The sequence below is a fragment of the Helianthus annuus genome, chromosome 11 (assembly GCF_002127325.2).
Source record: "Helianthus annuus cultivar XRQ/B chromosome 11, HanXRQr2.0-SUNRISE, whole genome shotgun sequence".
NCBI lineage: Eukaryota > Viridiplantae > Streptophyta > Magnoliopsida > Asterales > Asteraceae > Helianthus > Helianthus annuus.
Genome location: NC_035443.2, coordinates 14,026,779 through 14,081,984, shown reverse-complemented (window position 1 = coordinate 14,081,984; position 55,206 = coordinate 14,026,779). Strand labels below are relative to the sequence as shown.

At 35.7% G+C, this 55,206-nt stretch overlaps 3 protein-coding genes across 4 annotated transcripts; 1 reads left to right on the top strand and 2 right to left on the bottom strand.

The window, feature by feature from the left end:
- The first annotated feature begins 19,588 nt into the window (after positions 1-19,588).
- On the top strand, positions 19,589-24,780 carry LOC110889718 (zinc finger protein CONSTANS-LIKE 9). Its single transcript, XM_022137279.2, has 5 exons — positions 19,589-19,776; positions 21,020-21,569; positions 22,336-22,539; positions 23,224-23,537; positions 24,284-24,780. The coding sequence occupies exons 2-5, from the start codon at positions 21,054-21,056 to the stop codon at positions 24,411-24,413; spliced, it is 1,164 nt and encodes a 387-aa protein (XP_021992971.1). The 5' UTR covers positions 19,589-19,776; positions 21,020-21,053; the 3' UTR covers positions 24,414-24,780.
- Positions 24,781-27,178: 2,398 nt separating this feature from the next.
- LOC110889717 (U-box domain-containing protein 15) lies at positions 27,179-30,407 on the bottom strand. Of its 2 annotated transcripts, XM_022137278.2 has the most exons (3): positions 30,065-30,407; positions 27,877-28,345; positions 27,248-27,786 (listed from the first exon to the last, which is right to left on the bottom strand). In XM_022137278.2, the coding sequence occupies exons 1-3, from the start codon at positions 30,349-30,351 to the stop codon at positions 27,625-27,627; spliced, it is 918 nt and encodes a 305-aa protein (XP_021992970.1). In that variant the 5' UTR covers positions 30,352-30,407; the 3' UTR covers positions 27,248-27,624. The 2 variants fall into 2 exon arrangements, with proteins under 2 accessions (XP_021992969.1, XP_021992970.1); XM_022137277.2 differs by having other exon boundaries at positions 27,179-28,345.
- Positions 30,408-41,642: 11,235 nt separating this feature from the next.
- LOC110889716 lies at positions 41,643-51,681 on the bottom strand. The gene is made up of 11 exons (XM_022137274.2): positions 51,198-51,681; positions 50,398-50,441; positions 48,535-48,637; positions 48,291-48,414; positions 47,839-48,167; positions 47,637-47,762; positions 46,559-46,940; positions 45,662-45,953; positions 45,134-45,295; positions 43,620-44,114; positions 41,643-42,289 (listed from the first exon to the last, which is right to left on the bottom strand). Exons 1-11 carry the CDS (start codon positions 51,352-51,354, stop codon positions 42,002-42,004), a joined length of 2,502 nt encoding a protein of 833 aa, XP_021992966.1. The 5' UTR covers positions 51,355-51,681; the 3' UTR covers positions 41,643-42,001.
- Positions 51,682-55,206: the final 3,525 nt, after the last annotated feature.

The following is a 55,206-nucleotide window of genomic DNA, read 5'->3' as shown; positions in this document are numbered from 1 at the left end:
CAAGTTAGTTGCACAACCCGCCTTTCTCAGATATCTATTTATCTCAACCTAACGACTAAAATTTCCTATAAAAAATGTTTTTATCGATCTATTTATGAGTGAGTTACGAGGCACACGTTAGTTGCACAACCCGCCTTTCTCAGATATCTATTTATCTCAACCTAACGACTAAAATTTCCTATAAAAAATGTTTTTATCAATCTATTTATGAGTGAGTTACGAAACCCGCCTTTCTCAATTATCTATTTATCTCAACCTAATGTCTAAAATTTCCTATGAAAAACCTTTTTGGTAAATCTTGTTAATTGTTGTATGTTCAATCCTATTTAGAGGTAAATCTTGTTAATTGTTATATGTTCAATCCTATTTAGAGGCTTAGACTTAAAGCCCATAAAGCTAGGCCCAAAACATAAAGGTGATAAGTAGGGCTGCAACTCTATTGAGTTGTTGTAAACCCAAATACCATATTCATCAAACCCGCCATGTCAACCCAACCCAGATTTGTAACTTTTGGGTAATTAGGGGCGGACCCATGTGTATGGGTGGGAGAGCAGACACACCCCTTGAAAAAAAAAATTAGTGTATTTTATAGGCAAAAAAACCCGATCGCACCACTTCAAAAATATGCCCCAACCCCTCATTCGCACCTGCATGCTAATAATTCTTGGGTCCGTCACTATCTGGGTTTGTAAACTTTTGGCTTGGGCCCAAAAACCTAAGTTGAATTCTCCATGTTCTATTCACTACATGATTTTATAGTTTTGTTCTCATGTTTATATACTTATATATTAGTAGCTAATAGACCATTAGTACTAAGTAGGGCTGCAAGCCTTGCAAATCCAAAACCGTCAACATAATCAATAAACCCGACCCGTTTGAACTCAACCCAGATTTGAAACATTTAAATCTGGGTTTGTTAACTTGTGGATTTAGTTTCCTTTGTTCTAGTCAATTCAGTGGGGTTGAATGGGGTACTAGTGGGTTTGTGAAGTTATCTACTAGGAATAAATGAGAGTTTCTGGCCAATAAAATGAGTGTTTAATTAGTTGGTAGTCATATTTGCTTTCTACACTCTATTAATTCTTTATTCAACTTGTTGGTAATTTTTGTTTCATTGTAATTGCATCGTCATCTAAAGATATGAGGATTGGATTCACATGATCCAATATTTATTCATAACTTTAAAACACCATTACCTCAAATTAAAAAGTTATAGATCTGTGATACTATGTGAAATTCAAATTCATCATATGAAAAAGGGGTTTGATTTAATATTAACTAGGGTTTATGCCCGCCGCGTTGCGACGATACGTTACTGTTGGCATTCGATTGATATCGGGGTTCGATTCGTTACAATACTGGTACAATACATGCACTTTATATAGAAATCAACACATGTTTTACATCGATCGAAATTGGTAAAACAAACATAGGTACCGACACAAACGTTGTTCCAAAGGTGTCGATCGATTGAGATCGTCATCGTATTCATTTTCAATAAAATTTATATCACAATGTTGAAAGAAAATAAAAATAGAATGCAAGTTGCTAAAAATCAAATAGATTGTTGGTTTCAGTTGAGTTTTGTATGATAGTCAGATAGTCGAACGATATCTATTTTCAGTAAAATTTATTATACTACAATGTTGAAAATAATAAGTTACTTTTTTAAAAAAAGTTAATAAGCGGAAGTCATAATCAAGTTCAAAAAATAAGTACTTAGAAAGTTTAATCACTATTCATCATTTAGAGCTTGATAAAACTAGTATAATTAAAAAAAATATAATTATTTGGAAGATCACTACAGGCGACAATATTCGAGATCACGCCACGTTAAAAAACGATAACTTTTTAATAAAATTACATATAAAATTTATGTTATTTTTCATGTCATTTGTAAAATCATATATATAAGTTAATGGGGTCTTTTCGCGCTATCACGACGGAATTTCAGTCGTTATCGGTTCAATTTGCTACACTACAGATACGATGTGATACGATGCATGCACTCGGTATAACAATCAACACGTGTTTTACATTGATTGAAACCATAAAAATGAACATCGGTACCGATGTTTTTCAGATGATATTGGTTCGGTTCATCATGATATCGGTAAAGATATCGATAGGGATGGCAATCAAACCCGAAACCCGACACATTTGGGACGGGTTTAGGGTCAGTTAATCAGGTTTGGAACGGGTTTGGGAATAGTTTTTATTTTTTTCGCGGGTTTGGGACGGGTTTGGGATTTAGTGATATACCCGTTTACCCGACCCAGTTACCCGATAAAGTGTACCTGAAGAAACACTAGATAAATGGTCGGAACCGAAATATCTAGGGGGTTTGAATCCGCATAAAAGGGTTAGCTCTCTCTCGGTTGATTCAGTTGCTACCGAACTTCTTCTCCGGTGATTCTGCAAAAAAGAGCACCGTTAGCCTCGCCAATGGGAGAAGAGGGTTCTCTCCTTGACCCGACTCCGGTGTGAGAATAAGTATTGGTAATGGAGAAGAGATAGTATTTGAGAAGTGAGTGTGATCTGAGTTTATACCTGAACAGTTCTCGTATTTATAACCGGGAATTTGGGAGGGAAAACCTGTTATTGAAAAGATGACGGAAGATGCTAACGCCGTAGCGGTTATATTTTCTTCCGTTAAGTTCTTTAATCCCACGTTAAGTTGCCTCGATCCGATGTGAATGCACACGGATCGTGGTTTGATCTATGGTTGGGGGATTGCCACGTGGAAAGTGATTAAGTGGAGATCATTCTCCAATTGCATGTTTTTGTTGTGATTTCAGGGATGCTTGTGGTAATGACACGTGTCCAGACGGTTATAACCGTCTGGGTGGTGCACGATTATATTCTTTCTAGAAGATTACTGCTGTAATCTAGTGTGACACCTTACTGTGTGTACACAGATGAATAAATCCCAAGTCTGGGTAAAATGATATCCGAGTTTGGATATTTGGGCGGAAGTATTGATCTCAGGATTTCAATGGAAGAAGGCGCAAGGATTTTATGCTTTCCTTTGAGCGCGCGACTATAATTTGTTGATTACTTTCTCCCTTTTGTAAGATCAATGCGCGGCCGCGCAAGGTTAAAAGGTTGAAAGGCCAGTTTGTGGTATGGTCTCAAATCCTTTTTATGAGGTTTTTGGGACCTTACCCCTTCAAGTCCCCCCAGTCTAGTGTTGTACTTATGCAAATAAGTGGAGCACTGGACTTATGAGAGGGAAATGCTTTTCTGGGCGCGAGACGTAAGAAATCTTCTCTTGGAAGCTTTATTTTGTTGGGAAAGGAAAAAATGTGACTTTGTAATCATGCTCTGAGATGTAATGACGTCAATTGGCAGTAAGAGTGGGTATTTTTCTCTTTGGTCTTGAGATTTGTAGTGGCGCTTGTCAGACTTCATTAATGAGGAAATGACCCTGGTTCCTGTAGCGCCGTTTGGATGTGATGTAATTCTGACAGTTAATGATAGGTTTCTCTTTTCTCGAGGTTGAGTTCTCTTTATATATATGTATTTTCGAGATACCTTGTCTCCTAGTTGATTCTTATCAAAAAGTTTGAAATGTTCTTACCATACTCGTCTCTTGCTGGATGTTTTTAGGGTGTATGAAGCTGCTGAAGGTCTCGTACTTCTTTCTCGTTCACCGCCACTTACTACTATTCCGGTAAAGAATCTGGTCAAACCTGTTTCTCCGGCGGTTGTTGATTCTGACTGCAAGGCTCTTCAGCATACGGATGTTATTGCTGGTGCTAGTATTGTGTTGGATGTCGATGGGTTGAGGGCTCGGTTCCCGATGCTTCAAAAGGGAGAATGTCGGTTAGTGTATCGACGTCGGAAAATTCGTCGGAGTGAGCAGGTGTCTGTTGTTGATGATGATTCCGGTACTGGTTAGGTGTTTAACCTTAGGACCAGTTTCCGTCTTTTGTTAAATGGTTTTTGTAAGTTTTTGGTACTGGACAATTTTTTGAAGATCATTGCTATGATATTGTTAAGTGTTTATGTTACACTTTGTTGATGATGTATATTGTGATATACTTCTACTCCCGTAGGGTTTAATTCTTGTATGTGTAGATTACAATATGTTGCATGTGTATAATTACTTTTGGATAGGTAAGGCGAATGAGAGATGGTATTGTGCTCATGTGTGAACGTTTGTCTAAAAGGCACAACAGCTTGCCTGTTTTTAGACTGTTCATGAGGTGTACAATGTTTGACCATATCGTTTTCGCGCGAACCAAAGAAATTACATGCAATTTGTAATAAACAGTGATATAAGTGAAAATGATGTTTGTATTGATAAGAGCGCAAGGCTTGTGGTACAAGACATAATAAAGAAATACATTGCCTGTATGTTCTTTCCGCTTTTGTAGACTTGGTTCATATGTAACACCTGCGCAACTGTTGTGCGTTCCAGGTGCGGGGGACTAGGGTCCCATCGATCCTTTTTAGGGTATATGCCCCCTTGCCTAGGACCTCGTTAATGACGTATGGTCCTTCCCACCTTGGCGCTAATTTGCCGGGCTTTTCAGCGTTTGAAGCCTCATTGTCGCGCAAGACAAAATCGCCGGGGACAAAGGTGCAAACACGCACGCGCGCATTGTAATATTTGTCGAGCTTGGATTTGTACCTTGCTTCTGTTATGGCGGCGTTCTCGCGCCTCTCTTCCAGAAGATCCAAATCCATTCTTCGCTCTTGTTCATTGTTCTGTTTTTCCATGGCTAACATGCGCGGTGATGGTAAACCTATCTCAGCTGGAATGACGGCCTCAGACCCATAGACTAGACTGAACGGAGTTTCTCCGGTGCTAGTCTTTGGCATTGTTCGATGTGCCCAGAGGATGCTGGGAAGTTCGTCAACCCACCCTCTGCGCGCTGTCCCAAGTCGCGCTTTTATGCCGTCAACGATTTGTTTGTTTACGCTCTCTACCTGACCGTTCGCTTGAGGATGTGCAACGGAGGCAAAGTTGTGCTCGATCTTCATTTCTTTGAACCATTTTTGAAGATCTTCTACGGCGAAGTTTGTACCATTGTCGGAAATGATGCGCAATGGTAATCCAAATATGCAAATGACATGTTCCCAAATAAATTTGCGGATTACCATTGCTGTTGTTGAGGCCAAAGCTTTAGCTTCCACCCATTTTGTGAAGTAATCCACCGCGACGATGATGAATTTTACTGCACCTGGCGCGTCAGGAAATGGGCCAATAAGATCGATGCCCCACTATTGGAATGGCCAGGCGGAAGTAACGGGAATTAGCGGATTTTTGGGTCGGAGTGTCTTTGGTGCGTGGCGTTGACATGCCTCGCATCTTCTTAATAGATCGACTGCGTCCATGTGCATTCCTGGCCAGTAGTATCCGGCGCTCATTATTTTTGCCACGACCATGCGCGGTCCCGCATGTATCCCCTATAATCCCTCGTGGATTTCTCTGACTAGGTATTGAGCGTCTGTTTTATCAACACAGCGTAGTAATGGGCCCATGAATGATTTTCGATAAAGGACGCCATCCGCCATCTCGTAATTTATTGCTTTGTGTTGTAGTTTTCGAGCTTCTGCCTTTCCTTCCGGAAGTTTTCCATGTTGAAGGTACAAGATGATTGGAGACATCCAGGATGGATCTCCCATTTCTATGACGCTTACTTGCTTGAGATGAATGGAAGGGTTGGATAATACCTCTATGCGTACCTCCTTTGCTAAGTGTTTAAAGCTGGTAGCAGCTAACTTGCTTAGCACGTCAGCGTGCTTGTTCTCGCTTCTGTTTATGTCATTAACTTTGAATGTTTGAAATTGGCTGATTAACATCCGCGCTTGTTCAAGGTACAACGCCATAGCTTCCCCTTTCGCATCATAACGACCGTTAACTTGTTCGGCTACTAGCTTTGAGTCAACGTTGGCTTCAAGGTTTCTTGCCCCCATTTTGAGTGCTAGACGGAGGCCTGCTAAAAATGCTTCGTATTCTGCTTCATTGTTGGTACTTTGGAAATCTAAGCGTATGGCATATGTAAGTTCGTGATTATCCGGACTGACTAATCGGAGGCCTGCTCCTGCTCCATCATCATTGGAAGCACCATCTGTGTGTAAGGTCCAGACTCTGTCATCAAAAACAGGTGTCGGGTTCTGGATTGCCTCACATTCTTGTATTTTATCGATGGGAACTTCAGTGGCGAAGTCTGCTAGAACTTGCCCTTTGATTGCTGGTCTTGGTCTGTAAAAAATGTTGTAGCCTCCCAGCTCAATGGCCCATTTAGCTAATCTTCCCGCCACATCAGGTTTTGACAAGATTTGGCCTAAATGATAATTTGTGAGAACTGTGATGACATGGCCTGAGAAATACCTGCGCAAGCGTCTGGATGCGTGTATTAGCGCTAGAACCAATTTTTCTATCATTGAGTAACGAGTTTCGGGGCCAGTGAGCATTTTGCGGATATAGTAGATTGGAGTCTGGATATTTTCCCGTTCTACCATTAATACTGCGCCTACTGCTACTTCCGCGGCTGACAGATATAAGATTAACGGTTCTTTTTCTTTTGGCGCGGTCAGTGTTGGCAGCTGAATTAAACATTCTTTCATTTGCTTGAATGCTACTTTTGCTTCAGGCGTCCATTGAAAAGGAGTTTTCTTTCCGCAGTTTCGCAGCGTACTGATAAATGGATAAGATTTTGCCGCATGATTGGCCAAGAATCTGTTCAGAGCTGCTAATCGTCCGGTGAGCCTTTGCATTTCTTTGACTGTTGCAGGTGATAGCATTAGCTGGATGGCCTGCACTTTTTCTAGATTAACCTTAAAGCCGTCTCTTGTAACTATGAAACCCAAAAATTTTCCTTCTTCCATGCCGAAGGAGCATTTTGTCGGGTTAAGTTTTAAGTTCACGCTACGTAAGGAATCGAACGTGCGCTGGATATTGCTGAGCATCGTCTCCTCTTTATGGCTCATGATGACGAGGTCATCCATGTATACTTCGACAGTTTTGCCAATATCCTCGCTAAAGATTGTGTCCATTAAGCGTTGATAAGTTGCGCCTGCGTTGCGCAAGCCAAACGGCATTTTCGTGTAGCAGTAGATGCCTTTATCTGTGCGAAACGCGGTTTTGTCTTCGTCTTCTTTTTTCATCTGGACCTGGTGATAACCCTTATAACAGTCGAGAAAGCATTTCCATCTGAATGATGCTAGAGAGTCGACTTTTTTGTCTATCTCTGGGAGCGCGTAGCAATCTTTGGGGCATGCTTTGTTTAGGTCCTTGAAGTCGACACACATTCTCCACCCGCCGCTATGTTTTTGTACCATTACTGGGTTGGCGACCCATGTATGGTATTTTACTTCGCGCAAGATTCCCGCATTGAGTAACTCTGTCACTTGCTCATCCATCGCTTTTGCTTTTTCTTCACTGAAGCTGCGCCGCCCCTGAGCAACAGGTTCTACTGATGGTTTGATGTTTAGACAATGCTGCGCGATGTCGCGTGGAACTCCAGTCATGTCTGCTGGGCACCAGGCAAATATATCTTTGTTGTTAGACAACAACTCTTTCAGTTGTATGCGTGTTGCTGGTGAAATGGCTTGTCCTAGCAGAATGGTCTGCTCTGGGTATTCGTTGTTCAGAACCCATTTCTCCGGTTCGTTTGGTGCCGAAGATTTGACTACCTTTGCTGGTGGTTCATCGTCCACAGACATGACTTCTTTGCTTGAATAGTGAATTGCAACTCCGGTTTCTGTCGGAAATCCACAAGCAGCATGTGGAATGGAAGTGATCATGCTGAATTCTCTTTGTGACCTTCTTCCGAGCAAAACATCATGACGTGATGTTGCTGGCATGACCATGAAATTGACTGTAACTGTTCGTGAATGTTTGCCATCTGATAAAGTCACCGGGAAAGCGATTTGCCCTAATGGGAATACAGCTTCATTACAGAATCCGGTGAGGGGAAAATCGACCGGTTCTAAACGCGCTTTATCTTCTGAATCGAGCTGTTTAAAGCATTGTTCGTATATGATATCCATCGAGCTTCCTGGATCTATGAACATATAGTCCGTTCGGTAATGACCGAAAATACCAGTGATAATCACTGGTCGTTCTTCCTGAGGGTCCCCCAGGAACAACAGGGAACACGACTTGCTGTTCTCTCCAATGTTGATCATAGTTTCGTTTATTTGGTCTTCGTGATGGACCTCCTTGAACCATGTGTATTTGTTTCTGATAACTGCTATCTCTGGATTGGCTGGATTGGATATCCCCCCAACGTGGTGTTGATGGGTCCAATTCTGTAGTACTGATTTCTTTTCCAGATCTGATGTTTGGGAAATCAGATCTGGCGATTTGCATAACGATTGTGTTTAAAGCAGCTTGGCATCTGTTAACCCAACGTTCTGGGGATCCTTCTATTTGGAAATTGTTTCCCACTTTTGGTCGAGGACCAGATTGCCGGTGAGATGACGAATTTTCTGCCATGTGCAAAAACAGAAAAATGGAATGAACTGAATCGAAACGAGGTAGAAACTAGAAAAACTGAGAAAACGGTGGGCGCCAATGAAGAAACACTAGATAAATGGTCGGAACCGAAATATCTAGGGGGTTTGAATCCGCATAAAAGGGTTAGCTCTCTCTCGGTTGATTCAGTTGCTACCGAACTTCTTCTCCGGTGATTCTGCAAAAAAGAGCACCGTTAGCCTCGCCAAGGGGAGAAGAGGGTTCTCTCCTTGACCCGACTCCGGTGTGAGAATAAGTATTGGTAATGGAGAAGAGATAGTATTTGAGAAGTGAGTGTGATCTGAGTTTATACCTGAACAGTTCTCGTATTTATAACCGGGAATTTGGGAGGGAAAACCTGTTATTGAAAAGATGACGGAAGATGCTAACGCCGTAGCGGTTATATTTTCTTCCATTAAGTTCTTTAATCCCACGTTAAGTTGCCTCGATCCGATGTGAATGCACACGGATCGTGGTTTGATCTATGGCTGGGGGATTGCCACGTGGAAAGTGATTAAGTGGAGATCATTCTCCAATTGCATGTTTTTGTTGTGATTTCAGGGATGCTTGTGGTAATGACATGTGTCCAGACGGTTATAACCGTCTGGGTGGTGCACGATCATATTCTTTCTAGAAGATTACTGCTGTAATCTAGTGTGACACCTTACTGTGTGTACACAAATGAATAAATCCCAAGTCTGGGTAAAATGATATCCGAGTTTGGATATTTGGGCGGAAGTATTGATCTCAGGATTTCAATGGAAGAAGGCGCAAGGATTTTATGCTTTCCTTTGAGCGCGCGACTATAATTTGTTGATTACTTTCTCCCTTTTGTAAGATCAATGCGCGGCCGCGCAAGGTTAAAAGGTTGAAAGGCCAGTTTGTGGTATGGTCTCAAATCCTTTTTATGAGGTTTTTGGGACCTTACCCCTTCAGTACCCGTTTACCCGATTGTATACCCGATATAATTTCTTTTATATTATTAATATGTATATATATATATATATATATATATATATATATATGATACATCCATTGTTTACACATATAGGTATTCTGTTCCGTATACATTGTAGTTATTTGATATATATTTTTATAATAATAATACAAAATGTAACCGGTTAGTAGTTACCAGATAGATACCCAATGAGTTTTGAGATGAATATACCCAACGAGTAATCTTTTTAAATTAACGAGTTTACCCGAAACCCGTGGGTATACCCGATACCCGATGGGTATTTACCCGCTAGAAACCCGACGGGTTTTGGGATGGGTTTGGGACAAGCTTATCTAATCGGGTTTGGGTTTGGGATTACCTAAACCCGTCCCAAACCCGACCCATTGCCATCCCTAGATATCGATTTAGTTATTGTAGACAAAGTTGTATTATAATTATCAAAACCCATACCATAAGAAAATATGAGTTTGTTTTTAATGTGTATAGAACAACTAAATATTTACAAACCATATTACAATAATAATTTTAGAAATATCATATCCATGGAATCGTGATGAATTTATAATGGTTTATTATTAAATTTAATTTGAATTACTATTCATGAAGACTTCAAATTAATATGTATAATACTATTCATGAAGATTTCAAATTAAGAGTAGGAGTTGGGTAGAAAGTGGGTTTTTCCTAGAAAGTCTAGGAAGCAATAAGAATGTGACACGTGGCATGGAGGGATTTTAACTAAAAGGGCACTTGTGTAATTTGACATTTTATTTTATTTTTGGAATTTTATCTCTCATTAACTAACAATGCCTATAATTATGGAAACTATTTCTCCAAGATTTTTTGTATTTCGCAACCTTCTCCTTCTTCGTCTTCGTCATCATCAAACACTTCTCCATCGCCACCATCTCCGAGTTCATCATCACCATTCAAATACTGTTCGTATCATCTCCGTTTTCTTGACGATGTGTTTTAACAGCAAGTAAATTAATACAGTTGTGTTTTAGCAGCAAGCAGATTCATACAGTTGTGTTTTAGCATTCAGATTCATACGGTTGTGTTTTAACAACAAGCAGATTCATACAATTGTGTTTTAGCATTCAGATTCATACAGTTGTGTTTTAACAGCAAGCAGATTCATACAGTTGTGTTTTAACAGCAAGCAGATTCATACAGTTGTGTTTTAACAGCAAGCAAATTCATACAGTTGTGTTTTAGCATTCAGATTCATACAGTTGTGTTTTAACAGCAAGCAGATTCGTACAGTTGTGTTTTAGCATTCAGATTCATACACTTGTGTTTTGTATATAATCAGGTTGTGTTTTAACAGTTCTTTTGCAATTTAACACTCTGAATGTGTTTTATGTTATTGTCTTTGTCACATTACATCACATTGTGTTTTTTGATGATCACATTACATCATAATGTGTTTTACATCAGCAGTTTTCGCCACAGCTTTCGATCGGCTTCCGGTAACTGTTCCGCTGCTATCTATCCTTTCCAAAGTTTCCTGCTTTTTGAATCTCTTCCCTGCAACCAACAAAATACCGTCAATGACAAACAAGAATCACCCGTAATCGCTTTGTAAAACACGTAGTACAATGAAAGCTTGATCTTACGTATATAGAACAAGGAAAATCTCTTATCTTCATCCATGATTTTAGGTATATTTGGTATGATTTTGGGGGTTTCCGAATGTGGGTTTAGAGAGAGAGGGAAATTCGCGTGAAAATAGGAGTTGTGATTGCCTGACAGTTTTTTTGATTGATTAAAAACATGGCCATTGACAAAATTGCCCCTACTCATTTAAAACAATCAATTAATTAAACTCAAATATTACAAGATTACCATTGATTTAATCTCAACCCTTAAACACACCCATTGGATGGACCAGATCGCTTCCTAGACTTTCAAGGAAAAACACGCTTTCCGCAGGATCCCCATTCTCAAATTAATATGTATAATAATTTAACTTGAATTACTATTCATAAAGAATTCAAATTAATATGTATATGTATATATATATATATATATATATGTATGTATAATCAATCAGAAAACAATATTGCTTCTTCTATTATAAAAAGCGTTTCTATTTTGAGTTTGTACTTACGTTCGAAACACTTCTTTTGTGGTTGCTTGTAAGATTGTAGTGATGCTCATGATATATGGAATAATTTTTAATTATAGTTGTAGTGTGAAATTAAAGAGACATTGATTAGTGAGTATGATGATGATGATTGATTGATTAGTGTTATCATGATACAATTTACGTGTTTGAATACAATTGACGTATGTAATATAAAATCTTTACCATCTCCTTTACACACGTTGTTTTGTGGATACACTAGTATCTGTCTGATTGGGAATATATATATATATATCGCACAATATATAACAAAGGTTTATTTACCAATTTAATTATATACATATGGTGCCCCATGCAATCAAAAGATAAATTATAAAAAATAAAGTCGGTTGATATGGCTAAAGGAATATTAACACGTGTGTTACATCAATCGAAAACCATAGCAGTACTTAAAGTAGCTTACGATTAAAGTAGTACGATCTGTCTGATAACGATACCGATGTTGTTCGGTCGATATCGGTTGGGTTCGTTACCGTAGCAGTACTTAAAGTAGTTTACGATTAAAAGTACATTATTTTTAATACAATTTTGTTTTCAACAAAACTTATATACGTTGAAAATAAAGATTAAATATAATGCATATTTTGCTATTTTTTATATTTTTTATATTTAAAGAGCACCAGTTATTAGATAAATTAAATGGGTTAAATGTGTATATTATTATAGTATAAAGGCTGAAACCAAAAACTTGATTTTTTTAAAGGACACATGATATATGTTACCAATTTGGTTCATTAACCGACACTCGGTGTAGTTTACAGTACTAAAAAGAAAACTTTATTTCAAATACAACTCAATTTTTTAATTAAATATATGTCGGGTAATGGAGAAAAACTTATTAAACATAAGTTGGTATTCATTGTTTTAAATAGCTTTTCAAATGCAAGTTAGTAGAGAAAAACAAAATGATTTAAAACTAGATTGGTTCAAGTGTATATCATTAATAGTATAAGAGATGAAATTAAAATAGAAAATCAAGAAAATAAACAAGTTCACCAGTAAAATCACAAAAATAGGCGTCAAGTTTAACGCCATCTAAACCAACAGTTTGGGAGTTAAGTCAACAAATTTGGAGGCTAAGCCGACAAGAAACGTCGGCTAAGTTGTAGTTGACAATCAACGTCTATTTTGATGATTCGCTTGCTCAACTTGTTTATTTTCATGATTATCCCAAATGAAAAAAAAACTTAGACAAATGACACGTGGTATGTTTTCTAATGGCTAGGTTACTATTCATCATAATTAATTTGTTTTGAATACAACTCTGTTTTCAATAAACTTTATATCGGAACATTGGATTTTTCTTTACACAACTACATATTTAGTTTTTTTTTTAAATTATTGACGAACGCAAGTTATTAGAGAAAACATAATGATTAACCAAAAATGGTTAAAGATGTATATTATTTATAGTATAAGAGGTGAGACTAAAACCTAAAATATATCTTTATGGTATCGGTACGATGTGCAACATTTTTTGTTTCAAAATAAGAAAAACAAATGGAAAGTTATATACATCACTCTCTAAACCTTTTTAATTTCATATATACTCACCTAAGCTTTAAAACATCATTTGTCTATACGAATGTGTATTAACAACAACTCCACTCCATTACCTTCAGATGAAATTGAAGATATTTGATAAGCGAAGTTCTAGAGATGATTGATGAATGTCTAAAAGTTCGCGATCGAACCAGCTTCAAGTAACAAGTTGCTCATTCTTTTATATTGAAATAGAAGGTAAACGCTACCCCTTTTTGAATAGCAAAACAAAGTCTTTTAAAAACTACGTCCATAGATCTCGGGGTAAGAACATTACCATGCATGACCTTTTGGATTCGACTAAGTAGGTTCACAGCCTCTAGCGCAAGAAAACCAAAAATATCCAAAGCAAATAGGATAAACACGTGCTGGTTTTTAAGGCACGTTTTCTCGTGTTTGGTCCCTTTACCCGAAACAACTTTTAAAGGAGTTAGACCCACTGTAAAAGCACTACCCCCAAGCCCACAAGAGGAGAAACACTTGTTAGATCCACACACACGGTTTTTTCTCCTATACATCCATAGACCAAAATGTCGGCTGGTATGAGGGTAGATCTTCTTTCCAATGGGACTGTTAAGAAATTCGTTGGTGCCTCTTTATAAGCATAAATCTAAGCACGTTTGAATATGCCAAAAAGGATATCCCTAACCAAATCACGTCGATACTTAAACCCTGAGAGTGCCTACAATGGGCTACATGCTCCTCAAAATATTTAGGTCACATCATCAATTTCTCCCTTTTTTGATGGCAAAAGGTGTAACTAAAGTTTGATTTGAAGAATGGATTTGAAAAGAAGGATTTGTATTGGGAGGGTTTTAGTAGGGTTTTTTATGAGGGGTGGGGGGCAGTTGTTTTAGGGATGCAACACAAAAAATATAATGGCATTGATGTGGAAGAGAGGGAAGGTTGGGGATGTTAGAGAAGACACTCACCCCTAACACTATGTGATATACAAATTGACAATTTTCATGGTTTAATGAAGTGGAACAAAAAGAAATAATAATGTGGCACTAACGTAAAAGGGAGGGAAGGTTGGGAATGTTAGAGACGATGCCCACCCCTATGAGTTGTGGGGGAAGGGGGTTAAGCCCTGTCACATAAGCTTTTTGGGTGCACAACATCGCTACAGACCGAGCGCGAAGGCAATGTATACAAAGGCAATCACGGGCGGCGGGGGGGGGGGGGGGGGGGTTCGAGAACCGCTGGGTTGTGTGGGTGCGTGTACCAACTAGCCAATGACTTGAAGAAATTAAAAACAAAAACAAAAAAATTTAAATATTGTTCTACAAATTCCTATCAAAAATTGTTTTCTTCTCATCTCTCACGTTGATGCTCAATCATATTCACTCTAAGCAATCTTCAATTTTTTTTTAAAAAAAATATTGATCTATTATTATTGTCGAATTCGTCCGAGGAAAATGAGCTATTTATAGAGGCAATTCAAACGACGATATGAGTTTTTAACTCACTATGCTGAAAGTTCACATCCGCTTATAAGACGACCTCTACTTAGCTAGGATTGTGAGGCTGCTAATGATCTTTTGGTGCGTCACTTTTTTTAATGACCCATGTATGGTGATACTATTTTTAGGCGTCGTTTCGCATTCGAAGTTTTGAAGAAGCGTTGGGCTATCTTGGCCAATCCGACACGGGGGGGGGGGGGGTATAAAGAATGTAATGTACGCTTGACGCCTTGCATAATTTTACATAATATGATCTTGGAGGATAAAGTGAAAGCGAATTACCAAAACTAGGAAGGTGACGTCCCTACGGGTTACCATCATCTAGCGCTGATGAGAAACAATCAAATCTTTAGACGCTAACAATAGAGAAATGCATAACAACGTTCACATGGATTTGATGGAGTTTAATTGAAGACAGACTATGATCAATTTTAGTATTTTATGTCTACTATTTTAGTATTTTGTAGTAGTTAAAATGATAAAATGAATTTTGTGTTTTTTTTTGTTACCTTCTTAATTTTTTTTACTATTTAATCACAAATTAAAATTAGAATATTATGTAAATTAAATATTTATATTACTGGAGTTGGTTGTTTTGTTAAAAGGCAAAAACCTTTTAATACACTTAAAGATGAGGTCTTAGTTTCAAGTCTCATAAGAAGTATGAAATTTTCCGTTAAAAATATTAAATAAATATAATAATAATAATAATAATTAAGGCAACACTGAAAACTAGCTCACATTTCAATATTTCATATCTTACCCTAACACATACTCTAACAAATTATATGTTAAATATGCCAAAGAGTAAATTGTCAAAATCGTCAATGAGGTTTGGGCATTATTGTCATTTTCATCTAAAATAATTTTTTTGTATAATATAGTCATTCACTTTTAGGATTGTTTGTCATTTTCATCCAAACATCTAATTTGCTTTATTTTTTCTATTAATCATTTGAATGAAAATGACAAAAAATTCTCAAATCTCAGGGATGATTTTGGCAAAAAAAAAAGTCAGACGTTTGGATGAAAATGACAAAAAAAAATCCAAAAAAATGAAGGACTATATGTTACAAAAAAGTTGTTTTAAATAAAAATGACAAACATGTCCAAAACTCAGGGACGATTTTGGCAATTTACTCTATGCCAAAATATATAGTAATATTCTTTTTGACGGCAATATAGTAATATTATTACATTTATAAATTCAAAAACTCTGTTTTGATGTTTATTTATTGGCTTGGATGACAAGTAAAAGAAAACGATGTGATCATAAAATCAAAGTGTGATTAAATATTGTATTTGTTTATACATATAAAAAATCATTTAAAAATTTATTTATAGTACTTGTATATATTACGGCGTATATTATACCTTAAATTCTTAAAACCTACTCTTTGGAATTTTCTCCAGAATAAATATATGTTTTCATCATATAAATTATTTAAAACTAAGTGGACCCCTTTTAACTATAAATTATTTAAAACTAAGTGGACCCCATTTAACTAATTGAATAATCTTAAAGGTAAGAACTTTACAAGATGGTGGGTCCAGAAAGCACCAAAAAGAAAAGTTTTTTATTTCATTTAAACAAATATAAAAAGCGAAATATATGAAGGATAAGATTCTTAATTATATATTTTAGCAGATAGATTTGCAGCACTCAGACAAAAATGATTTAATTTTATCAGTGGTCCTTAAACATAAGCAAAGTTACATCTTGGTCCTCCAACTTAAAGAATGTTTGCATATCTGCTTATTTTCTTAAGTGTGAGCACCCTCTTTATCATATGCGAAAACTAAAAAAATTTATTGTCATTTTTATTAGAGCTTTAGAAGGAAAAATGCAACCACATTTGTGATAATGGGACACATGATGTCTAGGTATGGTGTATTAGAAACACATGATACTTATTCTCTTTTTCCTTTTTTAAGTCATTGTTATAATATGTGTTTAGAAGTTCTAAAAAAATGACATCGTTTGATTGTTTTGCTGGTAATTTCAAATGTAAAACATAGAAATGAAACTACGGTGGTAAGCATATATGTGGCGAATCAACAAAAAAACAAAAAAATGTAACGTGAAATGACAATAAGTTTTGACTTGTCATATTTACCCCTTAAACAAGTCATATTTTTTAAAATTATTCTTTTTTGTTACAAAACAAATTTAAAAGAGTAAAAATATATTATAGACATTTTTTTTTAATTGTTTATTTTTTATGTTTATTTAAAAAACGTTATTTTTTTAAAGTTTTCAGATATTTTTTACACTTTCTCAAATAGTATTTTGATAATGTTTTCTTTTATTGCACATCTTTACAAATTACTAATAACCTTTTTCATATAAAAACAATAATAAAAAAGATTTGAATTTTATTTTTGATAAAAGTCTACATTATATTTTTTTTCTTGTCTAGTTTGTATTTTAAATGTCTTATATTTATTATTTTTAATATTTTAAAATGGTTTTTTTATTTTGAAACGACTTGAAGTGAGTATCTGATGCGTGGTCAAAAATCGATGATTATTCGTAATTAAATTTATGCTTTTACGTGACTTTTGGTTTCAAATGCCCTACTTTTGATTACAAAAAAATCCACATGTATTTTCGAATTCAACTAGTTTAATATATTTTTTAAATGAAGAACGGAAAAATATTTGTGAATCAAACCTATCCATTTGTTTTGCTTTGCTTTAGAAAAGTGTTCACTTCGATCCAAGTCTTAAACTGGTTTTAACTTGTTTATAACATACTTTTTACACTAATTAAATTTGATTTTTTATAGATTGTTAATTTATAGTTTGATAAAATAATTTTAGTATCTATTGTTTATTTGTTCACTTACATAGATGGTTTGAATGATTAATATGTGCTAGGGCTGTAAACGCTATTTTAAAAGATTTTTTTTTTTTTACTTTTTTGATACATAATAATTGTTAATTATATTATAAACACGTCTAAAGTATTAAAAAGATAAAAGTAAGACCTTTAAAATACAAACTAGACGAGGAAAAAACATAATATAGATTTTTTTTTTTAAAAAAGAAAGTTCAAAACCCTTTTTTATTATTTTTATAAGAAAAAATGTTATTATTTATTTGTAAAGATGTTCAATAAGAAAACATAATCAAAATACTATTTGAGAAAGTGTCTTTAGAAACAATATATGAAAACTTTTTTAAAAATATGATATAAATAAAAATTAAGAATCAAATATTTAAAAAAACGTCTGTAATCTTTTTTTACACTTTTGAATTTGTTTTGTAACAAAAAGAATATTTTTTAAAATGATGATTTGTATAGGGGGTAAATATTACATGTTTTAATATGATTTTATGGAAAGGGGGGTATAAAAAGTAACAAGAGGGGGTACATTTAGCCTACCCCTTGTAATAATAATGATAATTGAAATGGTAGGTATATAGTTTTTTTTAACTTGTCTTGAGAATAGAATAAAATAGAAATCATTTAAATGTAAAGGAATAGTTATTGAATTCACTTTTAAAATCACACCCACTAAAGCTCCATTTAATTTAGGTCATTTTAAAAGTGTTTAAACATAATAAGAAGCTCAATAAAATCAAGATTTCACATTTTTTTTTTAATATTCACTCCAACATATGACAACCTAAGTGTTCTTGTTTAACGGTCTAGTTAGAATATAACAATATTCGTGTTTAATCAATTCCTAACTTTCAACAAACATTGTTTCACACCTTTCATTTTCTTTAGCAAGTGTAAAACATTCTAGACATATATCATTGAAAGATTTACTTAGTTATAAATGGATAGAAAAAAATTGTTATTGGAACAACTTAAAGGAAGTAACCAAGTAGGGGTGTACAATGGTCCACATCAAACCAAAAAGTGGATCCAAGAAGTTGAGCACATAATATCATATCAATGTAGGTTTGGAGTCAACTTAAAACGGATTTGGTTCTAAATTAGGTCTCTAGACTGAAACCTCTAGGATAGTGATACAAGTATAATCATTACTACAACAACATTGTTCATTAAAGAATAAAAAACAATATTTTAAACTAGGTGTGTGTATATTAAACTGGATAGAGCGGAAAACCAGCCTTTCCACACTATAGACTAAGAATCATAATATACAAAAGGGTCCACAGAGTGAACACAAGATGATCCCTCTAAGGAAAAAAGACGCAGCAACCGCACGATAGAGGTTATGTTCATGCACCACTTGCAACCGTCTTCTCCATGCTCTCTTACACACTTTTCTCCCCTGCTCTGTCTTTATCTCCTGCAACATCCCGATCTTGAGTCCAGTTCCAACTATTTAGTGTGAGGTGGACGGCTTCATTGATGATGATGCTTCCAGGGCAGACTCTGTCCACCCTAACCGGTCCCGATCCGATTAAATCCAGTTTTAACCCACTAACCAAGATTTTATGATTGATAGACACATCATCATCATCATATTCAGTATATCCCACCAATAGCAAAGCTAAGGTAAGGTCTGAGGAGGGTGAGATGTAGACAGTCTTACCTCTACCACGTAGGAATAGAGAGACTGCTTCCAATGAGACCTCCGGCTCGATTCTAGTTTGGCATCAAGCCTTGGACATAAGGCACATAACACTCAGCATTTGAGACAAACACCGATTAGTGCATGTACCCCCTTGTCTGTCGGCTATCAACGCCACCACATGATGCATGATTAATCATCCCCCTCTTTTATCGTCATTTTCACGAAATTAGTAAAATAACGTTAAAATTAGTGCACTTTCACTTCTGCCCCCCAAGCGCCCAAACATATATACACTATACGAGCATACCGCAAGCAAGGCGTTTATGATTGATTGACTAAAAACCTAAAATCATTGTACTATCATATAATAAAGGGACTAAAGTTGCAATTGACCCAAAGAATTCGGTAAGAGGGCCTAATTTTCCAATGTCATGAAAATGACAAGGCCCCACCTTTCCCAACCCACCCATAGTCTCTCTCTCTCTCTCTCTCTCTCTCTCTCTCTCTCTCTGCACTTTTTGCCAATTGGGAAATTTTGTGTTGTCAGATATCTAACACACCAACAGTAAACAAATCCAGAACCAACACCCACCTCACAACTCACAACACATCCAAACATAACAACTCCAGAAAGTTCTGATCTTTATCATATCCTGCAACTAAATCCACCTGCAGCCCATCTGGGGTTCAACAAACCAGTAAGCTTTCTGGGTTTTGACTGTTTTTCTTTCATAAAAATGGGTTCTTTTTTGTTTTTCTTCATCTTTAAGTTGTGGGTTTGATTTCTTGATTTGAATTTGCTCCCTTTTTTGCATAAAAACTGATTCTTTTTGTCAAAATTTAAGCTCTTCTTGTTGTGTTGACCTGATTGTTGTGTGTTGATCTGTGTTTTAGTTTAGGGTTTATATTCTCAGTTTGAGTTTGATTCTTACAAGTTTGATCTATCATGCATCCTTTTTGTTTGACTTTTTTGCACTTGTGAAGCTTTTGTTGTCATTGATTTTAAGTTTTCCAGCAGAATTCAATATAATTCATGTATGTATATGTTAATATATATATATATATATATATAGGGGAGGGGTATATAGAAAACCCTATATATATATATAGAAAACCCTAGAAAACCCAACCTCCCGACATTTTTTTTTTTTGAAAAAAATAACACATGTAATATATATGTTTTTAAGAGTTTTGGGCCAAAAAAATCAAAAAAGCGCCGAAGGAATGATTTAAAAAAAAAAAATCAGCAAGTTTCTGTCTTTTGTGCCTAACACATGTTAGGCAACCGGACATTGCTGAAATTTGTTTATTTTTTTTAAAAACATCCCTTCGGCGCTTTTTTGTTTTTTTTTTGTTCCAAAACACTTTAAAACATGTATATTACCTGTGTTATTTTTTTCAAAAAAAAAAATGTCGGGAGGTTGGGTAAAAATGGGGGGAGATTTGAGTTTCCAGAGTTTTCTAAAAATTTAAGGGTTTTCTGTCTAGCCTTCCCTTATATATATATATATATATCTGTGTGTGTGTGTGTGTGTGTGTGTGCACAATTTCGAGATGTATTTGCTGTATGCAGTTTGCAGAGTAATTAATCTGTATGCAGGCAATCTGGTTTAGGGTTTAAACCTGCTAAAGAAAGCCTTTATAACTTTGCTATAACATTCTATAGATGAAGATTCCAATCATGTTAAAAGATATTCTCTTTAATCATTGCTGGCAAATATACTATATTCGACTTATCAGATATGTTTTTCGAATCCTATAATAAATTGTTCGTAAATCGACCCTTTTTCGAATCCTAGAATAAATTGTTCTTAAATCGACCCTTTTTTCGGTACTTTAGAACATATTCTGAATCAATAAAGTGTGTCCTTTTTTTGGTAAAAAAGTAGCAAAATTCCATTTTCTCGATCAAATTTCTTATTTTTCGTATGCTTGTTGCAGGTTTCGTTGAACAAGTCGAACATTGAGCGAGAAAATGGGATACAATTGTGATCATTGTGGGGAAGCAAGATCAATGGTGTATTGTAGATCAGATGCAGCGTACTTATGTTTATCGTGTGATCGCATTGTTCATTCGGCAAACGCGTTATCGCAACGCCATTCGAGGACACTTGTATGTGATAGATGCAATTCACAACCCGCATTGGTTAGATGTATCGAAGAAAAAGTCTCGCTTTGTCAAAACTGTGATTGGGTCGGTCATAACGGGTCAACAAAGCACAGTAAACAGACGTTGAATTGCTATTCGGGCTGCCCGTCCGCTGTAGAACTTTCTTCCATGTGGTCATTTATTTCGGACGGGTCGACTTGTGAGCAAGAAATGGGCTCATTGAGCATTGCTGATAATAATAATAATAATAATAACAATCAAGATTTTCCTGCAAGCGGAAATAATTCAAATGTTTGGACGGGTCCCGTGGGTATTCATGTCGATAGTAAGCCACAAGTTATAGTTCAACAAGTTGGACACGTATGTTCTTCCGCATCGAAGGTGAATTCTAATCCGTTTATGTTAATTTAGTCGTTAACAAATCCAAGATTAGGGATGGCAATGGGGCGGGGTTTGGGACGGGTTTAGGTAATCCCAACCCCTAACCTGATTAGATAAATTTGTCCCAAATCCGTCGGGTTTCTATTGGGTAATTACCCGTCGGGTATCGGGTAAACCCATTGATTTTTAAAAATTACCCGTTGGGTATACTCAGCCCAAAACCCGCTGGGTATCTATCGGGTAACTACTAACCATTACATTTAGCATTATCATTATAAAAAATACATCAATAACTACAATGTATATAAATAAAATACCAAGATGTATACGTATATAAATAAATACTCAAATGTATAGATGCCAAAAATAGTGTATGCTAATAACAGATATATCATATACATATACATATTTAAGAAAATAATAGAAACTATACCCGTATACAGTTGAGTAAATGGGTACACTTTATCGGGTAATCGGGTCGGGTAAACGGGTACACTTTATCGGGTAATCGGGTTGGGTAAACGGGTACATCACCAAATCCCAAACCCGCGAAAAAAACAAAAACTAATCTCACACCCGATTACCCGACCTCAGACCCGTCCCAAATGTGTCGGGTTTCGGGTTTTCCCAACGGGTTCGATTGCCATCCCTATCCAAGATAGCATCTTTACTAACATTATTTGATTCTGGTTATTAAAGTCTACATAATTGCTTTCAAAACGCACATCCAAACGCCCCCTATGATTCTGATTACGTTTGTATGTAGATATCGCATTCGGGGACAAAAGACCCCGAGCCGGTTCTTGACGATGACGGATTCTATGCTGACTTTAGTATGGATGAAGTTGACTTGAGCATCGAGAATTATGAAGAGCTCTTTGGTGTAGGCCATAATGATCCTGAACATCTTTTTGCAAAAGACGGGATTGATAGTTTGTTTGGTGGCGCTGAATCGTCGTATGCTGGAAAGGTAGTACGTCATTCACCATCCGTTAAAATTTATCGTCGATATGATTAAATTTAGAGTAAATTACAAAAATCGTCCTTTATGTATGTCAGTTATTACAAACTATGTCATTTTTCTTCGATAATTACAAAAAACGTACTCGATGTTTGCAAACCCTTGCAAGTTATGTCCTTTAGCCCTAACTCAGTTAATTTTTGTGGTTAAATATGATCAAATGGACCCCACATGAGGGTATTTTTGTGGTTAAATCTGACCAAATGGACCCCACATGAGAGTAAAATGACCAAAATACCCTCATGTGGGGTCTATTTGGTCAGATTTAACCACAAAAAATTACCTGAGTTAGGGCTAAAGGACATAACTTGCAAGGGTTTGCAAACATTGAGTACACGTTCTGTAATTATTGAAGACAAAGGACACAGTTTGCAATAAGTGACATACATAAAGGATGATTTTTGTAATTTACTCTTAAATTTATCATCAAGTAGCACAAAACAAGATGCGGTTGCTTGATGTGTTACATGTTTCCGTTAAGCCATTGTATTCAAACTAGTGCGCTTAATACTTTCGAACAAGCTCAAGCTCGGCTCGTTCTATGTATCGAGGATGTTCATAAAAGCTTGAGTCATTTGCCCCTACTTCAAAAAGGTGGTGATTTTGGTTATTTACTTTTGTTTTTGTGGTTAGGAATCTTCGACAGGACACGCAAATCAAGCGCAACCCGCATGCAGTAATGCGGCATCAGCCGACTCGTTAATGAGCTGTAAAACAGAACCGCCGCCTTGTTATGCAAGGCAACACTCGAATATCTCGTTCTCAAGTCTCACTGGGGAAAGCAGTGCTAATGAATATCAAGAGGCTTCTTCTATGCTTTTCTTGGGCGAGCCACCATGGTACAACTCGGGCCCCGGCCCTGGCCTGGCCCGTGATCAAGCCACCACCCCTTCGGGTAGCAGAAGTGATGCAGTCCTACGTTACAAGGAAAAAAAGAAAATGCGAAAGTAAGTCTTTTTACTACTCAAGTTGGAAGTGGTAATTTTCACCCAAATACTTATTAATGGGTTGGGTCGGGTTATTATTATTTCTTACGGGTCATATGGGTAAAATTAAAAAAAAATGACCCAATATGTTATTTGTGAATAAAACCGTTTTTTTTTTTTATCATTTTGTGTAGAAAATTAGGGGTGTGAAATTCTGACACGACCCGAAAACATGACACGGACCTAACATGGAATTTGCGGGTTTGTGTTTAGTCTAAACGGGTCCGGGTCAGTTTCAAGTTGAACCCGCAACCCGTTTAGCTAAACGGGTCCGGGTTCGTGTCAACCCGGTCGGGTTGGCGGGTTGACCCGTTTACCCATTTCATTATATTTTTTTACAATATATTTTATGTCATAAATTATATTGGATGTGTATTTTATGCTAAAATAAAATTATAACTTGAACAGAGAAATTGACATAAAGATTTCATAATTAAAATGTAATTGCATTATACACATTTGTGTTGAACGGGTCGTGTTCGGGTCAACCTGCGAATATTCGGGTCGTGTTCGGGTCCGGTTCATTTGTATGACATAATTTTCGGGTTCGGGTCAAGTTGAACCTGTCAACCCGCAGACACGACCCGTTTATCACCCATAATAAAATGAATTATTATTGTAACCAATATACATTTTTAGCTGACAAAGTAATTATTTATAACAGAAACTGTTTTTTTTTTTTTTTTTTTTTTTAACATGATTTACAGATTTGACAAGAGAGTAAGATATGCTACACGAAAGGAACGGGCGGATGTAAGAAAGCGTGTGAAAGGACGGTTTGTGAAGGCGGGCGATGCTTATGATTATGACCCGTTGAGTCAAACCCGAAGCGTTTAGGTTCTAAAAGTGTTAGCACCCCAAAATGTAGCAGCTGGATCATAAATTTGGAGAGAGGTTATAATGTTGAATAAGACAAACTAATTGTTGCAAAAAGTTGTATAAATGAGGAAATGGATGATCAGACAGACCCAATATGCAGTTTTGGTTTGCAACTTGTAGCGATAAGGGAAGCCGCGTTCGACTTTGAAATTTGTTACGGCACGTCTTCACTTCGATCGTCGACGGACAAATGGTATAGATAGATGATTAGGTTCTGTAAATTTGTTGGTATGTATGTCCATTTAACACTTAATTGAATTCCGAATTCCAGCATTTTTCATAACTGAACCGGTCATTAAATTAAACCAGCCACCTTAGCGGTCCACTTGGTCGAAGCGATTTTGAGATTTCGATTACATCATTAAATGATTAAAATAATTTATATAAAATTATATATATATATATATATGAATGATTTAAAACAAAATATGGGATTGCTTTAAACTTTAGTGTAAGTTTATGATTTTAACAAAATATGGAGCATGAATAAACAAATATGGAATTTAAAATAACAAATGCACCGGTGAATGAAATTTTGAAAGCAGTTTAGACCAGGTGTAATGAGTTGGCACCCAGACTCACACTTGTTATAACATTCACGCTCTAACCCTTAACGCTCTCATAATGCCCATAGGGCTGTGTTTAACGCCCAAGCATGCTGACGTAGGTTGAGGCGTTAAACCACTTCACACAGGCTTAAAAAGAATTGAACTGGTCCATGTTTGACCACCCATCCACTTCGTTTATAAGAACATTTCGAATTCAGATAATATCCGGTGAATTTGATTTTAAGGTTTTTTCGGATTTTAACATGCATGTATCCGAATTAGACATTCTAATTTCATAAGACCAACCAATCACATGCCTAGTATAGGATAGAATATTCACCAAACGTAGGTTTTCATGTGTTTTGGAATTTAATTAGGATAATGACATATAACGGTCTGGTCACTTTCAAAGTCATCTCCAATGTACGTTATGATACAAAGCCACTTACTATAATAATTCAAATTAGCGGTTAGTGGGAGTAAGGGTTATGCAATTATGTGTGACGTTGGTGATTTTACTCATTTTAGTATTTAGTTAAAATAAAATAAAAAATTGATTATAAACCCCCTTACAAATTAAGATGTCTAACAATTCTAACCTAATATTGGGCATCACCCCTTTGGCGGGACTGGCCAAAGGGGTAGTGCTTCTGGTGCGTTTAAGAGACGTCTCCATTGGGGTGATCCGAAATGAAAAATAATGGTTAGTTGGAAGTTGAAACTAATCATTAGTGGTAACTAAGATCAGCTATCACTTATCATTAATGATAATTAGGCATGACTTATTAGAGTTGCACCTTTCTGAGGACATGGCCCAAGATAGGACTTCGTGGAGGCGTAGAATTAGGGTTAAAGACTCCTAGAAGATATTGCAGTAGAGTCTTAGGTGTATTTAGGGACGTAGATTTTTCTTATCTTTTAAGTGACTTTACAGGTGATTGTCTTCTTGTGTTTATACCCATATGATGTTGTATCCTATCATACATGTTTTACACTACATTGTGTCAATATCTGATCACTTTCTTGGTATGTTGGTATGTTGTGTGTTGGTATACTCTCTGACTTCTTATTTATATTATATATATATATATATATATATATATATATATAGAATAAGTATAATGTACTTCACGGCTTAACGTACGTTAACGTACGCGACAAATTTACGCACGTTAATATGAAAATCACGCACGTACAAAACTGATAAAACCTAATCACGCTTTCAGCAACTTGGATATAATCACGCATACATGTGTGTAATCACGCATGGGATTTTGATCAAATATATAATCACGCACGTTATAAACTTAATCACGCATGTTGTTTTTCGTTGCGTACGTTAACGTACGTTAAGCAGTTTTGTACGTTAACCTTTCTCTCTCTCTCTCTCTCTCTCTCTATATATATATATATATATATATATATATATATTGACTTGGTGCGTTGGTATGTTGATGGTTTTAGAGCCGGGGGTCTCTCTGGAAGCAGCCTCTCTATCCTTAGGGATGGAGGCAAGGTCTGTCTACATCCCACCCTCCCCAGACCCTATAAGTAGCTTTTGCTATTTGTGGGATATACTGGGTATGGTTGTTGTTGTTGTTGATTGCATCACTGCAACTTAATTAATAGTGCCAACTAGAAGCAATGGGTTTTCCCATTTATAAGTATCCAACTCTTGACGGTTATAGTCGTCAATCAGTTATACTCTTTCATGAATAGTTGTAATGTGGTAACAAAAACACATTAATATGCTATGTGCTCACAATTAAATGCGTCTCACCCGTCCCCCATGGTAAGGTGACCAATACAACTTTTTTCTTTTTGTTTTTATCGTGAAGAACCAAGATATTATACGAACATCGGTACTAGTATTTATTTTTATAAGTTTCTCGATGTTCCTACCGGTATCATGACTAACCGAACCAGTTCCGACTAAATAACATTGGTACCGGTATCGTAGAACCATTGCCGGTTGCTACTATTCATAACCTGTGTAAACAAAGTGATATTCACACATGTATTCGTTTTAATCTCTTTCTGTTCTTATACCGAGTGCACGTATCGTATCGTATCATTACCGTAATGAAATGTACCAACGCTGCTAAGGGCAGGAAAACCCACTAGTTATAAATAATTTACCTCAACTCCAATAGTTCATTGTTAAATTGATTGAAATGATTGAAATTGTCACTTTTATAATTATCATTCTAACCTTATTACAATCCATAGTTTTGATTATTTAGAAAAAAAAAAACTTACTCACCATCATCAGCCAATAAAAAATTAAGAATTTACAATTCAGTCCTCCAAATTTAAAATATTTACAAATGAACCCCTCCATTTTGCTTTTGTTGCACTTAAAATCCGTGCAGTGCTCATTTTCCTCATGTATAAAGGTCAAATCATCATTGAACTCATGCTAAACATTTGTAGTTATGAAATTTCCCATCTGCCATACTTCAATCTAGAAGTGGCAAAACACAAAGTCGAGTTGGACAACGGGTTAGACTGAGCTTAGATGAAAACGCGCAATTTCTAACTATGAGTCAAAACAACTAATCAAGCATTCAAGTCGGGTTCTGAATTTTACTCGCGCTTCTTTGAACCAAATCTTGCACTAATCATTTTCCAGTATTTTCTAGGCCATCAACTCTAGCCGCAATATCATGAACCATCTTTTCAACAACCATTGAACTCGGTCTCTTTTCTGGATGCGAGTCCCTAAGCAAGTCCAACAGGGCCCTAGCCATATCCTGGCCTTGATCGGTTCCATACGCAGTTAACTGTAACAGCCCAGGAATCGCACCTTGGTTCAGTATAAGTTCCCTATATTTACTTCTGCAGCTTAAACACAATGTAAGTAAAGCACTAACCGCATGTTCAGTGCTAATTAACGACCCGTCTTCAATCGTTTCCACCAACGTTAGTATCCCATCTACAGTGTTTGTGATTGTTAATCTACCTTCTTCGGACTTTAAAACAATTTTAATTAGAAACGTTGTTTTTTCAGCGAACTTTGAGGATTTTTTGCATTCTTTAAGGAGGTTGATGAGAGGAGGGATTGCTTTAGCGTCAGGGGTTACGGTTGGTTGTTGTTTTGAGGTTGTTAGGTTATAAAGGGCGGTGACAGCATCGACTCTTGCTTGAACGGTCCCACAACTGAGGATTTGAACTAGTAGTGGTATGACACCGGAGTTTATGATGGTTTGTTTGTTAGGTTGGGCCGTTGACAAAGTCAATATTGCGGCAGTGGCTAGTTCTCGCAAGGTGGTGTTGGTATGTGAGTTGAGAAGGTCCACGAGCGGAGGGATCGCGCCACTTGTCACTATTTGCTCCTTGTTTCTGGAATTCAATGCGGATGTTGAACTCGTTAGACAGATAATTAATTTAACAGACTATCGTCAAAGCGAAATTAGGCAAAACTACATTTCAAAATAGTGATAGTTGTTTTTCACCAAAATTTTGCGACAATAGCTTGATGAAAGTTGTAATCCTTCATGACCATAGCCACAGGGCTTCATTCAATTTAGTTTCATTGAAACCCTAACATGAGAGCACTACAGGTACAGAGCTAGACACTAAATTATCACAATACTTCAAATTTCACAACACAACACACCTTCGCAACTTACGCACTCAATGATAATTTATGAGCCACGACAGTAAATGATAATATCAGAGATTCAAACAACTAAGCATACGGATGAACACAACAACAACAACAATCGTATCCAGTAAATCCCACAAATAGCAGAACAATTAGTAGGGTCAGGGGAGGGTGGGATGTAGGCAAACCTTGCCTCTATCCATAGGAATAGAGAGGCTGCTTCCAACGAGACCCCCGGCTCCAACACAACAAAGAAACAAAACTAAAGATAATGAAATAACAAATTTGCGAATGACAAAACAAAAACGAAAGAAGTGGTGAAAGGGTAACATATCAAAAGAAATAGCTGGTATAACATCATAAAACAACATATGTACACAAATACAATCACAAGAAGCGTCCACCTAAAGAGTAGGAATATCTAAGCTCCTAACACAACGCTAAGCCATAACGTTTCCCATCCCTAAAAATCTCAACCTTAATCCTACGTCTCCACGAAGTCCTATCCTGGACCATGTCCTCAGAGAGGTGCAACTCTAACAAATCAAGTCTAATCCGCTCATCCCAAGTCAGTTTGGGCCTGCCTATACACCTCTTCCCCTCCAAGGTGAGGGTTTCCACTGCTTTAACGGGTGCCGTCTTTTGCCTCCTTTTCACATGCCTAAACCATCTCAACCTCCCCTCCTTTTCACCGATGAACACAACTATTATCATGAAATATTCAAATCAACTACAACTTACACACTCAAGATAATATCCTCTACATCAGAAATTCTAACTCTTCTAAAACCCTAACAAATACAATAATTTACAGTCATAAAGTGATGAAAACCGAAAATAACTAACCGTTCGTTTCTAGAGGCAATGTTCATATCAACTACAACCTATGCATTCAATGATAATATCCTCTCTATTGCAGATTTAAACTCTTCTAAAACCTAACAAACTAATTGTACAGATAAACACAACAATTGCAGCTACAAAGTGATTAAAATTGAAAATCGAAAATTACTAACCGTTCATTGCTAAATGTGAATGTTCATATTACGTACTCAGTGATAATATCCTCACTATCCGAGATTTAAACTCTTCTAAAACCCTAACAATCTAACCATACAGCTAAACATAAAAATCTACAATCATATTAGCTACAACTTACACACTCAATGCTAATAACCTCTGCATCATAGATTCAAACTCTTCTAAAACCCTAACAAACTAACCGTACAGATAAACACAACAATTTGCAGTCATAAAGTGATACTAACCGTTCGTTTCTAGAGGCGAATGTTCATATGAACTACAACTTACACACTCATTGATAATATCCTCTATTTGAGAGCTTCAAACTCTTCTAAAATCCTAACAAACTAACCGTACGGATAAACACAACAACAATTGTCACTCACAAACTGATGAAAACCGAAAAAACTGTACAAATTACAATTACTAACCGTTCGTTTCTAGAAGCGAGATTGAGAACCGCAAGCAACGAAGCATGACGAGCGTCATGATTTCTGGAATACAGCATGAGAACGAGCGGCTGAATAACTCCGGCGGATGCGAATTTGGCGCGGATTTGATGGGAGGAATTGTGGTGGCGAATGAGGCTCCGAATCTCTCTGGCGGCGTGAATTTTGACGGTGAGATCTCCGGCGATGAGGTTACCGGAGATTTGATCGATGAGTGTTTGTTTGTAACTGCTGCGAGTGAATGGAGCTGCATCCTCTTCTTCTCCCATTATTGTCTGTCTCTATCAATGAATATGAATGAATGAATGATGATTCAGCTACATGCCCATGCGAATTGTACACACATACTTATTACACTAAAATTAAAAAAAAAAAAAAAGAAGCTATATTTATTTATTAATTAATTCGATCATTTAATATTTAATATTAAATGGAATGTTGTACACACATACTTATTACACTAAAATAAAAAAGTATATTTATTAATTAATTCGATCATTTAATATTAAATGGAATGGAATCTTGATTAATGATACTCATTGTAGAGGGTTTAATTTACGTTTTCACTATTCTTGCACTCGTACATTTTATTCTCATATCTTTTTTCACTCTATCTCTCTTTATATATATCATGAATATTAACTCACATTTATTTAGCTTTGGATATTGGTTTATTTGGTTCGTTTGTCTAAACGAGGCACTGGTGGGCAATGATATGAGACCAGAGAAACCTGTGTTGGATCCTTGAGCCAAACGGGTTTTACTGGTAGTTTCACCGTCGTGCCTACGGGTGGGTGGGTTACTGGGGTTTCCCCGGAATTGGTGGTGGACTCGGGTTACTCTCGGAGTACTCCGTTTGTCCAGTGGGTGCCCCGAGAGTGCTCGGGATTGATTTTGTTGGCCGTTAAAAAAAAAAAGAAAAAAAAATCGGTTTGGTTTTTTGGTTATGGATAAAGTTTGATTTTTGGGTTTTTTTTCCGGTTACTGATGGTTTTGCACACCCCTAGTTTAATTTACTTGAATAAGGCTGTAAACAAACTGAACGTTCAACGAACAGTTTGTGAACCGTTCGACAGGAAGTTTGTTTATCTTCGTTCGATTAGCTTAACGAACGAACACGGACAAAAAATTTCGTTCGGTTAGCTTAGCGAACGAACACGAACACAGGCCTCGTTCGTTCGACTGCGTTCGTGAACGTTCAATAATATGTTCGGTTACGTTCGTTCATGTTTGTTTGTTTACGTTTGTTCTTGTTCTTTTGGATACGGTTAGGAGGAGAACTGGATAACTGGAAAAAAATTGATTTGGTTTTTTGGTTATGGATAAAATTTGATTTTTGGGTTTTTTTTCGGTTACAGATGATTTTGCACACCCGTAGTTTAATTCACTTGATGGTAATCAAGTGTTCAACTATCAGGATAAAGTTGTTTAAAGGTTTTTTTTTTTTCATCTAAGATAACTTGCATTTCATTAGGTGTTTTAATATTGTGAAAAGGATGTATATAGATGTTTAAAGAATTAAAAATTAGAGTTAAATGAAAAATATATGAATATTAGTTTAATAATTATTTTTTTATTGATTTAGTTTTTTTTTTTTAAATCATAATATGAAAACAGCTGATAAAAGTTAAATGACTATAGAAAGAAAGTGTCTTCAATAGAAACTTAGTTACAATTGGATTAATTATCCGCAAAAACTTAAATAAATTAATATTAAATGATTAAAAACATGCATAAAATGCCAATAAAATAAGAGACTGATTAAATTAAAATATATTACATAAAGAAACAACAAGAACGATTATACATATGGCAATATGAAGTGTGTAAAATATGCAAAATATATTCTTTTAAAATTGATAAAATAATAAAAGTTATAGTACAATTATTTTAGGAATAATAAAATATCAAATATAATATTATTTTAGAATTTAGACACAAATCCACAAGAGGAAAATGAGATAATGGTGGGACCAGTGGTCAAAATTTGGGTAGGGAACTAAGGAAGGAATCATGTATAAGAATCTAAACAAGCAGCATCAAGCCATTCAGATAAAGACAACACATGCATATATGTATCTTAAAGTAACAAACAACTTTATTGTTATTTCTAGTTACAAAATGATAAATATCATAATGTTAATTTGGTAAATGCTTATTGTCTTATAGTGTAAACGATGGAAAAATATTATAATGATAAATTTGTTCATTAATGCTTATTGTATTATAGTGTAAATGTAAATGGAACTTGTAACTTAGTCGAGATTAACTTGTTAAAAACTAAAATTCAATCGAGTTTAATTCTAAATTAAAACTTATTTTACAAATGAATTCGTCAGTTCTGAACAGTTTTTTATGTTGAGCTTCACTAGACTAGTGAATCTAAACGGTTTCCCATATTTATTGGGTTTCTTCTTAAATTAGTGTATAGACATTCTAGTCCATCATATTATAGCATAGTGGCATCTTGAGGTGGGATAAGGGTTAGGTGTGTTGGAAATTTCGTGTAACTTTTAGAAAATAATTTTAATCAATTTGTCAAACAAACTGAACGCAGCGGAAAACATGTACACGAGGTTCGGTTCTAAACCGTTTCCACCAGTGATCTCATTACAATCAAAATAGGTTATAATAAAATTAAAGAATCGTGACATCCAAGAAAGACACCTTGGTTCAACGAACGATCTCGCTAAATGATCGTTGATCACGAAATTTGATTTGTTCTTTGAAACGATTTCAAACGAAACCTTAATCTAAAGAAAAATAAAGTTCAAAAACTTTACTTACCTTTATGCGTAAACGAAGAAACAAGAAGGTTTGTTAATGATAGTCAATTAGAACTATTATTGCTCCTCCTTTTATTTTCTTTTGCGACGCCCAATAAATTTCTTTATCGACGACTCTTCCAAGTGTTGTATGTGTATTTGTTCCTTCTGTTTCTTTTGCTTTTGAAAGCTTCAAAAACCCTTCCACATGGATGGAACGAAAACACATGTGTATATATCAAAGAGATTTTATATCTCAATTTTTTTTGTTAGAGATATATCCAATATATCTTAATTCAAATCAAGATTAAGAGTTGTAATCTAATTACAACTCCATAATTATCTCATAATTATAACAATATCCCTTCTTTTCTTTTAATTATCTAATAATTAATACATATATATTATAATTAACAAATTAATTATATTATTTATCCAGCTCTCCATAATTATTCTTAATAATTACCCGTTTCTTTTATTACGTTTATTATTTCGTGATCCGGTGATTAACGATTAAAACACCGTTATGAGTTCGTTGCCCAAAGTGTAACTCTTTGGGTCGTACCTTGACGGCAACATTGAATTATAATCGACAATTGAACATTATATCCAACAATCTCCCACTTGGTCGATTGACCGATTAACTTTCAATGTAGACAATAGTGGGTGCCTAGCTGCATCATATTGCCCCCGGCAAGGTATGACAAATTTATGTCAACTAATTATTTGCACTAATCAAACCTTTGATTTTGCAAATACTATAGCCCTGGTTATCGACTCATTTATCCCTCTGTATTGAACACTTGTTGAACATGAGACATGGATCCAATTCATTCTCATATATTATTCAACCATTTCTAATTTCGTTCCTGATTTTAAGTGGTTTATCAAACTATTACTAGTTCGAGCGTGGCCACGCGTTAACACCAGTTCAAACCAACGAAAGGCGCCAGAGTGTTCCTCTCCTAAGTATAGAAGCACAGATCCCTTTGGCTACAAACAACTCCCACTAAACTTCAGATCATTCCCAAAACTATCCTTATTACTGCCAGTTACGTACAGCGTTAGATAGAATCAAAGAGCAACCATTCATTTAAGTTAGTTCTAGTATGTACCGCAGGTCTAAGGATACAATGATCGTACCTATTCAAAATGTCTTATGACTAAGATCCATGAAGATCATTTTGAAACGAGTTACGCCCAATAGGATTCAACTAATCATATCAGTGAATATGGTTCTCAACACTTTGAGTATCCATGATATGGATCAACCATCTAATTCACAATAGTCTTTTACCAAATTGGTTCTCACGAATCTGATAGACTACGGACATTTTAGAATACAATATTCATAGATACTTAACGTACTAATATTTGAACACAAATATAATAGTTTAAAAGACATTCAACCATTAAATTCAAATAAACATAAAATACTGTTTACAGTTCAAAATGCACCAAATTACTAAATTACAAAATCAGACCCACTGTCTAGCATATCTAAGACCTATACAATCAGCATGCTTCTCGTGTCTCACTTGAGGTATAGGCTTAGTAAACGGGTCCGCTAGATTCTGATCAGTATCAATTTTCTCTACTACGATGTCTCCTCTTTCCAAAACTTCCCGTATGTAATGGAATTTTCTGAGAATATGCTTCGTGCTGTGATGCGACCTTGGTTCCTTTGCCTGAGCAATTGCACCTGTATTGTCGCAAAATATCTCGATAGGCTTCTGTATGCTTGGTATAACTTCGAGATCAGCAATGAACTTTTTCATCCAAACAGCCTCCTTAGCAGCTTCTGAAGCCGCTATATATTCTGATTCAGTGGTCGACTGGGCCACCACGCTTTGCTTAGAACTCTTCCAAGTTATAGCACCACCATTTAAAGTAAAAACATAGCCTGTCTGAGATCGTGAATCGTCACGATCTGTTTGGAAGCTTGCGTCAGTGTAACATTTTACTTTCAGCTCTTCTTCCAAACCGCCAAATATCAGAAACATATCCTTAGTTCTTTTTAAGTACTTTAGGATATTTTTCACAGCAATCCAGTGACTTTTACCAGGATTCTGTTGATATCTGCTAGTCAAGCTCAGAGCAAACGATACGTCCGGTCTAGTACATAACATGGCATACATGATGGAACCGATAGCAGAGGCATATGGAACCTTTTTCATATCCTCTTTATCTTTGTCCAATTTGGGACACTGATGACTATTCAGTACGGTTCCACTTGCCATTGGCAAGAGACCTTTCTTGGAATCTTGCATCGAAAAACGCCGAATGACCTTATCGATATACGTACTTTGACTAAGTCCAAGTAGCCGCTTAGATCTATCTCTATAAATCTTTATTCCTAGAATATAAGCAGCTTCTCCAAGATCCTTCATTGAGAATCATTTACCAAGCCAGGATTTAACGTCCTGCAGCATCGGGATATTGTTTCCAATGAGAAGTATGTCATCTACATACAGGATTAGAAAAGTAATAGAACTCCCACTTGCCTTCTTGTAAACACACGGCTCATCTTCGTTTTTGATAAAACCAAATTGTTTGATTTTCTGATCAAAACGAAGATTCCAGGTTCGAGATGCTTGTTTCAATCCATAAATGGATTTATTTAACTTGCAAACTTTCTTAGGATTCTTAGGATCTACAAAACCTTCAGGTTGCTCCATATAGACATCTTCGGTAAGGTGTCCATTTAGGAACGCGGTTTTGACATCCATTTGCCATATCTCGTAGTCATAATACGCGGCTATGGCAAGTAGAATCCTAATAGACTTAAGCATGGCTACTGGCGAGAAGGTTTCCTCATAATCAACTCCTTGAGTCTGAGTAAATCCTTTAGCAACCAACCGAGCCTTATAGGTTTGCACATTTCCATCCATGTCTGTTTTCAACTTGAAAACCCATTTACTTCCTACAGTCCGACATTCGGGAGGAAGTTCAACCAAATCCCAGACTTGGTTGTCATACATGGATTGCATCTCGACGCCCATGGCTTCGAGTCATTTTTCAGATTCGTTACCTGAAATCGCAGCTTTGTAGGTTGAGGGCTCTTCTTGATCTATTATCAAGACGTACCTATCAGGTGAATACCGATTAGGTTCATGACGATCCCTCGTACTTCTGCGGACGCCTAGTGTTACATCAGATTCCTGAATCCTCTCAGGTTCAGGTTCAACAATATTTTGTTGAGAGGCAGATTCGACTATTGGTTGATTAATTTGTGGTTCTCGAATTTCCTCAAGATCCACAAGATTATCTCCAATTCCTCGCGCCATAAGCTCATCCTCTAGGAATGTTCCTCGACGCTTAGTGAAAACTCTATTTTCAGCAGGATTATAGAAATAATAACCAACCGGATATGCATATCCAATGAAAACAACCTTTTCACCGCGAGGATCAAGTTTGTCCGAAGACTCACTGGTAACATAAGCGTTACATCCCCATATGCGAAGGTAAGAGACTTTAGGTGGTTTACCATGCCACATCTCATATGGTGTCTTTTCTACCTTTTTAGTAGGAGCAATATTCACAAGACGTGTAGCAGTTTCAAGAGCATAACTCCAAAAGGAGTGTGGTAAGTTTGTACGACACATCATTGATCGAACCATATCTAATAAGGTTCGATTTCTCCTCTCAGACACACCATTGAGTTGTGGTGTTCCGGGTGGAGTTAGTTGGGATATAATCCCACACTTCTTGAGATGTTCATCAAACTCTTGATTAATATATTCACCACCTCGATCGGATCGAAGTGCCTTAATCGTTATCCCTAGTTGATTCTGTACTTCATTTTGGAATTCTTTGAACTTTTCAAAGGTTTCATGTTTAAACTTCATAAGATAAACATATCCATATCTACTATAATCATCAGTAAATGTAACGAAGTATCTTTCCCCGTTCCTTGACATAGTCCTGAATGGACCACATACATCAGTATGTATGAGTCCTAACAGGTCTTTGGCCCTTTCACTAGTTCCGGTAAAAGGGGCCTTAGTCATCTTGCCACTTAGACAACATTCGCATAAATCATAAGTCTCTTGACCCGTGGATTCTAGAATCCCTGCGGTCTGGAGCTTCCTCATGCGATTGATGTTAATATGGCCAAGACGACAATGCCAACGATATGTTTGATTAAAGCTAGTTTTAACACGTTTAGAGGAAAGAGAGCATACTATATTATTTGATCTACTGTTAGAAGTATCTATTTCATAGACACCATTGTGAGGCTTAGCCTCAAAATAGAACACACCATTTAAAAATGCAGAAATGCTACCATTAACAATATCAAAAGCATAATTAAAACCTTGTTCTCTTAAAGCAGAAACAGAAATAATATTCTTAGTCAAACTAGGAACATAAAAAACATTGTCTAAAGTAATAAACAATCCAGAAGGTAATTCAAGAATAAATTCTCCAACTGCCTTCACAGCAACATTCTGCCCGTTCCCAACGTGCAGCTCTAAGTCACCCTGCTTCAGCTTCCTAATCCTTTTTAGTCCCTGCAAATCATTACAAATGTGAAAACCACATCCAGTGTCAAACACCCAAGATTTGCTCGAAAAGGAAAATAGATCAATAACATGTATACCTGAGGATTCTCCAATCTGCAGCTTCTTAAGCTTCAACTCAGCCAGGTACTTGGGACAATTCCTCTTCCAATGCCCGATCTCATCACAGTGAAAACACTTGGCATCTTTATGAGGCTTTGCCTTCGGAGTGGCAACCTTTTTGCCTTTGCCCTTGTCTTGCTTACTCGCCTTGCCTTTTCCCTTGGATTGCTTCTTCTTGGTAATTCTTCCTTCCCTGATCGCCAGCACTGGATTGCCCTTAGTTGGGATGTTTGTCTCAGCAGTTTTTAACATCTGATGCAACTCTGGGATCGTTCTTTCCCACCCATTCATGTTATAGTTCATTACGAACTGATGATATGAATTGGGTAGCGAGTTAAGGATCACATCCGTAGCTAACTCATTACTAAGGGGTGCGTTCAGATGCTCCAGTTGATCAACGAAAGACTTCGTTTTCAGTACGTGAGCACTGACCGAAGTACCTTCCTGCATGCGACATGTAATGAGAGATCTCATCACCTCAAAACGCTCATGACGAGCTTGCTGCTGAAACATGTTTTTCAGCTGCTCACTCATCTCATATGCTCCTAAGTTTTCCAGATTCTTCTGAAGTTCTGGAATCATCATAGCAAGCATAAGACATGTCACATCTTGGGCATCATCAACATGTTTTTCCCATGTCCTACGGGCTGCACCCGTATTAGCAGCAGGTGCTTCGGGAATTGGTCCTTCAAGGACATAAGCCTTTTTCTCCGCCCTGAGAACAATTTTCAGGTTGCGGTACCAATCCATGAAGTTAGAATTATCAAGTTTAGCATTTTCAAGGATGGACTTAAGCGAGAATTTGGTGTTATCAGAATTGTTTGTAGACATCTGTAGAATTTAGAAGAAAATTTTATTAGTAATTTTCATGCATTAACCTAATTCAATTTTGACCCAAGATATACAAAATTTTAGGAATTAGGATGAGATCCCATCTCCCCATAACTCAGTGAATGGACTTAGCACTCTTCACTGGCATAGATTGAAGGGTAGGTGACGATCACCAATTGTGTCAACTACACAATTCTCGGTTTGGGGCCGCATGACGAGTAGTGTCAAGCATTGGTACGTTAACCCCAACTACGCCCACTTTCACAACCGTAGAAAACAAATGCAGGGTAAACACTAACATTTGCTCTCGTGTCGCAAAAGTGATATTTGTCCTCAAATCAGAACTGTAGCCCGGCCCATGTAAGCATGGAAATCGCGGAACTACCCCTAACCAAAACCGTAGGCCTGGATGCAGGGTAAACACTAGCACCAGGGGTTCGGATAGATCAGTTCGGGTGTTCTTAATTCAGGGTGGCGTAGAATATCGATTTTAGTTTGGGTTATATTTTAAAATTACCAATTCGGGTCGTTTTAAAATACTTGTACGGCCTATGGCATGAACATAGGCTATACAATTCCTTTGTAAAAATCAATTTTACGTTTTAATTTGTGACGACTTGAAACACCTTTCAATCACTCGACCGATTAATTTTAAATACCCTATTTAATCTGAGTTGGTCGTGTCGCAAATTTATTTTAATTAATAACTTTTATTAATTACGGTTTTCAAATTAACTTTTAATTTTTTTTAAAAACCAATTTTGATTTTTTGTATTTTAAAATAAACTGTTTATTTTAATTACCTATCCAATACTTAATAAACCTTTTATTAAAATTGTCGTTTTAATGATCGTGTATTAGTTATTAATTTTATGGCGTAATAAACATCTCATGGCAAAACGCAAAATAAATAAATAAATATGCAATTCCGGGTTCATAATATGTTCGGTTCGTTCGAGCCCAAGAACGTGAACCGAGTCCATTAAGTGTAGCACAAACCCTTTTGTGCTCCCACTTAATCTTAGATCCAATCCAAAAAAAAAAAAAAAAAAAAAAAAAAAAAAACTTTAATATAAAGAAAAATTAAATTTCCTTTAGATATTGTAACGAAAAGACTTAACAAAATTTTAACTTTATTTTTAAAATAAAGTGTTTAGTTACGTTTTTTTTTTTAATATTTTAGTCTGGTATATATTAAAAATAATTATTTTAATATATTCGTTTTTCTTTAAACTAGTTTAACGCGTGTAGCTCCAAAAATTAATTTAGTACACGTGTTATGAAAAACGATTCTAGACCCGGATTTGCATACTACGATCATTAAGCTAAACGGAATAGGTTAAGGCCAAATATTTTGTCAAAGAGAACTTTGACAAGTGTTCATGTTTGGCCTTAATAAAACTTGCCTATAACTATTATACGTGACAGGATCCTATGCCAAATCTACTCAATTTTAAGCATGCAATCCTATAACTATTTTATAGATCTATAAACAATATAATAAAATTAGCCTACTTTGATTTGTAAGGTGGCTCTGATACCACTGTTGGAAATTTCGTGTAACTTTTAGAAAATAATTTTAATCAATTTGTCAAACAAACTGAACGCAGCGGAAAACATGTACACGAGGTTCGGTTCTAAACCGTTTCCACCAGTGATCTCATTACAATCAAAATAGGTTATAATAAAATTAAAGAATCATGACATCCAAGAAAGACACCTTGGTTCAACGAACGATCTCGCTAGATGATCGTTGATCACGAAATTTGATTTGTTCTTTGAAACGATTTCAAACGAAACCTTAATCTAAAGAAAAATAAAGTTCAAAAACTTTACTTACCTTTATGCGTAAACGAAGAAACAAGAAGGTTTGTTAATGATAGTCAATTAGAACTATTATTGCTCCTCCTTTTATTTTCTTTTGCGACGCCCAATAAATTTCTTTATCGACGACTCTTCCAAGTGTTGTATGTGTATTTGTTCCTTCTGTTTCTTTTGCTTTTGAAAGCTTCAAAAACCCTTCCACATGGATGGAACGAAAACACATGTGTATGTATCAAAGAGATTTTATATCTCAATTTTTTTTTGTTAGAGATATATCCAATATATCTTAATTCAAATCAAGATTAAGAGTTGTAATCTAATTACAACTCCATAATTATCTCATAATTATAACAATATCCCTTCTTTTCTTTTAATTATCTAATAATTAATACATATATATTATAATTAACAAATTAATTATATTATTTATCCAGCTCTCCATAATTATTCTTAATAATTACCCGTTTCTTTTATTACGTTTATTATTTCGTGATCCGGTGATTAACGATTAAAACACCGTTATGAGTTCGTTGCCCAAAGTGTAACTCTTTGGGTCGTACCTTGACGGCAACATTGAATTATAATCGACAATTGAACATTATATCCAACAAGGTGGTGTTTGTTTTTCTAAAAAATATATGCCCAGGCTCTTCTGTCTGTGCCGCGCAGACATTGCCATCTGTAGACTATTTGTTTTTCCGAAGACATTTTATTAAAAAATGATTGCGTGAGCTCTTCTTGGTGCAGACTTGACACAACCACTTGTAAGGTCTACAGAGGATTAAACACCACCACCCACCGTCTACCACCATTGTCCACCGCCCACCATCGTCCATCACCACCACCAACGTCCACCACCCATCACCACCACCAACGTCCACCACCACCAGTTTATTTTTGAAGTCTACATACGTTAAAAAACAAACAGTCCCTTCTTCTTGCAGACTGCAAATGTTTGATCTACCTCTTCTTTTACAGATAGATATCTACATATATGGTCTGCAGACTACAGATATTTTACCTCTTAAAAAACAAACAGCACCTTAGAGACCATTAGGGTTAGGTCCTTAGTTCGATTCCCATAAGGGGGGTTTCAGATTTATTGAGTTTCCTCCTAAATTGGTGTTACAGTATAGGTATTATAGCCTAGTGGAGCTGGATATGATCGGACGGTTCCGGTGGTGACACAATGATACTTCAGTGGTCCGTCAATGATCCAAATTTACCGTTAAAAAAATGCATTATGTATTTATGTTATTTATACACACAAAAAAGCGCACACATGCATAATCATGTATAAAATTAACAATTAAATAAATGAGATAAGTCAAGCTTCCTCTCCTAACATTACTTGTAATTCGAGCTTTGAGCTCAAAACGAGCCGAGCTCTCTTAAGAAAAACTCAAGCTTACTAAACTAAGAGCAGATCAAGCTTAGTCAGGACTCAACTCGACTCGTCTCATTTACACCCCTAATAATAATAATAAAAAAAATTCAACACTTCTAGACTATACCATATACCAATTACAACAGCTCAAATGCATCCACTCTTAGCTTTAAAAATTCACTTTACAAGCAACATCAATAGAGAAAAATTTGTAAACCGGCCCAACTAACTTTTAAAAATTGGTCATTTAACGGTTACAAGAGGATTTCATCATATTCTTTTTTACATATATCCTCGAAAACGATAAATATATCGAAAAAAATCCAGCCTCCTACGAATGATTTACACGCGAATCCAGCCAATTATGTATCATCATCATCATCTTAAATCTTTTTATCACTAATTTCTTCTCAAATACCATAACTTTTGTTAAAACTGGTGATTGTTTAATAACTCCTAGTATTCAGCTGGTTTCATTTCTTTGATCCTTTCAGTAGTTATTAGGCCAGTTGATTTGCGGTGTGGGTCCCCCCATGTCACCGCCGGGCCCACCCAGCGTTTGGGACTGTTGAAGAAGCGGGTGAACTGCACTGGTGGTTACTGGTTGAGCCGGGTGGTGGTGGTGATGGTGGTGGTAAATACTAGCGAAAGTCCCGTGGCTGGCTTGTGTCGGTGTATACGCAACTTGACCGCCTTGAGGAATGTTATAGAAAGAATTAGCCTGCGGACCAGACATGTCTCGACCCGGTGCAGCCATCCATACACCCGAACCTTCACTCTGCATATAAACAAAGAATTCACAAACATGTTTTTTGGTCATCTGTTCTACCCCTAAAGTTTGATTAATTGTCATAAGTACGACTTTGTAAATGTCACTTTGACCCCCTCAAGTTTCTAAAGCTTAGAGTTTACCCAACTAGGGGTGCAAACGAGCCGAGTGGCTCGCGAGCTACTCGAGATCGGCTCGAGAAAAAGCTCGAAACGATCCGAGCATTATCGAGCCCGAGCCGAGCCGAGCTTAAGCCTTAAAACAAAGCTCGTTTGTTTATCGAGCCCGAGCTCGAGCCTCGCATGTGAAGCTCGTTAGGCTCGTCGAGCCTTATCGAGCTTTAGTGTAAACGAGCTGAGTCGAGCCAAGCTTATTTAAACTTGTTTACAAGCCGACCTCGAACCTAAAAATAAGCTTATTTAGTAAACGAGCCCGAGCCCGAGCCCGAGCCCGAGCTTCACTTATCGAGCTCGCGAGCCTAAAAAGTCTATTATTTATATTATTTTTATTTAATATACTAATTAATAGATAATAAACAAGCCGAGCTCGAGCTTGAGAAAATACAAACGAGACGAGCTCGAGCTTTGAAAACAAAGCTCGAATCGAGCCGAGCTCTCATAAGTTAATCGAGCTCGGGCTCGGCTCGACTCGTTTGCACTCCTACCTAAAACTAATTTCTTACGTTTTTATTTTTATGTACGTGTCGGTATAAATTCGATTTCGTCTACGCCTTATCGTAATTTTTGTTTGGAAACGAGTCGGGTCAATAATATAATGTTTTGTTTTTATGCACATGGACTACGTTTTGACGTAAATTTTGTTTGGAAACAAATCGGGTCAAATCTAATACGTTTTCATTCGACGGTATAAATTTAAGTTACTATACGTTTCAACGTAAATTTAGTTCAGAAAAAAGTCAGGTCGACTGTGGACCTGTGGTCTATATTTTATCAAGCCGCGTACGACGCCACCAGTACCGCACGTGTTTATTTTATTTATTTTATGTACGTTTCGAGTCGGTCTACATTGACGTAAATTTTGTTCGGAAACAAGTCAGGTCAAATATAACACGTTTTCATTCAACGGTATGAATTCATATTACTCTACGACGTTTTTTTTTTAAAAACCATATTTGCGCCTAGGCTACCACCAGGCGCTGTAGATGCGCCTCGCTGCGCCCGAGCGCCTAGGCGCGCGCTTTTTGTGCTTTTGACAACATAGCTCTACGTTTCAAGGTAAATTTAGTTCGGAAACGATTCAGGTTGATTGTAGTCTATAATTTATCACGACGCGGGTAAAAAAACTAGTTATCAATGACAAATGAAGTTATGAAACTAACCTGCTGTCCGGTAATGTAGACGTTACTTTCCTTAAACTGGGACCCACCAAGGTCTTCATCGGGGGTTGAATTGCCAGCTGTATTAGCCGAACCCGAATTATACCCAGCTGGATTTAAACCATACGGTCCATAGCTTCCGGGCATTCCAATATTAACCGGGTTCCCTGTGTTACCACCCGTTTTGTATTGCGGAAGTGGGTATTTAGGGCTAGTCAATGGTGGGGCCGGGTACATATTACCAGCTTGAGGTTGTTGCGGGAATGTATTATTACTCAAAAATTGGTGAATAGCTGGTGGAGGTACGTAAAACGGGGGGTAAAACGGTCCATATGGGATGTAATTTGGAGGGTAATGCGGTAAATGAACCCCGGTTGGTTGCCTGAAAACGGGTAGTGGTTGTTGAGTCACGGCTATGGAGGTTTGCATAAATCCGCCGGTTTGTGTGGTGGCTATTGGTGTTGGACCGGCACCGGATAACATTAGTGAGTTCCCAACCTGCGGTTCAAATCCAAACGTTTACGATTCGGGTTGTGTTTAATTATCTACTGCGTCAAATGGGCTTAAAAAACGGTCAAATCGGTTTAATTGTTGCCTAAATTGTATTTTCTTTTCAGTGCATACACCTCCTATAAATCACTTAATGAGTTTATTCAAAACATTTTCTTATTACTTTAGCAATATATTTTCTGTACTCAAATTTAACACAGATTATCTATAAAAAAAATTGAAATTTGGTAATAATGCTTGCGGTCAAAATTTCCTACTGGCCATAACCTGTTTTAACATTACACGATAAATCACTTTATTCAAAAATTAGAATATTACTCTAATATTATATATTTTACGTAATCACATTTAACACAAATTATTTATTTATAAAGCTAAAAATATTGACAAAGAACTACCGATCAAAATTTACTAGATCAAAATTTACTAAAACTCGTTACATGATAAATCACTTTCTTCAAAAAAAAAGTAGATCATCGTTGTAATTCTATATACTTTTTAAAATCACATCTAATTACTCTTAAGAGAAAAATAAACAATGTTAGGAGAAGAAAATAACTAAATAAATGTTTTGAGTCGAAACTTCCCATTCCGGCCCGAGCCTGTTTAGACTCGGTACATGATAAATCATTTTTTTCAAAAAAAAAAACTTATTGTTGTAAAAAATATATATATATATATACTATAATTACATTTAGAGCAAAAAATATTTTTAAGAGCAGTTTCAATAAACTATAGGGAAAGTGTTCCATTTTGCCTTTTACACAATAAATAATTTTTTTTAGAATAGCTTGTTACTGTAAGATATATAATATACAGTTTCGGTAAAATCGTACTAAAAGAAAAACTAATATACTCTTAAAAAAATGTTTCGGGTCAAAAATTTTATGTTCTGACCCAAACCAGTTTTGATTCGTTACCTAACCCGTCCGGCCCGCTCATTTGGAAAAACATAAAACCTAAAGAAACACAAACCGTAAAGACATAAAATCTAAAGAAACACAAACCTCTTGAGAAGAATGAGAAGCTTGCGGAGATAACACAGGAATATTTGCGTTAAACTTAGTTGGAACCCCGGTTGAATGAAACGGTGATATGCGGCCATCCACGTCTGCACCAGAACGATAAAACTGAGCATAATAGCTTGCTGGGTCAAACGGTTGCTGAACCTGAATTTGAAAAAAAAAAAAAAAAAACGCATAAACATTTTATTGTAATATAAACCCCTATGGTATGCACTTTGTAACGCTTTTAGTCACTAAATGTTGGGGACTAAATGCGTTACAAAGTGCAAACCACAGGGACCATCTGTATACTTTTGGCAAAAGTTGGACACTAAATACGTTACAAAGTGCAAACCACAGGGACCATCCGTATACTTTTGGCAAAAGTTGGAGACTAAATACGTTACAAAGTGCAAACCACAGGGACCATTCGTGTACTTTTGAAAAACTAGGGACTAAACACAATGTATTTTGGTTAACCACAGGATCATCCGTGTATTTTACTCATTTCTATTTAATTCAAAGACTTACTACAAAGTTTGGGACTTGAGAACCATCATGACTATGAGACTCGTTGGGTTCAAAAGACGAGAGGTGGGTCCCGATCATCGGTGGAATGAAGCCAAAACTATAGTTAGGAGATGTTTGAAGAATCGGGTACTGATGACTTGCGGTTGGGAGTGAAGTTTCTTGTTTGGATTCATGGTGATCGGGGCCCGAATTTGACGACACGTCACCTTCGGTTGATAGATTCTCGGGTATGTTATTAGATGATGATGGATGATCTTCATCGTCAGCACTTGCCAATGCATTATTTTGATCTCTGAACGAAAAAATAATTTATCAGATCGGGTGAGAGGACATTAATGGGTGTTTGGATTCGCGTTTAGAAACTGATTATCTGCCATTTTCGTCCCTGAGGTTTGGCCAATCTTGTGACTTTCGTCCAAACGTTTGTTTTTCCAAATCTGGATCCAAAAGGTTTGAAATCTTGCAGTTTTCATCCGGCTCGTTAACTCCATCCATTTTTCTCCGTTAAGTCAGGAGTATTTGAGTATTTCCCTATTTTTGTTAACTTAAAGGGCAATTCGGTCTTTTTAACTTTATGTAAAAAGACCGAATACCCCTGAAAAAGACTGAATTGCCCTTTAAGTTAACAAAAAAGACGGAAATACCCGACTTAAGAGAGAAAAATGGACGGAGTTAACGAGCCGGATGAAAATGCCAAGATTTCAAACCTTTCGGATCCAGATGCGGTAAAACAAACCTTTGGACAAAAGTCGCAAAACTGGCCAAACCTCAGGGACGAAAATGGCATTTTACTCTTGATTATTTAACATCACGTTCTTTCAAAACACAGATCCAAACACCCCCTAAATATCTACAAGGAACACAAATCACTCGATAAAAACAGAAACCGTCACAAACCTGGGCTGCTCGTCGATACTTTCATCAACCACCTCAGAAGCTTCGGAACTTTTGTCGCTCACAGGCCCAGGCCCATTTGAGGAGGTCGCATTAAGGCTGAAACTAGGATCGAAACTCCCGAAGTAGAACCCGAGTTTTTCAGCTTCGGGAACATGAAGATGGTTTGGAATAATAACATGTTGATTTTCTGAAATGTGTGATTCCTCTAGCTTCTTCTCCAGCCCGTGAACTGCGTCCTTCGAATCAAGATCACACGCTGCAAACGGGTTTGGAGTTTGACTTTCGGGTTCAACCACAGGCAGCTTAATTGACTCGGTTGAACCGGTCCCTTGAGCGAGAGTTGGATTTGTCGGTTTCGGTTTCCATTCCATACTTGGACCAACTGTAGAAAATTATAAGAAACGTTAGTGGACCATGAAGGTATTGAGAACGTATATTTTGGCCCATAATGTTGTGTCGGGTCCGGTCAGACATTCTATTATTTTTGGGATGGAAAAGTATTAATTTGACATTTAAAAATCAACAAGACACGAACATAACATCTTTCATATTTGGATTAATTTCATATATACCCTTACAAACTTGAAAATTTTCATATATACCCAACCAAAACTAGAAATATCATATATCATATATGCCCTTACAAAGTAGTTAAAATATCAAATATACCCAATTTATTAAAAAAATTAATAAATCATCATTTTACCCTTATTTTTTTAACTTCAAGTTTTCATATATGCTCGCTCATCTTTTAAATTCATATTTTTTTATTTTTACCTATAAACAGTAGTATATTCCATATATAATATTTCAGCTAAATAAATTATGCTAGCAATGAGTAAATATAATATTTGAAGTTATAGGTCATATATGAGATTTCAAACTTTTATAAAAATAAGGGTAAAACTGTCATTTATTAAATTGTTTTTAATGAATTGGGTATATATGATATTTCGACTACTTTGTAAGGGTATATATGATATTTATAATTTTTCATTTAATTTTTCATGGGTATATATAAGATTTTTTGCCTCCTTCATATTTAACCAAGTGAACGAATATTTTTTAAGCTTGATACCTTTTTGAGGCCCAGTTGCTTGTTGCAGTCGATTATTATAGTTTGACGAAGGCCTGGAAACGGAAAATGAGACATGTGAAGACGGTGCCTTCACTTGCACGGAAGAGTTTCCAACCTCCGAACCAGCTGCAACATCGATTAAACCCATATTACATACAATATTACAGTGCCGGTATTAATGAAACAAGAAAACGATACTCACATGCAATTGATTTGATCTCATTGGAGGTCTCATGAACTTGGTCAGCAGGAGTTTGTTGACTTCCAACCTCACGTTTGATTGTACCCACAGGGAGCCGTGAATCTTGTGAAGGCATCAGAATAGGATCTTTATCAGACAAATATAACCCTTCCGAAGGTGACGGTGCGTTAGAAGCTGATGTGTCGATGGTACTCGAGATGAGCGGCACACGTACACTCCCGACAACAGTGGGGCCCTTAATTGCCTCGACAACGGGAACCACTTCGGATTTCTTTTCATCACTTCCCACAGACAAATGTTCAGTTCCATCAAATACAGCAAGCAAAGAGCTGCAAAAGGTTGAGCCAAAAAAATATTCGTTGAAATTTGAAAATACTAAAATAGGCAATGTTGCAGATTAAACTCGTTAAAAAAATTAAAAAAAAAAAAGAAAAATCTAGTGACTTTACCACCTTTTAGCCACAAGTGTCTCTTTATTCTTCTGACCCTGAGCCGTTGACAGATTTGGACCGTTATCAGCACCTTTACGTATTCCATTTTCCTTTGCGGAAACTGACGCCCGGCCACCACCTGCATCTGGGGGGGAAAGAGATCGGAGATCATTACTTATACAATAAAGTGATAAACAGTGGGAAAAAGATCAAAATACGTATAATGATAATATAATAAATGTGATGCGTTTTATGTGATAATTACCATTAGGAATGCGACGAGATGAGTAGTTTCCCCTTCCACCCCTATTCCCCCTCCCCTGCATCCCAGGTTTCCATCTGGGCTCCGTAGGTTCTTTAGTCACATTCTGCCAAAAACAGAGTAGGTTAATTTTATATTATGCAGTTAATATCAGTGATATATATCGGTTATCGGTCCCCGTGTAAAATATCGGTGTAAAATATTGGTACCGATATTATCAGCGATATTCCGATATATCACCGATTTTCCCGATATCAGATTATCAGTACCTTTCTTCTTAGTTCTACCATTCGTGTTTCTTCACTCTTCTTATTCTTGCTATTAGTGTTTTAAGTCTTAATTGTTAATTGCATAGTTGTTAATAGCGAATAGCGACAAGGGACCTATATGCTACATAGCGAATAGCGACCGCTATTTTATAAATAGCGCGATACATTAGAAAAAGAATTAAGAAAGTGTTTATATGTATATTACATCAAAATATCCTGGTATATGCTATTTTACATGTATATTTAACATAAACCTATAAATCCAGCTATTTTATAGCTATATCTAATTGCTATTTAGATCAAAAAACAAAAAACTGTCGCTATTCACGCTATTGATCGCTATGACCCAGATAGCGACACTTGGTCGCCTCGCTACATAGCGCGCTATAGTGGTCGCTATAGCTGCTATTGACAACTATGGTTAATTGTTAGTGTTTTCCAAGTTGCAAAAGGTTAATTTGTTAATGGTAGGAGAGTATACTTTGCTATATATATAAATTCTACATGATATTAAAATTACCGATATCCCACTGCGATAACCTATATCTCAAATATCGGTCCTTGACCGATATCCGATTTTTACCGCATTAACTGCATAGATTTTATAAGCTGCAAAAGAATATAGTTGAACTTGACAGAAATATGCTCTAAAGCAGTTCTCTACTTAAAATTGGTTTTGTAATAAACGTCCCTCTATCTAGTATCTACGGCCCTCATGTATCATCATTCACTATCTCCAAAATTCTCCTTTTTACAACAAATTACCTACATTAGTCATGTATCATTTACTTGCAAAATTAATCACATATTAGTTATACAATATCACTTGCAAAATATACCAAAGCCAATTACATATCACCATAGAAGTATGTCTACGTCTAACCGAATGTTGGTATAAATTAGCAGTGCCATGGTGCTATGTTATCATATCAAAATCTCTGTTGTCAAGGCTCACGCAGGCGCGCGCCTAGGCCCAACGCAGCCTTCTCACTTCGCTTCAAAAGCCCAGCTTTCAGGCCATCGGGCGCATTTTGAAGGCCAAGTTCCGTCAAAATTTCGGCCAAAAATCATCTGAACATGTCTGAAACAATTATACCAACCCTAAACAAGCTTGGAATCAACCTAGACAACCTAAACTAGCCCCAAAAAAGCCTAAGGGTCTGTTTGGCAACTTCTGAATGGTTAAGTGCTGAACCAGTAAGAGGTCTGAACCATTAAGTGTTGAACCATTAAGAGGCAGTATAATGCTTAACCGTTTAGAGGCAAATGTCTGATCAATTCAGATTAGAGGTCTTAACCATTCAGGCTTAGTATAATCCTTAACCATTCAAAGACAAATGTCTGAACCATTCAGACATGTGCTCGCGAAACAAACAGTCTGAACCATTAAGTGCTGAACCAGTAAGAGGTCTGAACCATTAAGAGCCCCATTAAGAGGTAAACAAACAACCCTTAAAACATGTCTAAATATTGTATTTTAAACTATACACCTCGCCTAAGAAAGCCCTCGTTTATCCTTTGCGCCTTACGCCTTCGACAACTATGATCAAAATAAACACAAAATTTTCCAAAATTACACAAAAGATAAAAACTTTACCTCCTTTTTTCGGTGCCCCTTCCTCTTAACTTCATGAAATGGATCTACATCATTTGAGTACACAATATACAATGAGCATTCACATATAACCATTTAAAATAACACATTAAAAAAAAATTTAAAAACACCCTCTTCAAGAGCAACCCTAAATCCTAATCAATATACAATGAGCATTCATAGATAACCATTTAAAATAAGGGGCTGTTTGGCAACTTCTGAATGGTTAAGTGTTGAACCAGTAAGAGGTCTGAATCATTAAGTGCTGAACCAATAAAAGGTCTGAACCATTAAGAGCCAGTATAATGTTTAACCGTTCAGAGGCAAAAGTCTGACCAATTCAGATTAGAGGTCTTAACCATTCAGACTCTTTATAATTCTTAACCATTCAGAGGCAAATGTCTTAACCATTCGGATATTTGCTCGCAAAACAAACAGTCTGAACCGTTAGTAAGAGGTCTAAACCATTAAGAGGTAAACAAACAGCCCCAAACACATAAAAAAATTAAAAAAAAAAAAAAAAAAAAAAAAAAAAAAAAAAAAAACTCTTCAAGAGCAACCCTAAATCCTAATCAATATACAATGAGCATTCATAGATAACCATTTAAAAGAAAAAAAATAAAAAGAAACAAAAAAAACTTCAAGAGCAACCCTAATCAATCTAACTAGCACAGTACAAGTAAAACAAAAAATAAAAAAAAAATCCCCAATTTGAAAAGAAATCCCTAAAATGAACAAAAACAGACAAATCAACCAACCGAAACAGATCAAGAAACAAACTTTATAAAAGAAAAAAAGAGTACCCTGCAAAAGGAGCTTCTGGGTGGTCTCATTCGGATCCATAGAACAATCTTTAAGCATTGCATAAATCTCATCTTCACTATGATTACCCGTGATCTCCTTAATGTTCTGGATCATCTTCCGTACATTGTTCGGAATGGAAACCCTAGACCCACTCATCTTAATCACACAAACAAACAAACAAACAAACAATCACTCTCTAATAATCTTTACAAACAGATGTGCAGAAATGATTGTATACAACACATGATTTGTGTAGATTCAGAGAGAAGACATGAAAAGGGGTGAATAATGGTGTGATCTGAAATAGATATAGATTGTGAATATATATATATATGTATATGTATTGTTGTGGATGAATAAATGGGGAAAGACTTTGGTGAAGGGTTTTGGATTTTGATCGAATTTAGAGAGAGAAACGGAGGGGAAACAAATGTTTTTCTTGTTTACTTTTTGTACAAGTGCATTTTTGGTCCTTTGGTTATTGTTTAATATGCAACTTGATTTTTATTTTATTTCACATAGCTTTCGTTTTATTTTTATTTATTTTTTAATTTATGTAAAACACACAAATGACATAGTGGTCCAATTTGTCCTTACAAGAATGGGGTGTGTTTAAATTTTTGTGTTTGTAAGTTGTTAGATGATTTAGGTGTAAAAGTTTATTGTTTAAATATATATATATTTGTAGGGTTAGTTTATTTGTGAACATACCCTTTGTTTGTGAATTTGTTGAATTTATTATAGCCTTGTAGGATTGTAAAACTTAATATTAAAAAAGTCGTATGATATCGTTGTTGTTCGTACGGTACCTGTGATCAGGGATGAGCAAATGGTACTTGGTAGCAGTACCAAAGTTCTCGAACTAAAAGACTATGAAATTCAATCCGGAACCGACTTTTAGCGTTTTATGTATCAGGCTGGTGCTAGTTTGTACCTTTATGTACCGATAACGAACCGATGTTTTCGATACAAGTACCGGTTGACACCAACCTTATCAAACTTAAAAAGTAACGAACTGATGTTTTCGATACAAGTACCGGTTGACACAAACCTTATCAAACTTTAAAAGTAAAGAAAATAACAATTATTATAATATTAAAATAATAAAACTATAAAAAAGTGTATCTAATATTTTATTATATTATTATAGAGTAGGAGTTTGGTGGAAAGTCTATTTTTCCTAAAAAGTCTAGGAAGCAATGAGAATTGGACATGTGACATTGAGTTGTTTTAACTAAAAGGGCAACTATGTAATTTCACATTTTAATTTTATTTTTGGAATTTATTTTTCATTAACTAACATTCCATGATTTTCGGAATTTTTGTTTTTTTCGAATTCAAATCTGTAGGTCAATGTGTTTATCTGGAAAACTATCAGCAGGTCTTGGTGATGTGTTTTACCAGTCAGAGAGGTTGAAGTCAGTGTGTTTTAACACTCTGAAGTCAATATATAATCAGGTTGTGTTTTAACAGTTCTTTTTGCATTTTAACACTCTGAATGTGTTTTATGTTGTTGTCTATGTCACATTACATCACATTGTGTTTTTTGATGATTACATTACATCATAATGTGTTTTACAACAGGTTGTTTTTATACCGGAGTTTAACAAATCTGATTGTGTTTTAAGTCAGCAGATTTCACATGAGGATTCTTGATATTGTGTTTTAATAGCAAGCAGATTTCTTGACATTGTGTTTTAACAGCAAGCAGATTTCTTGACGTTGTGTTTTAACAGCAAGCAGATTGCTGGCCATTGTGTTTTAACAGCAAGCATATTTCTTGACGCTGTGTTTTAACAGCAAGCAGATTTCTTGACGCTATGTTTTAACAGCAAGCAGATTTCTTGACGCTGTGTGTTAACAGCAAGCAGATTGCTGGAGTATTCTTGACGTTGTGTTTTAACAACAATCAATTTTCTTGACGCTGTGTTTTACCATCCATGCTAGTAATCCTTCCATTTATCAAGAACGACTCAGAAACCACGATACAAGCCTCTCTATAATCATCAATTAAAACAGCAAAAACGCAGCCAAGTTACAAGCATATTACGACCGAAAACGTATATGTACTTCAAAAACTTTAATCACAACACAAGATATGAATACCTAGTGAAGAAAAGGGGTATGAACAAGCCTTGGAACCGAAATCTGAATGCACTTGGGGTCCTGTTTTGCGTCGCCAGCAGTAAGGGGAAAGAGATCACAGATTTTATTAGGTTTAGGGTTGGATTGGAGAGAGAGAAAGAGAAAATCAAATCAATAATGGAGAGAGAGGGGGAAAATCCCGTGAAAGTAGGGATTGCGGTTATCTAATTGATTTAAAACATGGTACATTGACAAAATTGCCCCTAGTCTTTTAAAACAATGAATTAAATAAACTGAAAAATTACAAGATTGCCATTGACTTCATCTCAACCATTAAACACACCCATTGGATGGCCCAGATCGCTTCCTAGACTTTATAGGAAAAACACACTTTCCGCAGGATCCCTACTCTATTATTATAATATATTAAAAAATACAAATAAAACTATAAAAAAGAGTATTTAATATTTTATTATATTATTATAATATATTTAAAAATATTGTTCATTCAATTGGATTATTAATATATAGATAATAATTTCCTTTTTATTAGGTAATTATTCAAATCAATTACATAATCCTAAATTTTGGAAAATTCAAAATATCTTTTAAATTTTAACAAGATTGTAACTAATTATTCATCAAACTATCATTTAAATTTTAACAAGATTCTAACTCATTATTCATACTCTTGTACAATAGTGCAATACACAGGCGTATAACTGTGATTACATATACATACAACAACCTCTACACTCGCGTACAGTAGTACAATACACAGGCATACAACAGTCATTACATATACGTACAACAACTTGTACACTTGTGTACAACAGTCCAATACACAAATGTACAACACTGATTACATATATGTACAACAACTTGTAGTAGGGACAATATTTAGCTTTTTTATTTAACTAAATTAAAAAACGAATTATGATAAATATAGAACTCATGCATATTATATTTAATATAATATAACACAAACATTTTTTTATCTTTTATTATATTCGGACCTACAAATTTTTATTACGATTCTTTTTCAGTTTAGTTAATGTTATATTATATCATATTATTCTTTGTTCAATTTAGTTTAGATAATATTATATTATATAAATATTATGTTATGTGTTATATTATTGGTTTAGTTTAGTTTAGGTAACTTGACATCACAAGATATAACATAACATAATATAATGTAATATTACCTAACTTAAACAAAGAATATAATATATAGTAAAATATGATATGATATGATACAATACAATATAATATAATATTAACTAAACAAAATAAGGAATCGTAATAGAAATTTGTTGATCTGAATATTATAAAAGAGAAAAAAATGCGTGTGTATTATATTTAAGATAATATACATAAGTTTTAGATTTAACATATTTCCTTTTGAAAATAGTTATATAAACATTATTAAAAAAACTTAACATTGTCCCTACTACAGTGTTTTTTTTTTGTAATTAACGTTTGGTAATTGTATGTATATTAATTTTAGATATATAATTATTAAATATTTTTATAACGTATTTTATAATATTATTTTTTTCAAAAATAAATGATTTTTTTATATTTTTAGCGTTAATTACATAATAGTTCTTGTGGTTTATTGATTGTAACACCTTTGGCATTTAAGTCATTTTACACTGATTTAACATAATTTTTTATGGCATATATGCTTAATACTCAAAGATGTTACAAAATCGAAAACATATAACCTAAACCCGTTAAAAAATAAGTTAGTACTCAAAGGTGTTATTTTCAATAAACCTCAAGGACCATCTGTGTAATTCACTCAATCATTATTAAGTATATATAAGTATTATTATACTGATATTGTTACAGTTTTATAATTATAAAATACAATAGAACATTTAGTAAATAATATGAGAGAACATGCATTCTTAATTT

What these genes read in the sequence shown, in the direction of transcription:
- LOC110889717 (XM_022137277.2), bottom strand. Translation starts at nt 30,351, where the DNA reads ATGGGAGAAGAAGAGGATGCAGCTCCATTCACTCGCAGCAGTTACAAA. An exon ending in CTCGCTTCTAGAAACGAACG is followed by an intron (nt 28,346 to 30,064) that starts GTTAGTAATTGT and finishes ATTGAATTCCAG; the next exon opens with AAACAAGGAGCAAATAGTGA.
- LOC110889716 (XM_022137274.2), bottom strand. Translation starts at nt 51,354, where the DNA reads ATGAGTGGGTCTAGGGTTTCCATTCCGAACAATGTACGGAAGATGATC. An exon ending in AGGGGCACCGAAAAAAGGAG is followed by an intron (nt 48,638 to 50,397) that starts GTAAAGTTTTTA and finishes TGTTTTTGGCAG; the next exon opens with AATGTGACTAAAGAACCTAC. An exon ending in CTTCTCATTCTTCTCAAGAG is followed by an intron (nt 44,115 to 45,133) that starts GTTTGTGTTTCT and finishes TTTGAACCGCAG; the next exon opens with GTTGGGAACTCACTAATGTT.
- LOC110889718 (XM_022137279.2), top strand. Translation starts at nt 21,054, where the DNA reads ATGGGATACAATTGTGATCATTGTGGGGAAGCAAGATCAATGGTGTAT. An exon ending in TATGTTCTTCCGCATCGAAG is followed by an intron (nt 21,570 to 22,335) that starts GTGAATTCTAAT and finishes GTTTGTATGTAG; the next exon opens with ATATCGCATTCGGGGACAAA. An exon ending in GAAAAAAAGAAAATGCGAAA is followed by an intron (nt 23,538 to 24,283) that starts GTAAGTCTTTTT and finishes CATGATTTACAG; the next exon opens with ATTTGACAAGAGAGTAAGAT.